The following is a 72,089-nucleotide window of genomic DNA, read 5'->3' as shown; positions in this document are numbered from 1 at the left end:
CCCCACACGGTGGTTCGACTTCTAAGGGGATAAACATCACGTGCTCTCTCACAAGTCTTTTTCTCATCCCCCACTTGTGATCTAAACAACAAAAAACATGTTTATCTCTCCTTCAGACCTGAGTTTGATTCCTAGAACCACGTAAAAGTGGAAGGAGAGACTGACTTCACGGGTGTGCTCTGACCTCCAGACTATCACCATCAGTGTGTAGCACTAGTGCCCCCCACTCCCGTATCACACTTGAAGGGGAGTAGGGGACAGGAACAATAACTTTACTATGTAGAAAAAAAGTCCTCAAAAGAGTTAAAAGCTGGCCCAAGGAGATCAGTGGATAAGGCGCTCGCTGTGCAAGCATGAGGGCCTGAGTTCAGATCCTCAGAACCTGCGTACCAGATGTGGCCGTGCATATCTGTAATCTCAGTGCTCCTGCTGTGAGGTGGGAGGGAGGAACAGGAGACTCCACGGAAGACTGCAGGTGAGCCAGCCTGGAGCATGCTGAAGCCAGACCTTTTAGAGACCCTGACTCGTGTAAGGTGAGGGCCAACACCTGAGGCTGGTTCTCTGCTCATTGTGGTATTTGTAACATATGCTCCACCCATGAGAGAGGGAGAGGGAGGGCCAGAGTGAGAGAGGGAGAAAGGGAGGGAAGTAGAGAGAGAAGGGGGCAGAGAGGGAGAGAGAGAGAATCCTGCGGCTTCATGGGTGGAGTTGAGAGGTGAGGAACCCAGCTTCTGACTCATTGCCTCATCGACTGGCCTTGCACTATTTTTTGGGCAGACCTGTCCCACAAGAGCACGCTATACTATTCTACTCTATACTATTTTTTTTTTTTAAGATTTATTTATTTGTGTATATACAGTGTTCTGCCTGCAGGTACACCTGCAGACCAGAAGAGGGCATCAGATCATGTTATCGATGGCTGTGAGCCACCATGTGGCTGCTGTGAATTGAACTCAGGACCTCTGGAAATGCAGACAGTGCCCTTAACCTCTAAGCCATCTCTCCAGCACTATTTTATGCAGCACTTTCCCTCACTGACTGCTCAGCCTCTCTCTGATTTACTCCTCTGTCATCTATGATGGCACCATCCCTGGGTTTTCCTCTGCAGGCCTCTGGCCGCCTGCCTGCACGGGAACTGGAGGGTCTGGGAGCTTGGCTTTGGGCACCCATCCATTGGGAGTTGGGGCCAGTTCTTTCCTATTGGAGCTGGCATGATGAAATTTCCCACCTGGATGGAATGTCCTTCAAAGCTGGTCCCCAGGGATGGTTGTGGCAGGGATGTAGAGGCTGGGAAGCAGCCTGAGAAAGTGATGCCAGTGGGCAAGCAGTGCAGCGCCCCTCTGGTCAGGAGCTCTCCATGGTGTGCTGGCACACAGCACAAGCCAGAGGGGTAACCAAAGTTGTATGGGGGTGGCTGTCAGCTCTGAGCAGGAAGTGGCTTGTTTTGGCTGGGGCACAGAGGACAACCTGGTACTGTGCCCTGACGTGACTGGATGGATAACAGGACAAGGCAAAGGAGTGGAGGGAGCGGGGGTAAGGGGGCATAAGTAGGTGGGAAGACACTTACCAAGATGATCCACCCTAACAGGTGCACAAAGCTGGTGAGGTAGGACTGAGGAAAAAAAAAAAAAAAGCTCCCAGTGGAGAGAGTCACAAACCCAGGCAGGAGGGTGAGCAGCTGGCCTGTCCAGTAGGCCACAGAGAGTTACTTGAGGAGGTTTATCAGGGAGGAAGGAGAGATTTCCCCTTTTCAGCTCTTTCCAGCACTTTGGGCTTTATCGAACAAGCTACAGGGGGTCATAACAAGGTCCTGTGCAGAAGAAGGACAGTGGTTGCTACTCAGTTAGCCCAAGGTCAAGTTGGGATGCAGGAGACTATCTCAAAACCTATGTCTGAGTTTGGGTTTTATTGCTGTGAAGTGACACTATGACATAGGCAACGTTTTTAGTGATTTATTTTTATTTTATGTGTGTTGGTGTTTTGTCTGCATGTGTGTTTATGTGAGGGTGTCAGATCCCCTGGAACTGGAGTCACAGACAGTTGTGGGCTGCCATATGGGTGCTGAGAGTTGAACCTGGGTCCTCTGGAAGGGTAGCCAGTGCTCTTAACTACTGAGCCATTTCTCCAGCCCCTGCCAAGGCAACTGTTATATAGAAAACACTTAATTGGGGCTGGCTAGCAGTTTCAGAGGTTTAGTCATTATCATCATGGCGGGAAGCATGGCAGCGTGCAGGCAGACATGGTGCTGGAGGAGACAAGAGTTCCACATCTTGATCCGAAGGCAGCAGAGGGAGACTGGATGTGTGTGTTTCACACTAGGAATAGCTTGAACATTTAAAAACTCAAAGCCCACCCCCTCAGTGCCACACCTAGTCCAACAAGGCCACACACACCTCCTAAGAGTGCCACTCCCTATGGGCCAAGCATTCACACACATGAAGATACGGGGCCCATATCTATTCAAACCACCACAACATACAAACAAACAACCCCCAATAATACAGGGACCAATGAGATGGCTCAGTGGTAAGGGCACTTGCCGCTGATCCTGCTGACTTGATTGCTGTTCCAGGACCCACACAGTGGAAGGAGAGAACAAACTCTCATAAGTTGCCCTCTGACCTCTATATGCACATCATGGCATGCATGTGCTGTCCCTAAAAAATGTTAAAAAAGAACAAAGTCAAAACAGAACAACAGAACCACGCAAAAACACAGAACAAAGCAAAAGGGCAACAACAACAAAAAACCTTTAAGACTTTTTTATTTCTTGTATTAAAATTTTAATTTCTTGAATTATATTTTTAATTTCTTGGGAGTGTGTGTGTGTTCGGTGTGTGTATGTGTTTGTGAGTATGTGGAGTTTTGGTATGTGCATGTTAGCATGTGTGTGTGTGTTTATGGATGTGTATATGTGTGTATGTGCATGTATGTGAGTATGTGTGCATGTATGTGTTTGTGCATGCTGTGAGTGTGTGTCTATGTCTGTATGTAGGTATGTATGTGTGTGTATGTGTATATGTGCATGCTTGTGAGTGTGTGTGTGTTTATGGATGTGTGAATGTGTGTCTGTACATGCATGGGATTGTGTGTGTATCTATGTGTATGTGTATATGTGCATGCTTGTGAGTGTGTGTGTGTGTGTTTATGGATGTGTGTATATGCACACATGTGTGGATGTGTTTGCATTCTCAGCTGCCTGTCAGGTTTTGGAAGACAGTCCTCTGACCTTTCATGGCTTCTCTGGTGCAGACGGAGGCATGGGCTGGGACACAAGAACAGAGGGAACCAATTATAGTTTTCTCTCCCTGCTCCTTCAAGGAAACTCACTTTTAATTTCCTCTGTGATTAGCCTGCTTATTACCAAACATAGGCTGATCGCCGCATCCCTTTGATTTCTCCTCTTAGTCAATCTCCCCCAATGTCCTTTCCACCTTCCACGTCCCTTTTCATTTTTCCTCTTTTATATTTAGCGTGGACTGCTGGGGAAAAAAAAAAAAAAAAAACCCAAACCCAGAAGCCTGCAGACACACTAATCTCACCACGTGTTCTGGGTCAGTTTTGGGTACTGTGCCAATATCCTTGTCTCTGGGACAGTGGTGCCCCCTAGAATAGGAGTGAAGTGATAACTACTGAGACCTACTGTGGGCCAGGTCTGTGGCTGAGGACCGAGCTTCTGCAGTGAACAAAAGGGCCCACAGTACCTAATCAGTGGCCTGCACGCGCTCTCTCTCTCTGCATGTATATGTGTGTATGTGGGTCCGAGAGTCTCGACATTGGTTGTATTGCTGAGAAACCATCCCCTTATTTTATGAGACAGACTCTCTCACTGAGACCTGAGCTTTATCGATTAGGCTGGCTGGCTAGAAAGCCCCAAGGATCCACCTGTCTCTGCCTCCTTAGTGCCAGGATTATGCGAACATGTCCCCACACATGCCTGGTTGTTTTAACATAGGTGCTGTGGACCCAAGTCAAGTCCTCATGCTGGAAGGCAAGAGCTTTCCAGACCCTGGGGCCTCTCCGGCCCGGAGACTTCTTCATGGCAACATCCTCAAGCAAGGTCCTGCGCCCTCTCCCCACCTCATCAGCTGTCCAGAGATTTGACTGCTGCTCAGCAGAGTGGAACCTGGGATGTGACGGAAGCATGGCAGCCATTAAGCATGGGTTCAGAGATGGGGGAAGGGTCTAGGGAACAAGGATAAAGGGCTGGAGACTAGGAGGGGAGCATGAGAGTGCAAGGGCCCTGGCAGGGTGCACAGTCCCTGTAGTGAGTAAAAAAAAAAAATTGAGGCAGAAAAGGCCGTTGAGATAATTGAGTTGGTGCCTTTCATCTTCCTCACGCAGACACTGGGCCGAGGGCCAGCTCTGCTAGCGAGGGCGTGAACCCTGCCCTGCCCCAGCACGCAGGGTGTCATTCGCCGAAGTTCCTTCCTGTCTCATCTTTCTTTGTTCGTAGATCTCAATTATGCGTATCATCCCAGCAAAGGAGAGGGCTTCGGGCAGAAAGGTCAGTCATACGACACCTCGGTCCAGTGCGGACTTGATTGCCCTGCCGCTCCACGCAAAAGCTCCCTGAGTCCCTGGGCTCAGCAGGAGTTGGGGTGCATAGCTCTACCTGGGCTCCAGGTGCTGGGACTCTAAGGCAATTATAGTCACATGCTCAGCCCTGGAGGGCAAAGGGGATGGCTGTTGCCGCGGAGACTACAGGTCTCACCTGAGTGCCCTCATAGCTGGTTCAGAGGCAAGACAGTCCCTTGATGAGCTTGCTGCATCACAGTGGGCTATTTTTAGGAGCTGGCTCCTGGGATGCAGACAGGCCTGCTGACTTTCGCATCTGGTGCTTAAGGGCCGCAACAGCTTTCCAGCCTGTCACTTCGCAAGCCCACTGCCCTGGTTCTGCCTGTCATCTTCCTTTTGTTCTGCCTGCTTCGTCATCTGTACTGGCACCATTTCTCTGAAATCACAGTAAGACAAGGTCTCAACAAATACCACCCTGGAAGCAGCTTCACAGAAGTGTATTAGAAGCAGTGCATTGGGTTTGGAGGACTGCTGGCAGACAGTACCATAAGGACCACTACTGCCTGAATCAGACGTTTGGGGTCTGGGAGCTGGAAAGCCGAGGTCAGGGCTTCTGCAGGGCTGTGCTTTCTGCATTCCTTTCTGCATTTGGTGTTCTTGGGCTTGAAGCTTCTACCTCTGCGGTCTCCCAGCTGTTTCTTCTCTGAGATGACTGTCTTAGGAGTCTCAACTCTCTCCTAAGAACATTATGGGGCTGGAGAGATGGCTCAGAAGCTAACATCACTTGCTATTCTTCTAGAGGACCTGCGTTTGGTTTCCAGAACTCACAATGAGTGCCCCCACAAACCCCTGAAACTCAGTGCCTTCTACTGGCCTCCACTAGTACCTGCACTCATATGCACATACACACAGAGATATACTTGAACACACACATAATATAATTAAAAATAAGATTAAATAAGCATAAAAAAGAATGCTAGGCATATTGGACTAAGGATCCACCATATTCTAGTATGACCTCATTTTTGCCCTGACCCCAGGCTGAGCTCTAACTAGTGGCCTTCCTGCTGCAGTTTCCTATGACTGGGATTATAGGTGCTAGCCCTGGGCTTTATAAGAAAGCAGGCTAAGCAAGCCACGAAAAGCAAGTTAGTAAGCAGCATCCCTCTGTGGCTTCGCTTCAGTTCCTGCCTCCAAGTTCTGCCTAGTTTGAGTTTCTGTCCTGACTTCCTTCAGGGATGAACAGTGACACGGAAGTGTAAGCCAAATAAGCCCTTTTCTTCCCATCTGGCTTTTGGTCATGGTGCTTCATCACAGCAATAGTAACCCTGACCGAGAAAGTAAGGGTGCGTGGCACAGCACTTACATGGAGGTCAGAGGACAAGTTGTAGGTGTCAATTATCTCTTTCCACCGTGTGTAGCCCAGTGATGAAACTCAGGCCAGCAGGCTTGGCAGCAAATGCCTCTACCCACTGAGCCATCTCACAGGGCCCAACAAATGCTTCTTCAATCGAATGTCTTTTAGGAAGCAGTTAAGCATGGGCTGGGATTTAAAGATAATGGATTTGGTTCCTTGTGTTCCTAATGTTTACTGAATTATATATATGTTTCTTCATTAAAAAGAATCACTTCAGAAAAAAAAATCACTTCAGGAAACCATATCTCAAAACAAAACAAAACAAAACAAAACAGCAACAACAGAATCACTTCAGATCTTACTGTTTGAAATAACAATGTACATGTGTGGTTCTGTAGGCCAACGGATGAGCTCAGAAGAGATGCAGGGTCTGGTTGGGGTCTTGGTGGTAAGAGAGTTACCTCTGAAGATGCAAGTAGAACCTGGGTGTCATCTTCCATGGCAGGGTTCACATAGCTTTCAAGTTGGCACCTGTTATTGGCCAGAAACCTTGGTTCTCTCCTACCCCAGTATCCCCTAGGCTCTTGAGGTGTGCCCGTGGCATGACAGCCAGCTGCTCCCGGGAGCAACTCACCCAAGAGAGAGTAAATTGTAGGTAGGGATGTCCTTCATGACCTGGCATCAGCACCATTAGTTACTCCATCCTATTGGCCAGAGGCCTGTCACTCAACCTGGTACACAGCTAGGGGGAAAGGAATCAGGTTCCACCTTTAAAAAAATTAAACCTTTTTTATTTTTTACATATACATTTATATTATTACACACATATACAATAAATTACCTATAGCAAGAAGAACCATGACACTTTCAAGAAATTATATAAATGTTACATTCTTAGTGTTTTGTATTTGTATTTGACAGCCTTGACGAAAACATCTTTCCTATGTTGGTCCGTCTAAAATTCTGAATGTAAATCAGTCTCCATCACATCTTATCATTATCAACTTAAAACATCTATCTAGACCTAAAAACATCTTACCGTTTAAACTACTAGGCTTTCATTGTAAAACTAAGCTACTCCATCGGAGACTTGAGAAGGAATAAACTTGATTACCTGAGTGTTAGGCTCTACCTTTTTGAAGGAGTGTTAAAAACACCACAGGGGTGTGAGTGTGTGTCAGGGGCACAGCACTGGCTTGGCATGTAGAAGGCATTAAAAACGCAAAGCAACAAAGGCTAGCATTTTGGGAAGCCCTTTCTGTAGGCATGGTACAGAGTTGCTGTGATTAAAACACCATGACCAAAAGCAACTTGAGGAAGAAAGTTTATTTGGCTTTACAATTTCAAGATGATGGGCAGAGCCAGGGCAGCAAGCAGCAAGCACAGTGGCAGGAACAGGAAGCTGGGTGCTCACATCTTGAGCCACAAGCTGGAAGCAGAGAGGATGCAAACTGGAAGTAGGCAAGACCACACCTCTTAAACCTTCCTAAACAGTGCCATCAACCAGGGACTGAGTATTCAAATGCCCAGGAGCTCTGAGGGGCATTACTCCTTCAGACCTCCATGCACAGTGTATGGTGATCCTTCTACACACACCCCAAGCCACCTGCTTCCAGTGCCTCTCACAGCACCTGTGAGATGGGTGCTGGTCTCCACCCCAGCCCCACCCCCATCCATTCTTCTGGATCTTATGAAGTCCTGACTGGGCACATCAGGTCCCCAAGAATGACCTTGGACATCTAATCTTTCTTCCTCCTTCATGGGACTGTAGCTATGCGCCACCACACCTGTTTCTGTGTCGTGTTGGGGAATCAAACCCCGAACTTCACTCATCTAGGCAAACACCATACTGACTGAGCTGTATCTCTGGCCTCCTTTGTGCTTTTCCTAAGCGCCCCTCACATCTGTTCTGATTTATGGGTCTGGGCAAGGTGTGGATCAATTGACAGGCCTAGTCTCCAGCTTCTTTTGGGAGCAGGCCTCCTTGGAGCTACGGTCTGTGTATGAGCAGACAGAAGGGCTTAGGTCCATTAACTTCTGAGGGGACAGGAAGAGTGACCTTTAATTCCTCTTTAATAACATGTGTCAGTGGGCAATGTTTTCAGGATGTCAGTGTGTCTGCAGCTTGGGGCAGCAGGTTGCTATCATTTTTGAGCAATAAACAAAAGACTGCTTTTAATTACTTCTGTAAAATTGCCTAACCCATGCATGATTAAATATTCATTATGTAGAACAAGGAGTTTTCTTTGTATATAGATCCATATTAAATTTAGCTGGCAACCCGCTGACCGAACAGCACAAATAAATTTCTGGTAACGGGCTGTGGTTTGCCCTGCCGGCTCATCGCTGCTTTCTCAGTCTTTCTCCATCCTTGTTGCTGTTTTGACTTAGCTGCTTCTAGGGCATTTAAAAATGTTTTTGTAAAGTTACTTTTATTTCGTGTGTGTGTGTGTGTGTGTGTGTGTGTGTGTGTGTGTACACAAATAGACCATGGTGTGCATGTGGAGGTCAGAGAACGACTCTGGAGTCAGTTCTCTGCTGCTCATGTGGATCCCAGGGGTAAAGTCAGGCCATCTGTGCCTTTACCCATCCAGCCATCTCCCTGACCTTAGGTCACTTTGAACAACAACAACAACAAAAAGATTTTATTAATTTTTTCACATCTATTTATTGTACACTCCGTGGGTGAAAGCGAGGGTGGGATGCATATGAAGGTCAGAGGATAACTTCTGGGGGTCAGTTCTCTCCTTCTCTTGTGTCGTTTCTGGGATTTGAACTCAGGCGGTCAGCCTTGGTGGCAAGCACCATCTGAGCCATCTTGCCAGCCCATCACTTTAAGTTTTTAATATTCTATCTTGGAAACTGAGATGAAAACACAACTCATGTGATATACAGCTGAGCATCTTAGCATGTGCAACTCAGTGGCTCGCAATGTTCTCACAGTAACGTGCAATCACACTTTCTGTGGAGTTTTACACCCTTCATCCCAATAGAACACTCTCTCCCCACCAACTGGTCACACTCCACATCTTCCTACTGGCCTCTGGCTGTCACTTTGGTGTTTTCTGATTTGGGTTTCCTGAAGACTTCTACCGAAGGAAATACATGCAGCCTCTCGTGCCTGGCTTACCCCACTTAGCATGCTGTTTTTGATGTTCATTTGCATTGTGGCTTGTGGCAATATTGTCTTGTGTCTGGTTGAATGCTACTCAGTTGAATGGATATACCAGCATTTGTGTATCCATTCTTTGACTTATGTACCTTAAGGCTGTTTTTACCTCTGGACTATGACGGAAGGTGTTACAGTGAGCAATCACTTATCAGTATATTTTTATCTTTGGGGGGTAGATACCCTCGGAAAGGTTCATGTGATAGTTCTACTTTTAACTTTCTGATAAACTGTTGTGTTGTAGTCATAATTCCTGTCTACAGAGAAGGAAGTGGTTTGGGGATGGGGTGGGGGTGGGGCTTGGGGGTGGCCCAAGAAGGTTCTCAGCCAGCAAAGGGATGCTTTGGAGGAAAGGAGTCAGGTTTCACTGATCAGCACAGTTCTGCTGGGTCTCACATCTCAGAGCAGAGCAGGGAGGTTGCAAATGTTACCCTGCTGTTTGTTACCTTCTGAGTTCATCTCATGGCTGCTCATTTATGAGTCCTTGCAGAAAATTAACCGTATTAAGTCAATATAGGATGCAAGTTCCTTCTGACCCTTTTCTTTCTCTCTCAGTCTTTCTATTGCCTCTCTTCATCTAGTACCTTGTTATTCTTTGGTGACCACCCAGCCTCTGAGGCAGCTGGACCAGACCCGGAGCACTACTTTGTAGCCTGGCTTGGGAGGAGGCTCTAGACTTGGTCTCCTCTACAAAGTGAGGTGGTTGCGACGTGCCTTGTGGACCACACAGGAGTAATTTTGTAGTAATCACAGTTGTAACAATTGTTGCTTTTTAAAAGGTTCAGGCCGGAGGAGTCCTCGCTGTCAGAAATAATGGGCCCCGGGATGCTGCAGAGCAGGGATTGGATGTCACCCTGCTGCTGTGAACGTCACTGCAGTCCAGACCTTAGTGACGCTTTGTCTACTTGGCCTTTTGCCTAAAAGGCCTTTGAGATCCTGTACATCCTTGCTTTACAGGGGGAGGAAAGCTAAGGTCCAGGGAGGGAGTTATCCAGAGCTGGCAAACACCAGTGGGGTCTTGTTTTTTCAACTCTTTGGCTATTTAATGATGGCTAGAGGCCTGCAGGGGGCAGCACAAGGCCAGTGCTTCACCAGTGACGCACTGCCTCAGAGCTTTGTAGGCTTTGCATGAAAACCAGAGCCTTCCCAGGCCTAGAGATTGGTGATTTCTAGAAGATGCTTCCAGAAGCTGAGATGCTCTGTGGGATGGTGATGCTGCGAAAATGGGAGACCTTGGCCTTCAAGGTCTCCTGGCCTTTGTAGACCAGACAGCCTCTTTCCTGAGCTCCTAAGACTACTTCTAAAATCACCCTCTTCAAAGCCAAGAGTTACCTAAATGAAGATAGAATTCTTTTTTTTTTTTTTTTTAAGATTCATTTATTCATTTTGTATACAGTGCTCTGCCTGCAGGACAGAAGAGGGCACCAGATCTCATTACAGACGGTTGTGAGCCACCATGTGGTTGCTGGGAATTGAACTCAGGACCTCTGGAAGAACAGTTAGTCCTCTTAACCTCTAAGCCATCTCTCCAGCCCCAAAGATGGAATTCTTCTGTCCAATTTAAGTAACACAGGAGGCAAGCTACAGAGAGGCATGCATGTCCCCAGCTTACAGAAGGTGACTAGTGAGGTCAAGTGACACTGTCGTTCTGCAGAAAAGATGTGATGTATTAGGCGAGGCTTCTGAAGATGCCTGGCTATGTGGACAGGGAGGTGGCTCCGATGGTAGAGTGCGTGCCTAGCGTGCGTGAAGTCCTGGGTTCAGTTCTCAGCATTGCAGGAACAGGGGTGTGGTAATGCACTCTTTTGGAATCCCACCACCTGCAAGGCAGGAGCTGGAGGACTGGAAGGTTGACCTCGTTTGCTACCTGGTGAGTCGGAAGCTACCCTGGGATACATGAGACCCTGCCTCAAAATAAGTAAGTGAACAAATAAGTGAACGAATAAGATGCCTGGCTAGGTTAAGCGAAGGAGAGGACCCTGGTTGCCATAGCACCCCATAGTTGAGAATTGATTAACCTGATGGCAAGAGGCAGAGAGCCTGATGCAGCTCAGGGACTTCAGCTGCAGTTGGTGACTTTTCCTCTCGAGGTTTCTCCCTGAAGGAGCTTAATCAAGCCTTAGTGGCCAGACCTTGGTGTCCCTATCAGGTTCCGAGAGGAGGGACTGGGGATGGGGTGGCATAAGGATGGGCCTCCTGGATCCCTCGGCAATGCGGGGACTCAGGCACAGATGCGAGGGATCCTTCAGGGTCCTGTCTTGAAGCTCAGGGGCAGGCACCATGACTGGTTGCGTTGGTCTCCAGACCCCACAGCCTTTCCTGTACAGGAAGTGCTCTCTGGTAACTGCAGGCTCCCCCTCAGCTCAGGGGCCAGCCAGCGGAGTGAAGGGACTATTTGTATTTTAATAAGAAATGCAAGATACCAAAGGCCTCTAGGTCCTCAAAGAATGATTATCACCCCTCCTCCAAATGGCAGAAAGCCAGGTGCTATAGGTGATGGTGGGGACTGGGTGCCCCTGCCGGTCCCTTGGAACGCCACATCACTCTACCTGCTTCTGGCTTCTGAAGTTCACCTGTTTGGATCTCGCAGTCCCCTAGCGCCTTTCTGGGTCCCTCTCTGAGGACTCTGTAATATGTTGTCTAGACACTGCCGCCGCCGTTTCCCCTCCATTAATCCATTTTAATTGGAAAGTTATCGTAATACAAACTCTCTTTGGTATTATTTGCGGCTCTGTGTTATTAGAACTTCCCCAACTCGCTTTCCCACCAAATTAAACTTGCTATGGAAGCGGAGAGGATCAGCTGCTCACATTAAATCAAGCACAGGCCGTTAAGTAGGGCTGGGGACGGCTCCCTCAGCTGGGTGGGGCAGGCACTGTTGCCCAGGGCATCAACAGTAGTGCTCTATCTCTATGCTGGGGATTGGACCTCTGGGCTCTGTTCTTTTGACTCGGCTCAGTTGGTAGAGTGATTGCTAAGCACGCACAAAGCCCTAGATTCACTCCCCAGCACCACAGAACACAAGCCAAGCATGGCGGCATAGGCATGTAATTCCAGCACCAGGAAGCGGAGGCAGGAGGCTCGGGAGTTCTCGCTCATCTGCACCTATAGAGAAGAGACAAAACAAAACCAGGGCTGGTTCTGTGTCCTGCCCCAAGCCCTAGCCACACATGCCTGAGTCCGAATCTGGAGGTCGGCTGGCAGATGTTCCCCTGACAACTAGTCACCAGCTCCAGCTGTCACCCTTTCTTTCTACGCTAGCAGAAGTGGAGGACATGGCACCCTGCAGGAAACTGCCACAGAGGCTGGGGTTCTCCAGGGGGCACCCTGCCACAGACATCTGGGGAGAAATCTGTGGGATTGAGTCACTCACTTGGGGCATCGTTGGGCAAGGGGACTACATTTTCCCATCAGCTTTCTGGTTGTCTCCACCCATTGGCACCCTTAAGAGCTACCTGCAGACCCTGTTTGTCCCCTAGGATGGTGACAACACACAGGCCAGCCTGGATAGCCTGCTTTGTACTGCTAAAAGTGATGAAGCCATGGCTCTACTAGGTCAGCCTGCGGGAAGGATGGAAGTTGAGTTTGGATTCTCCCACTCCCGTGTTATCTGTGCAGACAGGTGCTGCCCTTCTAGAAGGGGTGATGATGAACGTAGCAGTGGTGAGGAGATGGATTGAGGAAAACTCAGATTGAGGAGATGCTAGCATTGGGAAGGTGTTAAGGATTTAGTTGGTGATGCCGCTGTGATAAAACACTGGGCAAAAACACTGGGAAGCATAGGACTTATTTCAGCGTACAGCTGTAGTCCATCATGAAGGGAAGCCAAGGCAGGAACCTGGAGGCAGGAACTGAGGCAGAGATCGTGGAGGAGTGCTGCTTACTGGCTTACTCTCCATATCTTGCTCAGCCTGCTTTCTTATCCACCCCAGGACCACTGCCCGGGGTGGCACCACCCACATTGGGCTGGGCCCTCCCATATCAAGCATCAATCAAGAAAATGCCCTACAGATTCGCCTTTGGGCCAATCTGATTGAGGCCATTCACCAGCTGAGTCTCGCTTCCCAGGTATTTCCAGGCTGTGTCAAGTGGACAAAAAACTGCCTGTAACAGTAGACATGGGCTCATGTCCATTCTATGGCTCCTGTTGGGTCTCTGTCACCTCCATTTCAAACCATTTTATGTATTTATTTCAGAGCATGTATGCTTGAGGCTATTAGAGCCCAGGAGTTGGAGCTACATGTAGGTTCTAAACCACCTCATGTGGGAACTGAACTCTGTGCAGGAGCTGCCTGAAGTCTCAGCTGCTCTCTGGCCAGCCTCCAGGTGGGGAGGAGATGGTGGAGGAGGATTTATGTTCCACTCTCTGCTTGTCAGAGCACTGACTTATGCTCTTACTGCACGCTCCATTAGCATTCAGCTCACAGCTCTAACTGCTAGGCACTGTTGCGAGCCCCAGTTTATGGATCAGGAATTCGAGGCACCCAGCACCCTCAGTCCCTAATGTGCTGTCCTGTGGATGTCCCCAGGGCACTGCTGTCTCAGTCTTTCATTTTTGCAGAGAAAAACAGCCCCAAGAGAGAAGGGCCCTTCGGAGGCACACAGTGGTCTTGCTACGTTAGGGCCAGGCCCGGGGCTCCGCCTGCTCTCAGGCCATGCTGCTCTGCCAGCAGCAGTGCTTCTGGGCTGCGATGGCCACAGGGCTCATTACAGATGCTACAAATTGAAAGAAATAGCTGCTCAGTTACAAATTAATAACAGATTTGTTTGTCATTAAGGCAGCACTATTTAATAAAATTAGTTCAGTGGAGCATAATTACTTTCATATAAAATTCCCCCTTAAAAATTACTTTGATAAATCCAAGCCTATTAGGCGGGTGTAGAGGCTCTGGAGTGTGGGGTGGCTCTGAGCTTTGGTTGGGTCCCTGCTGGGACACCGCTAGGTCAGGACTCCAGCTCCTGAAGCATTTGATTTACCGACGTGACCACTGGAAGGCCCCATGGGTAGCAGGGAGCCCAGTTTCTACAGACTCAGAATCAGTTCACCCTGCGGAGGCTGGCTCGGCCTGGCATGCGCACACTTGCATAACAGGGTTCCCAGTTCATCCCTTTGCTTAGAGACATGTGTGTGTGCGCGTGCACGTGTGCACGCATGCACATGCTTGTGTGTGTAGGTGTATGTGCCCATGCATGTTGGATGCAGAAGTTGACACTTATGCCTTTTGTTGACAGTTCTTCACCTTACTTTTTGAGAGAGTCTGTCATTGAGCCAGGATCTCATCAGTTCAATGAGGCTGCTGGCTGACGAACTCCAGGGGTCTTCCTGTCTCTGCCTCGCCAGTACTGGGATCACAGGCAAGCACCACTATGACTGACACTTTTTTTTTTTTCCGAGACAGGCTTTCTCTGTGTAGCCTTGGCTGTCCTGGACTCACTTTGTAGACCAGGCTGGCCTTGAACTCACAGCAGTCCACCTACCTCTGCCTCTCAAGTGCTGGGACTAAAAGTGTGCACCACCACGCCCCTGCCATGACTAACTTTTTATGTCGTTGGTTTCTGGGGATCTGAGCTCAGGCCTTCATGTTCTTGCGGCAGGCACTTTGATGACTGAGCCACCGTCCCAGGCCTGGCTTCTCTGAGACAGAGTCTTGCTAGGTGGCCCAGCTGGCTTTGACAGCATGATCTTCCTGCTTCAGCCTCCTGAATGCAGGAATTACAAGCACGTCCCGTCACTCCCAGCCCTGTAGGACAAATCTTCATCTCAATCAAAGTCCTGCATCCCTAGCCTGTGGCAACTTAGTGAAAACAGTTATCAAATGGGAGGGGTGGTCAAGAGACTGGGGTGTTCGGCAGATGGTAGGTGCTAGGTAGCCTCAGACCAGCCACTTTATGTTTCTGCTTTCCAGTGGTTTCCTCACACAGTGGGAAACATTTCCTTTCAGATGGGAGCAAAGCTTCTAGGCCATTGTAGGCCACTGCAAGTGCCGTGGACAACCTGGTTCTGCAGTGTCTGACTCTGCCTCAGTCTTGGCTGTGCTGCTGGGACCCAGCCCTGGCTGAAATTTCCTTGCTCCTCTCTGCTCAGGGACTTGCTTTTAGGATCCATCTGCTTTCCCTCTCCTGAATCAGCCTTCCATGATGGTTCTGCGTCTTTATAAGGGAGGGCCTCAGGACTGTATCCCCAACTGTGGTGGGTGGAGTCATACCTTATGTGGCTAACTTATAAGCCTTTCTTCTGTGTTTATTTACTTATTATTTTTTTAAATTTTGTAATTATGTTTATGTACAGAAAAGTTAACAGTGTACATTTAACCCAGTTGAGTGGTGAGGTCTTTAGCCTTTTCAAGCTTGGTGATGCGTGCCACAGATTTAGGTGCCAGGATGTTGCCTCCCCAATGGTGGTGCATCTCACCATATCTGTCATTGAAATTGGTCCTAAGAGCTTCCACCAGCTTAGCCAGAGCACCCTTGTCTTCTGAGTTAACCTGGGTGAAGGCAGCAGGGGTGCAAATGTTCCTGTGGACCAGCTGCCCCAGCCTGGCCTTTCCCTTCCTTGATGATGCAGTAGGGGTCCCCCATCTTTCCACACAGGGCAGGTAGGAAGACCACCAGGTCAATGGGGGTCTACGTCATGGGCAATCACCACCAGCTAAGGCTTCTTGTTCTCCACCAAGGTGGTGACTGTACTGACCCCTGCTCTATGGACAGGTAGTCTCTTAGTTGGGAAGTCTCTTTGTCCAGCAGCTTTCTTCTCAGCATGCGCCATTAGCCTTAGCTGCTGTTTCTTCTGCTTTGTCTCTGGCCTGCACTGTGGGCAAGCTTAAGCAACTGGGTAGCTGTTTGCTGGGCCAGGGCCTGGGTGAGCTGGTTAATGGCAGGAGGGACTTTGAGCCACTTACAGAGGATGGCCCTTTGCCACTACAGCCTGATGTAGCCTAATGATGCAGGGCCATTTAATGAAGCGAGTGAGATCTCTTTTGGGCTGGATATCCTGCCTGATGTCGAAGTTCTTGGGCCTCTTCTCTAACAAAGGACTGACCATCTTTTTGCCTTCCTGTTTCTTCATGATGGTGGAGGCCAGGGCTACCTTCCTCCCCTTGGCCTTCTCTCCCGTGGGCATCTTGCTGGGCTAGAGGAGAGACTGTTTTTATTTTTAAAAAATTCGTGTGTGTGTATGTGTGTGTGTGTGTGTGTTTTCAAGGAGGTCAGAGGACCCCTTCTGGGAGTTGGCAGTCACTTATACCAGTCATCTCGCTAGTCTATTTTTCTGTTTTTATACTGGCTCTGGCTTTGAGATATTGCTTCTTTCCACAACTCTTCTGTGCAAAACCTTCCTAGAAATGAAAGCTGTGTTCGTGGACTGGAACCTCAGAGATCAGCAAGCTCAGGCTCCTCATTTGCAGATAGGAACATGGAGACAGGAAACTGCTGAGTTGGCCACCTCAGGGCTGGCTCTCCCTCTCTTCACCTCCAGGCTGGAGACTGCCCTGCCCCCAACTCCCAGCCTATGCTTGCCCAGGTTTCTGCCTTGCTGATCTTCTGGCCTCCCAAGCCTGTCTGTCATTTCCTGAACAGCATTCTGTGTTACTAGGTTCCTGAATTTTGGCTCTGAGGACGTGGTTAAGGGGAGTTGTTGAAGTAGAAATGTGCAGGTTGGACACATAAATCTTTCCCACACAACTAGCAGGCACATGATCCCCAAATGGCCCTACAGGAAGCCAGTGGAAGCAAAGTCTGCTGAGTTGGGTATAGTGCCGCAGGACTGCAGAGGCATCACTCAGAAACCACGTCATCATGGGTACTGCACAGTGTACAGCCTGCACAGTGTACAGCCTGCACGGTGGACAGCCTGCACGGTGGACAGCCTGCACGGTGGACAGCCTGCACGGTGTATAGCCTGCACGGTGGACAGCCTGCACGGTGTATAGCCTGCACGGTGGACAGCCTGCACGGTGTACAGCCTGCACGGTGGACAGCCTGAATGGTGTACAGCCTGCACGGTGGACAGCCTGCACGGTATACAGCCTGAATGGTGTACAGCCTGCACGGTGGACAGCCTGCAGGGTGTATAGCCTGTGCAGTATATAGCCTGCACAGTGTATAGCCTGCACATCTGTGCATTGTGTCCTGTATGGGGTGTGGGAGTAAGCAGAAGTATAAGTAAAGGACCCAGCTTAAACTGCAGGAAGTTGTCTGAGCCACAGAAGGAGGCAGGGTAGTCATTCAGGCTTGTCACAAAGAACACTTAGGACCTGCAGGTAGTTCTTTGGACCTTTCCCCCCATTTTTAAAGTTATGAAAGCAACCTGGCTTTCACCAGGCTGTGTGAGAAGAAAACACAGAGACAGGCATCCACAGCACAAGTGCCTCTGAAAGCTAGCAGTAACTGCAGCACTCAAGCAGACATCAAAGCTTGGGGTGAGGGTGGGTGTTGGGATAAGGGGCCTGGGGCTAGCACTCCTTGATCCACTTCAACATGAAGCCTTTGGCTGGCAAGAAAAGCCCTTAGCCTGCTAGGAACAAATCCCCTTTCTAGATGTCATGCCAGTGACTGCTAAGGAGCCAGAGTTCCAAGTTCTGTGGTGGGCATGTGGCTCTTCCCATGCTGCAGAGGAGGGAAAATAGTCATTTTGGCCCTCAGTTTCTTCCCATCTTCTCATTCCCAGACTACCAGGGTGGCCCTCCTGGAGGCCTCCTGGTCACCCAGACAGAGGGCCCAGGAAGGGGGCTGGCACAGCAGTGCCCCTGCCCCCTTCAGGTCCTCTGGTTCCTTCTAAGGCCCCTTCTGAAGAGGACCTCAGAGCTCTAATGAGTCGAGGGCCTTTAGAGCAGCCCAGGCAAACCAATTAGGTTTGCTTAAAAATATTGTATTCATTAGCATGAAAATAAAGCTGAACTTTTTAGAGATAATTGCATCTTTTAAAATGCGGTAGTCTTTGTCTGGGCTTGTCTCATAAATATGCATGCTGCATAATTCTTTTGGAACCGTGGTCGCAATCATGAGTGACACACAAATGCACCCAGGGTGTTAATATTCTGACAAGAGCGGAGCCTCTTGGGCAGGCAGCGCCACTGGTAGGGCCTCCGGAGGCGTCCCTGTAGTCCCCAGCTGCAGCCTGCGCCATTCGCGGGAACAGAGCCCAGTCCAGGGTCCCCATACCAGGCATCAGCTCTGCTTCTCAATGGCTCTCTTTTGTGCTACTGCTTCCATGGAAAATTTTAGGGCCCTTCTCAAAAGGCAGGCAAGAGGGGAGTCGGATCGAGCTTAATTTACAGCCCAAGAAAGTGGAGCCCAGGGATGCAAGCAGCGGAGGTTGCCAGGGTCACCCAGCAGGAATCGGACCCTGTGTGCCTAGGACCCCCATTTTCGTATAATGGGGAAGGGGTACTTCCCAAGTTGGTTAGCCTGGGGGCCCTGGGGGAGGGGCCCGCATGACTTGCCACATTCACTCCAGTGCTCCCCAGTGGCCCTCGAAACTGGTCCAAATCCCTACGTCAGCTCCTTACTCTTAGAAACACCTCAGCTGCCATGGGTTTCCCGTTCCGCTGGGCATTTGCTTCTTTTGTGGGCTGGAGAGGCCTGTGCACACTGCACAGCATGGGCCGGGAGGTCAGAGGGCAACCCGCAGGACCGGGTTCCCTCCTCCCATCAAGTAGGTTCTCATGTTGAACTTGGGTGGTTGGGCCCAGATGCAAGTACCTGTGCCCAGTGGGCTTCTCGGTCCCATGTCTCTGCTTCCTCCAGGCTCAACACTGCCCTGCGATCAATACCTGCCTCTCAGCCCAGCTTCCAGGCAAACCATGAGGGCAGGGAAGTTTCTCCAAGCCTTTACTACAAGGCCCCATCCTCCCTGGCAGTATGCCCAGAGAGGGGCTGGTCCTGTGAGGTCAGAAGGAAGTCTGGTGTTCTTCCTTTGGGACACACTGCCCACTGGAGCGGATGAGCTGGTTACAGAGATGCAACACAAGGAAGAGATTTGTGTGGGGTCAAGGAACCACCTCCCAGCTTCTGTCTGTGGGAGGGGACAGCTTTTGTCAGGGAGACCTGGAGGTGGGGCCACAGTGTAGCCTATCCTGCCCTAGATGACCCCTCAGGGCATCTGGCTTTTGCTTGCAGCACATAGACTCTTCACTTGTTTGTTCACAGCTACTTTCCCCTGCTAATAGAAGATGTGTGGCTGCCTGCCCCACGTCTCTCATAGGCAGATGCACATCTGGCCTCTTTGGCCCAATCCGTCTATCCAGCTGATGGGTCTTCTTCCAGGATTAGCAATTTTAATGAATTGATGATGATTATGAACATACATTGATATTGAGCAGAGTGGGTTTTAAAGCTTTTTGTTCTAGTTGCTTCTTCCTCCTCCTCCTCTTCTTCTCCTCCTCCTTCTCCATCTTCGTTACTGTGATAAAACCCGGACTCAAACAAAACCAACTCGGGAAGGAAAGGGTTTCTTTGGTTTAAAGGTCACAGTCCATTATTGAAGGAAGCCAAAGCAGGAATTCAAGGCAGGATCCTGGAGGCAGGAACTGAAGCAGAGGGCATGGAGGGTGCTGTTCACTGGCTTGCTCATCATGACTTGCTCAGCCTGCTTCTTTATAGAGCCCAGGACCAGCCCAGGGGTGGCACCACCCATAGTAGGCTGGGCCAGCCCATATCAACCATCAATCAAGAAAATGCCTCACAGATTTTTCTAAGGGCAATCTGATGGAGGCCATTCACCAACTGAGGTTCTTTCTTCCTGGGGACTCTAGTTTGTGCCAAGTTGACAAAAACCTAACCAGCGCACTTTCTCGTTTCTCCCAGGGATTCACGTTTCAAAGTTAGACAGTCCACAATTAGAAAATTTTAAAGTTTCATAAGAAGATCCCACAAGAATCTGGATTGTTTTTGTCTTAGGTTCTTTTCCATTTCTGTAACAAAACACCATGACCGAGGCAACTTATAGAAGAAAGCATTTACTTGGGGGTTTCTGGTTCCAGCAGGTTAGAGGCCGTGAGCATCATGGTGGGAGGCATGGCAGCAGGCAGGCAGGCATGGTGCTGAAGCAGTAGCTGAGCTCTTACATTTAATACACAAGGAGGAGGCAGGGGGAGGGAGGGAGACACAGAGGGACAGACATAGCATAAGCTAACTGAGAAATCAATGAGGTTTGACCCCTCAAAGCTCACCCACGGTGACATATCCCCTCCGACAAGGCTATATACACTTCCTATCCCTTCCCAAATAGTTCCATCAAATGTGGACCAAAGCATCCAAATACATGAGCGTGTGGGGGTGTTCTCATCCAAACCCCCACAGAATTACACAAACCAAACATAACTGTAGGAGTTTCTGTCTTTACATAGCAAATCTCCTCCTTACTTCCCATATGCAATTATCGTTCAGTGCTCTCCCTCTTGTCCTGAGAGAGGGTTTCTTGTAGCCCAGAATAGCTTCAAACTTACAATGTAGACAAGGGTGACCCTGAACTTCTGATCCTCTTATCCCTACCTCCTGAGTGATGGGATTACAGGCAGGGGCCCCCATGCCCGACTTCTATGATGCTGCAGATGGAACCCAGGCCCTTGTGCATGCTAGGCAAGAACTCTATCAACATGAGCTGAGCCACATTCTTTAGTCCTGTACTCTACCCTTGACATGCCTTTGAAGAGAGTATGTCCTGAACTCCTCCTACAAGCACACGAGTAGTTGTCTAGCCTTACGGATAGCACTGTGCAATGCACTACACACTACTCAGACATTTCAGTCAGACAAGGGCTAGACAGGAGCATCAGGATGGTCCTCAGGGAGGGGCAGCAGGTGGGCGGAGTGCAAAGATAGCAGGTGCTGAAGATGCTTCTTAGTGTCAAGAGGAGGCGCCAGGTTGCAGGTAGAGAGTTGGGTCTGCTGCAAGTGCATGGCCTAGGGCAGTGTGATGGGAGAAGTGGGCAGGAGAGGATGCTGGGAGCTAGAGTGCTCTGCATGGGATGCCACCACTGCTTAGCTTTTCACTGCAGGTGATTGAACTCAGAACCTCAAACATGCTTGGCCAGCACTCTGTTGCTGAGCCTCACCTCTACTCCTGTGTGGCTGTCTGGAGTCTGGCTACTATTCCCAGAAGGACTGCTAAAGGGTCCCAGTAGAGGCTGTTCACATGGCCATGGTGTCACCTACATTTAGGGCACGGTCTGTCAAGCTAAGCAGGAAAGAGACAGACCTTACAATTATTTTGTGTAAACACTTAAGAAGTTTAGACAGCAAGCCAGTCCCAAAGTGATCAGATTTAACGGTGAAGGAAAAAGGGACAGGGGCTGGGGAGGGGACTTAGTCCAAGAAAGTGTCTGCCATGAAGGTGAGGACTTCAGGTCGGGTCTGTGGCACCCTTGGAAAGGCTGGATGAAGGAGTGTGTGCTCCTAGGGAGATCCCTAGGGCTTACTGGCCACACAGCCCAGACGTCCAGCTATCTCCAAGTTAGTGTGAGACCTTGCCTCAAAAAAATCAGGCATCCAGTGATAAAGACACCCAACACTGAACTTTGCCTTTCACATGCATGTGTGCATATGTGTACACACCCGAAAATGGACATAGAACATGCAAGAGAAAAAAAAATACAGAGTAGAAATAATTGACCTAGCATGTGCTGGGGCTCTTAAAAATACTTAAGTCATTCTATGGTTAGATGTTTTGTAGTTCATAAGCCTTATGGGGCATGTGTGGTTCCAACTCACAGGTGAGAGGACACTATTCAGGGCTTAGGTGACATGCCCCACCCCTACCCAGGCCTTTTAGCTGCAAGAGCTGGGACTGCACAGTAACCCTTGGTTTCCAAGTCTGAGCATCCTTCTACCCCTCTGCAGCTGCACATCTTTATAAAAAACGAGCTCGATCCCAGCCTGGGAGGAGAGGGAAGGCTTGTTCTTGGCCAAGTTTCATTTAATTTTCCATCAGTAGGTGTCAACTGTGAAGTAGTCAGAAATGCTAAAATAACAGCTTAAAAACATAGGCACCGAAATGGAAATGTAATTTTAGCGCGCCTCGCCAGCCCCTCCTGAAGATAAGTGCAGCTTGCGGGGTATCTGTTACAGACATGTAACACTTAAGGACGGAGCTCACAGGAGTAGCTGGCGATGTGCAATTTAGCAACTTGGGCTGTGAAAGAACGGAGTAGGGAGGGAAAGAGCATCATGGGCAGAACACAGAAAACAAAAGGAGATGGTGGGGGAGAGAAGCCATGAGCATCCCTGCTTCTACTTGGAGCTTCCACTAATAGCTTGGAAAATGGCTTCTTAGATAAAAGAAGCTGGCCCGTGAGCGACATTATCTCAGAGATGCCTGCTTGATGGGAAGAGAGGAGGGTTAGCCAGTCACACACAGAGCATCTGCTTTGAAACCTTAGCAAGGCCCAGAGTGGAGCTGGTCCTGTGAGTCTGGAGAGAGGGAAGTCTCTGCTGTCCCTCGATTGGGACCCAGTGGATTAGCCGGTTGCAGAAATGCAATATAAGAAACAGGGCTGTGTGGGGTCAAGGCACTTCCTCGGCTGTTGTGGGATGCTGAGGGGAGAGACTCAGAGATGAGACATGGGGGCCACAGCTGAGGGGTGAAGACATGGGCTCTGGGCCTGTGTGGATTGTGTACTGTGTGATTCATTTCATCTTTCTTGGTCTCAAAGTCCATACACAGCAATTAGTGAAAATTTATTTATTTACCTGTGTGCATAATTTTGTGTGTACAGGTACACTGTGTGTGTGTGTATACCTATATTTGTACACATGAGGAGATCAGAGGACAAGCTTAGCTGCCCTTTGCAACAAGGCTACTCTTTAAAAGAATAAATGTATCTATATGTGTATTTTATGGTGACTGTGTGGATGTCAGAGGACAACCTACAGGAATTGATTCTCTTCTTCCATGTGGGTATTGGGGATCAAACTCAGGTCATCAGGCTTGGTTACAAGCGCCTTTACCTGCGGGATCATCTTGCTGGCCCCACAGGCTTTCTCACTGGGACCTGGAACACTCTGATTTGGCTGGACTGAGCTGACAGGCAAGCCTCAGAGATCCTCTGCCTCCCCTATGCTGGAATTACAATCCAGCATACCGGATTAAACAACAACAACAACGGCTTCAATTCAGGCCCTTGAGAGTGCTTGCAAGGCAAGCACTTTACTAATGAAAAAAAAATTTTTTTATATGTATGGATGTTTTGTCTACATGGATGTCAAATGCATGGTGCCTATGAAGGCCAGAGGAGGGCATCAGAAGCCCTAGGACTGGAGTTGACATGCGTATCCTGGGAACTGAGCCTGGATCCTACAGAGGAGCAGTGGGTGCTCTTAAGCACTGAGCCATCCTCCAGTCCTACTGAAGTTTTAATGGGAGGTTTCTGAGGTCCCCGCAAGCTCTGATACCTATGTATTCTATGAATTAGAGTTGCTATTAGAATTCAGCTCTAGCTAGTTACTGGTTTGGGGAGGCAAAAGAGGCTTGGGTGTGGCTGGGCACAGAGGTTTGTACAGAGTTCTTCAGGGAACTTTCTCTTCTTCATCCACGGCTGGCTCTGCTCTCCTCCTCCTGTGCTGGGCTGTCTTTTGTGACAAGTCCAACAGACTGGCCTCTAGGGGCTCAGCCACACCAAACCACAAAGAACGAGACTCTTCCGAAAAGCGAAGCTTCAGGCAACAGCCGAAGAGGATCAACGCAGGCAGTGCTGCGGCTGATCATGGGGCCTTGAACGGATTTCAGATCAGATGGAGCAAGGAAAGGAGGGGTGGCATGTTCCACGGAGGGGCGTCAAAGTGGTGCCACTTGCCTGGCTAGAACATCTGGGAGACCCAGGGTAAAAGTGCAAATGGAGGCCACCGTACAGATGTCTAAACACACAAAAGCCAGACCCAATAGCAGTCTGACCTGAGAAACAAGTTTATCTGCTCATCTGGACACAGAACTAAGTAATCCAGAGGGCAGCCCTCAGCCAAGGGTTTTCACAGTGCTCAGTGTTGTGTGTTAGGATGCCACGGACCTGTGGCCACTGCTACCCTTCCTACCCCAGCTTGGCTCCTCTCCCTGTGTAAACACTTCATTGAATATGTCCCGGTTCCAAACACAGACCCATGTGTGCAGCTGGCCTAGGTGTGCATATGACCTGGTTGTCTTTGATAGCCCTAGCTTGGGGGTGGGGTGGGGGGAGGCTGACCAAGTCCCAGCTAAGCTTCCAGGTGTCTGGGTTCTGGAAGGTTCTGGAGGGAGTTTGGAAGAGGGCGGCTCTGGTGGGCACACTCCTTTGACCATGTGTATGAGCTGCATGCTACAAGAAGAGGGAGAGAAAGCATAGTTGGTCAAGAGATTTGGGTTCACAAGCACATGTATACTTGCGTGTGTGTGTGTGTGTGTGTGTGTGTGTGTGTGTGTGTGTTTAGAGCCAAGGTGCAGGGCAGGGCTACTGGCTTAGCTCTGGGCTGGACATGGGTGGAGGCATGAGGAGTTGGGGCCATGAGGTAAGGAAAGGTGAATTTGGAAGGAGACTGGGTGATTCAACTGAGAAAATATGCTTGGGCCCCAATGAAGACAGCTCTCAGGGATTGTCCCAATAGGTAAAGGAGAGCCTTAGGTGGCCTGGCTGGGCCCTGGCAGGACTCCACAGGTCCAGGGTGCTCTTTGCTCTTGCCCTCCAGCGCTTAGCAGATGTCTATCACTCTGCACTCATTGGATTTTAGTTTTGATGTGAGAACAGGTCTTTCGGCAACTGAGAACCATCCTTGGCTCAGTCTTGTCCTTTCTGGTCCTCCTGGACTTTCTGCATCCAACAGAACATTACGTGGTCTTGTTGTGGTTGGCTTGGCAGTGGGTCCTCAAGGCAAGTCTGTTCCCCCATCATGGGGACTTCTATATGTTGGTAGGAAGACAGGATAGATACATGTACCTTAGATGAGGAAGCTGGCATTTAGGAAGAAGGGCCCTTTACTGTATCCTCAGTAAACAGTATCATTACTGCCCTTGAGACTATATGTAGAACCAAGTCACATCTTCTGTAATCTTGTTTCCAGGCTGGGCCAACAGCCACTCTTACACTTAGCCCTCAGCTGGCCATCCCAGGCATCCTCTAGTGGCCCCTTCCCTCAGGCTATGGTTGACTGAGCAGCCTGCTAAACACTAGAGCATGACATCTATGATAGTGGCCCTTCTCACTCAGTGTTTGGAGATGAAGAGGCCTCTGAAAAGGAGTTGAAGGCTTGGTTCCCAGCAGGCAGCCTTATTGAGGAGTGAACAGAGGTAGTGGAGAACCGGCAAGATGGCTCCACAGGCAAAGGTGCTTCCTGCCAAGCCCGATGACCTGAGTCCCATCCCTGGTAGAAGAAAGGAACAGACTTCTGCAAATTGTCATCTTGTCGTCACATGTGTGCCATAGAGTGAACACACACACACACACACACACACAAATGAAAAAGATATATAATGTAAGAAGTGACTTGGGACTGAGATGGCTCATGATGTGTCTGTCGCCTCCTCCTAGGTTAGAAAGAACGGAAGCAGTCGATCTTGGACTGATACCTCCGAACCCGTGAGCCCAAACAAATCTTTCCTGTGTCTGGTTATTTCTCTCGGGTATTTTTTCAGAGTGAGGAGAAGCCAATCAACTCAGAGTAAAGCCAGTGCTTGCCAAAATGGACAAGGCTCCGAAACCCCAGAGATCTCGTGACAGTGCATATCTGATTCAGGATGCCTAACAAGGGCCCTGGGAGTCTCCACTTCAGTGAGCTTCTGGGTCATGAATCTGTAAGTGGAGGGTCCCATGGGGAGGTGAGGTGGCTGGCAGGGTGCCACCTCGATGCTCTGAGTCCATTTACCCACACCTCTTTAGAGTGACTGCTGTCCTGGTTTGTTGAGCACTGTCTTTGTTTTCAAACTGGAAGTCCCACCTCCCAGAAATTCCCTCAGCTTGGATAAGCTGGAGCCATTGGCTAACAGAACTGTCCCCTTCCCTCTGCTGTACCTCCGCTCCTTCCCCAGGCCTTTCTTCCTTGTAGCTGCCTCCTTACCTACCCTGGCTTCCAATTATCTTCTTCCTCATTTTCTCCATAGCACTCATCAACTCACTAGTGCATTATTTACCCCGCTCCCTGTGTGTGTGTGTGTGTGTGTGTGTGTGTGTGCATGTGTGACAGGCTCTTTGTATGAATTCAAGATATTCTTGCCTCCACCTTGGGAGAACTAGAATTCCAGATGTGTGCCAACATGCCTACCTCCTCGACATTGTTAGAGTTCATTTTTATTTATTTTTATTTGTTTGTTTATTTATTTATTTTTGTGTGTGGAGGGGGCAAGAACACAACACAGTTCCTATGAGGAGGTTAGAGGACAATTTTGGGGAGTTGGTTCTCTCCCTCCATTATGTGGGTACTATCCTTGGCAGCAATCGCTTTTATCCCCTGAGACATATCATAGGCCCCTCCTTTGCACCGTATCAGCCTCCCCAAGAACTCAAGTCTGAGCTGGTGTGTCAGAGATCATGTGGGGGTACTGCAGGGCTTCTGATAAACTGGAACTTTCCTCTCCTAAAGCATCTCGGGGACCCTGGGGGTACTCTGAGTGGTTGCCACGGCACCAGGCATCTAGCACAATCTTGATTGCCCAACTAGTGCTTCTTAGCGCTCTGTGTGCACCTGAGGAAACGAGCTGCAAACTTGGATTCCAGAAATCTGGTGTGGGCCCGAGAGTCGGTGTTGCTGAAAGCTCCCGGAGGAAATTCTGGGCTTAAGGGCAGAATGAGGGCTTCTTTGTAGAGAGAGAGGAGCAGGTGGGAGCATCCCAGGCTCTGAGAAGGGTGTTCCTCTCTGGAGTGATTGTGTGGACCACCAGCTGGCCCATCAGACTGACTGACTCCAAGACGACAGTGGCCCAGACCACACTTACCCTGCTCTGTGGCTTTTAGAAAGAACTCCCCGCTCCCACTTTGCTACACTGTCTCTACAGCTGGCTCCAGCAAGCAAAAGATTTCTCTCCAGAGCCGGGCTCTGTTTGTCTTTGCACCTGCTCTAGCAGCTGTTGCCCACGCTCCCGTTAATGGCACAAACGAAGTCTCTAATGGTGGGGCGTAAGCCCTGGTTGGCAGCGGGGCTGGGGATGTGGGATATGCAGACAGATGGGAACTCTGCCAACTGCTGGGATCCAGGCTGCACTGCCAGCCAGACGGCTAGCCAGACAGTGGGTCAGCTGGCCGGATAACCAACTCGGAAGCATTCACCCTCCCAGGCGTATTTGGGACACTCAAAAGATGTGTGGATAGGCTCTCAGGCTTTCTGGAACACCCGTCTTGGCTGAGACAGGAAGACCTGGACATAGAGGAGACTTCAAGAATGAGACAAGAGTGGGGAAGGTGGTAGGCAAAGTGCTTATGGCGCAGCGTGAGGATCTGAGCTCAGATCTTCAGTATCCACATGGGAGCCAGGTGTGCTGGCACCTGTGTGTAATCTCAGTGCTGCGGTGAGGCATGGAAACAGGTAGGCAGCCACTATAGCCCAAATGGTGAGCTCTGGGTTCAATGAGAGACTCTATCTCATAAAATAAGGTGGAGAACAACAGAGGAAGACACAGATGTTGACCTCCAGCCTCCACATGTGCTCTTACACTCACACACACACACACACACACACACACACACACACACACACACCAGAATGACTGGACCAGGTCCCATGCTGGTGTGTGCGTGCAGGATCACCTAGGAGTCCTCCAGGACTTCCAGTGGACTGGACTATTTCTTCTTCTCCCAAAGATTCTGATTGGCTTAAATAGTGTCTTAAATTTGAGACAGTTGCTCAGATGCCAAATGTTGTACTTATTCATGAAAGAGTTGTGAAAAAGATGAGCATAGTGGCACACACCTTTGACCCCAGCACTTGGGAGGCAGAGGCAGGCAGGTCTTTGTGGGCTTGAGATGGCCCTGGTCAACACAGTGAGTTCCAGGACAGCCAGAGCTATACAGTAAAAAAATTGTTTCATGAAGCTTTCCAATGTATGAAAACAAAACAAAATTATGTGTGGCCTGGACTGCAGGACCTGCCTTTGGCAAGAACTCTTGAGGACTGTCAGAGTTCACATTTACTGAGGCTCCTGAAGTTTAGAATTTCCAGTTTTTAAAGACAACCAATATGGGGCTAGAGAGATGGCTCAGAGGTTAAGAGCACCACCTGCTCTTCCAGAGGTCCTGAGTTCAATTCCCGGCAACCGCATGGTGGCTCACAACCATCTATAATGTGACCTGATGGTCTCTTCTGGCATATAGGCCCACATGCAGGCAGAGCACTGTATAATAAATAAATAAATAAATAAATAAACCCCACCTCCCACCCCAAACTTACCATTGCTGTGCTCATATCAGCAGTCAGCAGATGCCCTGAGGCCATTCTTTGGGTTAGGGATGACATTTGACTGTGCCCTATGACTTGGTGGTGATTGTCACCCATGGAGCCACCGTGTTTCACATCCCCTTCATGTTCATCAGGCCCTGATTTCTCTTGGCAGGAGCGCCCCAGTCTGCTCTACTCTTTTTTTTTTTTTTTTTTTTTGGTTTTTGGAGACAGGGTTTCTCTGTGTAACAGCTCTAGCTGTCCTGGAACTCTCTCTGTAGGCCAGGCTGGCCTCAAACTTACAGAGAGCCTCCTGCCTCTGCCTCCTGAGTGCTGAGATTAAAGGCATGCACCACTGCTCGGCATATTTATTTATTTATTTATTTATTTATTTATTTATTTATTTATTATATATACAGTGCTCTGCCGGCTTGTACACCTGCAGGCCAGACGAGGGCACCAGATCACATTATAGATGGTTGTGAGCCATCATGTGGTTGCTGGGAATTGAACTCAGGACCTCCGGAAGAACAATCAGTGCCCTCTTAACCTCTGAGCCATCTCTCTAGGCCCTGCCCTACTCTTAGGTTTTGTGACTCCACCCACTATCCAGAGCAGCGATGTGGGATTCAGACCTTGCCAAACAGAGATTTCCCTGGGCCAAGATGGTTGGTTCTGGGATGGTCACATGACCCAAGGAGACCTAGTCACGTTTTGGAACAAGATCTCTTTCTCCATGAAGGATGGGAAGTTGAGGAGGTACGGAACTGACAGAATGAATAGATCTTACAGAAGACCAAAGCTGTCTGCCTGTTAGCTGCTCAATTCATGACTCTGCATGCCTCAGTCCTCATCTGGCCTGGGCTAGAGGATCCCTGGGGAGCCACTGGTTTTCTGTCCACACTGGAAGACCCAATAAGCCTGGGTTCCGATATCAGCAATGGGTGCATGCTAGGAGGACAAGGCAGACACACTCATCAACAGGAAGCAAGGCAGCAAGGCAGGCGAAAGAGCATCCATGCTCTCCCTCCGACTTCTATATATCCCAGCACCGCCCCACTCTTCTCCCTTCAGTCAATCCTTCCCGGAAATGCTGTCACAGACCCACCTAGAGACCTGACCCTGATCCTGCCAAGCTGGCCATCACAGAGGGCGTAACCCCAGAAGTGACCACTAGAGGACACCGTGTAAGAGAGGTTGGGTGGGAACCAAAATGGACAGGAGCTGAGCCTGGAGTTAGAAAACTAGCTTGTTCGGGCATCTGATTTTTTTTTTTTTTTTAAAATTTTAGTGACTTTGAGCTGTTTGTGTGCTGTTATGTGCTACTTGAAGAGTCATAGTGGACAAAAGAGCAAGTGTCCTTCATATTCGTGCTTGGCAGACAAGAGGGCTTGATCTGTGAGGGAGGTGGTAGCCACCGAGGGCCGCACAAATCTAGGGCAGAGAGAGCAGCAGAGAGCTGCCATTGGTTGGCTGAGTGTTTGTGGGTTTTCCTGGGGAGACAGTCTAGTGCAGAACAGCAGATCTGGAAAGGAAGGTGATGGTCTCAGTCTGAACCACACAGGAGTGAGTCTGGAGAGAGAGGGAGGAGAGGGAGGGAGGGAAAGAGGGAAAGAGGGAGGGAGGGAGGGAGGGATAGAAGAGCAAGCTGAAGATGAGTGTGGATATGAGCACCAACCACCAGCAGCTACAAATCAGTCACCCTGAAGGAAGCTTTCCTCAAAAGCCATAGTGCAGTAGGTGGTGTCACTCACGTGACCCAGGTGGAAAAGGGGGCCGCTTCCTGTCACTCCAGGAGTAGAGGGTTGAGTTAATTTCCTGCACAAGACACTATGGTTTCTTTGAGGCCCTGTGTTTTGTTATTCATTTATTGCAATTAATCCCCTTCAGGGCCCCAGCAGCCGTTCTGATAGGCTTTCTTATTAAACTGCTCCGCACACACTCTTACAGTACGGTTTCGTGTTTTATGCTCTTGCGTCTTCAACGGGTATCAATCAGAGTTTGTGTGCTTCCTCCCACTGTGGATTTAAAATCTCACATGTACATGCCTAACATATGTACTACAGAACAGGCATCCTCTATGTCCCCTTCTGTGCTCAGAGCTTTCCTGCCCTGCAGGCTGACTTCTGCCACATCCAACAACCTCGCACAGGTCAGCTGGAGAGCCTGGTGAGCATTACTATGGCTACAGCTCGTGGTCATCTCCAAGGCGGTCCAGGGGTCTCCCATTCAGAAGGGGCCTGGCCTATGAGGGCAGCGTAACACACCGGAGAGGACAGATGTTTTCTCCAAGGTTGTCTGGCAGCTTACGGGGACCCACAGAATTGGAGCTGATGGCCATGATTTACTGTCTGAAGCCATAAATTCTGAGTGACTTTCTTAAGTGGACATGGCTGACTGCACAGCCCACAGAGACGTTGCCAGGTGATGGAGTGTTCCTGGGTCATTTGTGATTTTGTGCAGTTTGGAGAATTCATCTGTGTTTGTATATGTGCAGACACCACACATACATATGCATGCAGGTCCATTACACAACCTCAGCAGACATTCCCTGGTGCTTCTCATTTAAAAAAAAAATGTATTTATTTCTGTTTGATATGTACGACTGCTTTTGTCGCATATATATGTGTGTGGCCCTGGTACCTGTGAAGGACAGAAGGGCTGCTGATCTTCTGAAACTGGAGTTCCAGGTGGTTGTGACTTGCTAATGTGGATGCTGGGAACCAGACCCCAGTCCTCTGTGTGAGCAGCAAGTGCAGTTAACTCTGCACTTTTAGCCTCTATCTTTATCCTTCGGCTTACACTTTGTTTTCTGAGTCAGAGCCTCTCACTGGTGGATGAGCTTTGAGGATCAGCCTTGCAAGAACAACCGGAGCCCCGACAATGATGATGGGCAGCAGCACCCCTTGACCATGCATAAGTCTTGCCTCATTTAAATCTTAGCCTCATGACAGCACTTTAAGATGGACCCAGTGGGAGGGAGGTTCCTGGACCACTTTGTTCCTTTTCCCAGTGTAACAACACTAAGTCAGCCTTTTTTCCCTCTTGTTTCTCACTAGTACTTGACCTATTGAGGAGAAGTGGCCCTAGCCCAGCCTCTTACAGCTGCAGGGGTTGAGCTGTGACAGTGACAATGCCAATAACATGCCTGCCCTGAGCAGGACGAATAGTCTTGGAAGAACCTTGATCCCTGCCAGCTTCCGTCTCTCCCCACCTGCTCATCATCCTGCAAGGTGCATAGAACCCCCCCGGAAGAGTAGAGCCTGGGAAAGGATTATGTGACCCAGAGCTAGCATGTCACAGGCAAGAGATCCTGTGGCTGAGTGAGTGAGTGAGTACTTGAATGGACTCTCCCACCAAGTCAGAAGGAGGTGACAACACAGGACACCGACACTCTGTCCCAAATCCCCAACAAGGGTTGGCCAAGGGCCTTTTTGGCTAGCACAAACCTGGGAGTTATCACAGCTCAAGCCAAATTCTCAGACTTAGAACAAAAATGCATATCCCCCTCTCCTCTCTGCCTCCCCTCCCCAAAAGAGCGAGTCTGTGAGGACAGATGGCCCTGTGTCAGCGTCCCCGTGTGATATTGATGTGAACAGCGAGGGAAAGCGAGCGTCTCGTGGCTGTAAAAATAGTCGTGCATGAAGTCAGCCTCCCCCTCCGGCCAGGCGCTATTCTAAACCCAGTGCTCATGGCTTTGGTATCCAAACCACCCGGCAAGGCAGAGCACTGGGCTGTAGCTTGACATTTAAAGAGTTTGAAAGAAGTAGAAGAAAGCACAGAGATTTCTTTTTTTAAGTTAGGCTGGTTATTTCTGAATGGGACATGCCAGCGCAGCACGAGAGCAAATTCACGCCATCTCTGAAGCACGGCGTCTGAGCCATGGTGTGTGTGTGTGTGTGTGTGTGTGTGTGTGTGTGTGTGTGTGTGTGTGTGTGTGTGGCTGTTCTGTCCAGTGCCCTTCTCGACACAGGGACTCCCTTCATAAAGCCTCTGATAGCTGGAGTCTTCTTGGGTGCCTCTAGGGATGGGGAGCTCTCTACCTCCAGCGGTGGGAATCTCACGCTTGGGCACTGCGGGATGGCTCAGATAAGGACTGCTAAATGCTATCTGGAGAAATGCTGAGCTAGTAAGCTGTCTCTCTGGAACAATCTTTCACAGATTGTGGGGTGTAGGGTCATTTATGTTCTTGAACTTTATAGCCATTGGCTTTTCTCTTTTTCTTTCTTCCTTTTCTTTTTTTTTTTTTTAAACCAGGCTCCTGCTATGAACTCAGCCCTGCATGAGGAAAGTTGTGGAAGCGAAAAGAGAAGACGGTTTCAAAAGCCAGCTAACACGCAATCTGGGCAGATAATGAACATGTGTGGAATAATGAGATGGCGCGTGGAGACAGGCAGGATATTATCAACTCTGACACTGTGTGAGGCAGCCTGTTTCCTCCTCAGTCAAAATCAGCCGCTTTTTTTTTTTTTAAATCATCCTCATGTGGGTTCAGGACACCTACATTTTAGAACTCTCTCTAGCTTCCGGACTCAGAGAGTGACCCTGGCTTTTTTGTCTTGCATCTTGTGAAGGGGCTGCTTGCAAGCATCTCACCCTGCCCCTCTGTGTCACATTCTGTGCAGCTTGGGATGCAGAGCATTAACCTGGAGCTCATCACATAGGCTGATTGGCCAATGAGCATCAAGAGTCTTCCTCAGGACTTTATGCTTTTGTGCAATCAATTTATCAGTTGAACTGTTTCCCTTTTATTCACATGTTCTCTCTGTTCTGGGAAGGGCTTCCCCTATCACCTGGACTTTCCTAATCTGCAGCCCACAATGCCTTCCCTTTTACCTAGGCTTCAGCCTCGTGCTCTGCTTCCTGGCTTCCCCACTGCTCCGAGCGTCATTGCTTCTCCATGGTCTGGGTCAGCTTGCCTTCCCTGTGGTCCTGTAAGTAACTGTGAACTTCCTATATTTCCTGCAATTATGTACTGACTGCCCTAGGGACCCTGTCTTGGCTCTGAAGCCTTCCAGCCCCATGTGACAGAAAAAAAATAATGGGTTCAGGTTCAAATCCTGACTCTGACATCTATTAGCTGTGTTCTCAGGCAAACCACTGACTCACATTGGCCTTTACTTTCTACACCTGCCCTGTGGTTTCCTTGGCTACTGGTAGAGGCAACGAATGTAGTTAGACTTTGCCAAGTACAAAATGCCTTCCGGGCACTCGTTATTACGGTTGTGTCTTCTTTTAAAAGAGGAGGAAGTGGGGCTTAGACTCAGTTTGGTGCCTTTGCAGTCTTCAGCCCAGGCAGTTGTTAGGTTTACCTGTGGCTTGTCTAGCCCTGTGCAATGCATCGAGGGGTTAAAAGGGAAGGCCTGGTTTGCAGCCAAGCAAGCTCCCACACAGACCTGAGCCTGTGGGATCAGGTATCATTAAATGTGGGGCCCTCTGAGCCTGCCTGAAAGCAGGAGAGAGGTTCTGAGCTTGGGATAGGGAGAGTGGGGGTGGGGGGGGGGGGATGGGAGAAGCCTGGAGCCAGAGCTTGTGGGATGGGGTATGTTCTGGGGAGGTGGAGAGGATACGGTCTAGCAGGGAGCTTCCTCCACACACTGCTGAGTCCAACCTCCTGCCGTGGAATGAGATGGCATCCCTTGAGCAGGTGATGAACTGAGGACCCGTGCTCCCTACCACAACTCAGGGCTCCGAGCTGAAGGCTGATTGATGATCATAGCCATTGTTCTTTTGTAGAAGAGAAAATGGTAGCTTGCGGAGTCTTAGGCACTTACCCAAGGTACCTCAGCCCCCAAGAGGCAGAGAGATTTTTCTCAGCAAGCCAGTGAAGATCTTACGAGGTCTTCTTCAGCCAGCGGGTGGCTGTGCTCACCCGGGAGTACAAGGGATGCGAGCAAGGCAGGGAACTTGATCTGTGGGCATCAACTCCGATTGGACCAGTGACTTGGCATGAGGCCTGGAATGCAAGGCGGGGCTTGAATAGATCCAGCTCTGTGTGAATTAGGGTGAGAGAGTCAGGGTGGATGATGCAGGAGGGTCAGAATCCAAATAGGTACCTCAGGGGAGGGGCAAAGCTGGGGTCAGCTTGTACAAGTTGAAGCTGGGAGACCCCAGAGACCAGGAAACAGCAGAAGGAGCTCTCCAGCCTTTGCGGGAAGGAGGTGAGGTCAGAGACAGTGTGGGAGGCCATGAAGGGAAGTGCTGTCTTCTGGTCAAACCCCATGAGGATCCTGATTGTGAATGGATGTCCCCTAACCCCTACCTTCCAGGGTGTTCTTCCTGCCCAAGAGTCCCAGAGTCAGACCCTCTGCGTTCTATGGTGGGAGGAAGGGTGAAGACTCAGAACAGGCTGGGTGCAATAGTAGGGGGGGGGGCACTGTAGGTCATGATGTTTAATCAACTTTATCAACTTGAGGGGGGATTTAGAATCACCATGGAAACACACGTCTGGGGTGTATCTATGAGGGTATTTCCAGAACAGTTTACCTGAGGAGGGAGGACCAACCCTGAATGTGGGTGGTACCACCCCATGGGCTGGGGTCCAAGACTGAATAAAAAAGAGAAACTGAGGGCTGCCGATGTGGCTCAGTAGTTAAGGGTGCTGGGTGCTCTTCCCAAGGATCGGGGTTTCATTCTTAGCACTCACCTGGCTTTACAACTGCCTGCAACTCCTGTTCTTAAGGATCCAATGCCCTCTTCTGGCCTCTGTGGGCACCAGGCATACACGTGGCTCACAGATATACATGCAAGCAAAACACCCACACACAGAAATTAAAGTAGAAATAATAATAATAATAACTGTTTTCCCAGAAAGCTAGTTTTGTTTCTAAGGCCTTGCCATAAACTTTTAGTGGGCATGGATAGTCCCCCTGCCAAACTCACACCAGGTTGTGTGTCCACCAGCAGACAGTTTGGTCATCAGCAGACCACGCCCAAGAGGTACACTGGGGTGGCTCTGCCTTGCTTCTGGTGTGGTAGCCTCTTGTTTCAGTTTATCTACAGTGATTTATTTTTGCCCTCCATGTCCCAGATCTTGATCCTGGGGGCCAGTGACAGCGCAGAGCCCGTAGTGGTTGGGGCTGACACACAAGGCATTGATGAGCTCCTGCCATCTAGAGAACGCATCATGCAGTTGCCTTCGTTGAGATCCCACACCGTAGCCTGGCCATCCTTGCCTCTAGAAGCACAGAGGGATCCGTCCGGAGAGACCATCACTGTGTTGAGATAACCATGTGGCCAATGGTCCTCAGCTTGCAGTTAGCCACATTCCGTACCTTGACCAGCTTGTCCCATGCACAAGAGGGGAGGACAGGGTTGCCAATATTTGGGGAGAAAGGGACTCCAGACATTTATTCTGAATCCCAGTCATGACTGTAGCTGATGTGTCACTATAGGGATGAGGATGACACTCAAGGATCCAAGCACTGTGGTGACTGCCACTGAGACCCTATGGAGAAAAAGTATATAAATATATAAACACACACACACACACACACACACACACACACACACACACACACACACATGTTTTCTCTGTGAAGCCTTGGCTGTCCTGGACTCACTTGTAGACCAGGCTGTCCTCGAACTCACAAAGATCCACCTGCCTCTGCCTCCCAAGTGCTGGGATTAAAGGTGTGCACCACCACACCCAGCTATATGATAATATCTTAAAATGACAAAGTGAGCTGAGAACCAGCATTCATCTGTCACTATTTCCTTACTGTGGACACAGCGTGAGCAACTGCTGTAACTTCCTGCATGGTGGATTATGTTCCCTTGAACTATAAGATGAAACAGACTCTTCCTCCTGGAGGCTGTGTCTTTTCATGTAATTTTATCTCAGCAGTGAGAAAAGAAGGTCCTCCCTGGAACAGGCCAGGCTGCCCCAGAAGACTAAGCTAGCTCCCTCAGGCTCCCCAAGCTCCAAGCATCTTCCACGCCAAGCATTCATTAAACACACCTTTTTCAGCTTTCTGAGGAAAAAGAGAGTGGCTAGGGTGTGAGCTTTAGGCCAGGCTCATGCTGACCTCTAGCTTGGCTACTTGTTTTCAAGATGGCTTAGTGTGATGGTTTGCAGGAGATGCCCACCCAGTAAGCCTTGGACTTTCTAATATTTGGTGACCAGTTGGTGGCTGTTTTAGGACACTTAGGAGGTATGGCTTTGCTGGAAGAAGTGTGCCAGTAGGGGGTGGGCTTTGAGATTTCAAGTATGATGTACTTCTTGCTTGCAGATGGAGATGTGGGCTGTAAGCTGCTATGACTACCTGCCACCTCTGCTCTGCCGTCATCCACTGTTTATCCCTCTTGAACCGTAAGCCCCAAATCAAGTCTTCTATGAATTGCCTTGGTCGTGTGCTTTATTGTAGAAACAGAAAGGCAATCAACACACCTGGTGGAAGCATTTCTTATCTGCAGCCATGGTGGTTCCGTAGTTAAGGAGTGTGGACAATGAGGGTGACATAGGCCTGACACAGAAGGAGCCGAGAGTCCCAGGAGCCTCTTCCAATGGGCGTGCTACCAACTGAGCCAGCAGCAAGACAACTTCTGTTCCTTCCTATTGTCACTTCAGGTGTGGGCTCCAAAGGGTCTTTATGAGGAGGTCAGATGAATGCCAGTCCTTGGGCTTTTAAGCCTTCCATGATGAGGAGCCAGGCCAGGAGCAGCCAGCACCAGGAGCCCCAAACTCTGCCTCTATGCCATTCCTGCTTCCTCTGGTGTCCGATAGCTCTATGTCTGCCTCACTCCCATAACTCAGCACCTCGTGAAAGGAAGCTTTGAAGGCCTGAGGGGATAGTTCAGTGGATAAGTGTTTGTCTCACAAGTGAGAGGTCCCAGATCTCAGGTAAAAACCTGGCATGGCAACATGTGTGTCTAATCTCGCGTGGGGCTTGGGAGGGAGATACCAGTGCCTTCTGGAACTTTGCTGGACATTTGCTGGCTACCCCACTTGAAAGTCACTGTTGTGGACAAAAGACGCCTGAGGAAAAGCATCTGAGGGCTGTCCTCTGACAAACACACGTGACCATGCCCACTCACCTGTCCACGACCCCATGTCCTCTTTATAGATGGCCTCCCTGGGTGTTGGGCCTGTCAACTCAAAAGCTCTCTCTGGTGGCAGGCAGTGAAGGAAATCTTCAGTCCCCACCCTACCTTCTCCTCGTCTTCCCTGGCCATCTTGCTTGTCTTCAGTTGGCTTCTCAGGTCAACCTTATTTGACAGGATTCTGACTTCAGATCTGGTTCTGCAGGTGAGATTGCAGCACCCCTCAATTCACCAGGACCTGGGAGTGATACGAGGACACCAGGCCTTGGATCCCTTAGCCTCCGAAGAAGAGGAGTTGGTAAGAAAAGCCACCGTAAGACTGTAACAAGCCAACCAGGAAGCCGCGCTGGCATGCACTCACACCCCTCCTCCAGGGAGAACTTGCTCCACTGGGCAGCAGCACAGACTTGTTTCTCCTGATCCAGTCCTAGACTAGCACTTCCCAGAATGCACTAGTCCAGCCTCCCCTCGTCTATAGTAATTCTATTTGTCTGCCTCCTTAGATCAGGGTCCAGACAACTGCAGGCCAAGTAGTTTGTGTCAGTAATTTTTTATATGCAGTGTGCATGTGTGTATGTGGGGGTACACATGCTGCAGTGTACACATGGAGGTCAGAAGACTTGTAGGAGTCAGTTCTCCATTTTCACCATGAGTCCTACAGCTCAAATTCAGGCTGTCAGGGTTGGCAGGAGGTACCTTTACCCACTGAGCCATCTCACTGTTGTTGTTTTGTTTTGTTTTTAAATTACAGGGTCCTATGTATCCCAGGCTGGCCTTGATCTCCCTATATAGCTGAAGTTAACCTTGAACTCCTGATCATCCTGCCTCTACCTCTTGAGACATGAGATTACAAGTGTGTCACCATGCCTGGATTATGGCATGCTGGGGACCGAACCTAGGCCTGCACCCTAGGCAAGGACTTGACCCTCTGAGCTGCAGCCTCAGCCCTGGCACTGAGGTTTCATCAAGGCATGGCTGCACTGGGGGCTTGTACATCATCTGAAGATGTTTTGTCCATAGGTGTTCAGAGCTGGGTTATTGCATCAAAGATGCTAAGTTGGAAGTAGTGACTTGTTCTTTTGAAGCAAAAGTTTCCTGGTCCCTGGTTAATAAATGCACAGGTCGAGGGGCAGGGACTGGCCTTGTATTCGCACCTCAGTCTCTGGACACAGCCCTTTGCAGAGGAGAAGATGGACTTCCATAGATGCTCAATTATGGGGGAAGTGTCCAAGCTGGAGAGAATCAGTGAAGAGCATCCAGAGGAGACAGTTAAATTACTCAAGAGCAAAAGCAGGTTTCAAGGACTTTAAAAGCCTTCATTTACATACATGGACTTGATAAGCTAATTACACAACAATCTTGTCCTAACCAGGAAAGCTGCCCCCTAAGGCCTTGTTAGATAACACCTTGTTAACCTGGCTGTCTTGACAATAATCAAAGTTCAATTTCCTGTAATCCGCACTTGACTCTCTCACCTCTCCCATCTCTCTTTAGTCTGAATTAGACTTTAAACAGATAGTCCTGTTGAATGGGAAGGAAGGGCTGAGCGAGTGGGCATCCCGACACAGTGAAGGTGCCCTTCCTTCCTCATACAGCAGGTGCTGGCTGAGGGCAGCCCCTGTTCATCTGGCAAGCACTGCGGCCTCATTACCCAAGAGCCACAGTTCTCTAGGGCCTGGGAAAAGAATTGTGGCTCAGAAGAAGTTTAGAACACATTGCTTTCAAAATGAATATTCCTTGCAACTCACCATAACCGATATGAAAAAATGTTTAGTTAAAAGTCTACTGTAGGCAGGGGCTGGGCATGGTGGCGCACACCTTTAATCCCAGGCAGGTGGATTGCTGTGAGTTCGAGGCCAGCCTGATTTACAAATTGAATCTAGGATAGCAAAGGCTACACAGAGAAATCCTGTCTCAAAAAACCAAAACTAAAACCCTCCCAAAAAAGTCTACTAGGCAAATGGCATTATGCTGATTGCAACCCACCTCCTAGGTTATTCATAAATTATATTAAATGAGGGATATGGTCGCATTTAAGGGTGTTTGCCATGGCTTAGGGGCAAGTCCACTGGAAGAGCAGGAAGACTTATTAAGCACTGAGCTGTCTCTCTAGTCCCTGAAACCCAGGTTATCGACCTGTTGACAGATGGATGGTGCAGAAGGTGACATTTTTGGGGGAGGGGGGGTTCAGTCATAAAGATTATCTGGACTCAGGGATTTTCTTTAAGAACCAAGACACAGCTGTATTTTATTTTTTCAGATTTTACAAACACATGACATTTTTATTTACTTATTTTGTGTCTGTGCCTATGTGTCAGAGGACACTTAAGTGAGTTGGTTCTCTTCTCCCACCATGTGGTTGTACTAGGGATGGGACCCAGGTTGGCAGGCTTGGTCGCAGGCACCTGTGTCTGCTAAGCAATCTTGCTGGTTCACACAAACCCATGAGCTGTGAACGCTCTGTCAGGGGCCTTCTAGAGGTTTGTAATGACAAATGTGGAGGAGGAACTCTGAAATCCATTTTTTCATATTGTTACTTTTTTCTTTTTAAAAACATTTATTTATTCATATATTTTGTGTTTATAAGTGCTGTGTCTTTGTGCTTATCAGATCCCATTACAGATGGTTCTGGGCCACAGTGTGGTTGCTGGGAATTGAACTTAGGACCATTGGAAGAGCAGCCAGTGCTCTTAGCCACTGAGCCATCTCTCTAACCTGAGATCCAGGTTTTTTAAAAAATTATTTTAATTTATGTATCCGTGTGTGTATTCCATACATGTGCTGGTGCCCTTGGAGGCCAGAAGGGGGCGCTGGATCCCCCGGAGTTGATGTTAAAGGTTGCTGGGTGTGGCTTGATGTGGGTGCTGGAACTCAAAGAGCGTCCTCTGGAATAGCAGGAAGTCCCCTCTCAGCCACTGAGCCATCTTCCCATCCCTGAAGTCCAGTTACCAGCCTGATGACAAATCCTCCCGGACATCATCAACCATAGCAGAATGAGCTCAGAAAGTGCCACTGGGCAGTCCCGGGCCACAAACTTTGTAGTTCAGGAGATAGCTTTCAAAATGCTGTTTGCTATGGACACACACTTTGGTTTGCATGTGTCCCCTAAGTCTGTGTGTGAGAAACTATCCCTAATTTATATATTAATGGTAAGGGGAGGTGAGGCATTTGGGAGGTAACTGAGTTAGATCAGCTCATGATGCTGGGACCTCTGTGATGACATTAGTCCCCATTTGACTGAGCTACCTCCCCAGCCCTCGGAAGAACTTCTAGTGTAACACACAAGCCAAATTCCACATTACAGACTCAGTTTAGCTTAGAATTGTAAAATGGTGGCCATTTTAACTCTCAAAACTAGCACCCTTGCTTGGCCTTACTACACAATGCAGCAAGAAGGTCCTTGGGCAGCTGCTAAGCAGCTGCATGATGACATCATGCCCCTGGACATCCCAGTCCCAGAACCATGAGCCAAATACACTATCACTTACAAATCACTCTGTCTCGGGCATGTTGTTATAGCAACAGACATTGGACTGTAAGACATTTTCTTGGTAAACAGCTTTGAACAACTGAGAAACAGGCAGGGTCAGGCTGACTTAGCTCCTCCTGGGCCCAGACCCTCATATCCTCTCTCATTTTACAGTGGAGGAAACCAATAAGAACTTGGGCTGTCTCTGTCAGGAAAGATGAGGACTCTCCCGTTACTTCAGCGTCTGGTTGCAGAGGCCTCTGGTGAAAAGGGCGTTTCCTGTCAGACTGTGGTTAGGGAAGAGAGGGGCTGCCTTAGGCTTCTACTTACTCACAAAGTCTTGTGTGTGTGTGTGTGTGTGTGTGTGTGTGTGTGTGTGTGTGTGTGTGTGTGTAGGTGCATGTGTGTCAGAAACTGGAAGTCGACCTCAGGGGTCATTCTTTAGGAATTGTCTACCTCCTTGCCTCAAAACAGGGTTTTTTCATTTCACCTGGAGCTCCAGGATTTGGCTTTTCTCTCCAGTGAGCCCCAGGATACATCCGTCTCCCCACTGCTGGGATTGCACAAATGTATCGCCACCCCTGGCTTTTTTATGTGGGTGCTGGGGATTTGAACTCAGGTCCTCATGCTTGCACAGCAAGCGCTTTACTGACTGAGCCATTATCTCCCCAGGCCCTCATAGAGACTTCTAATGCAATGAAACTCTTTCTCACAAACAAACAAGCCAATTTCCACAACTCAGAATTCAGTTTAGTTCAGCATTATAAAATGAATGGCCATTTTAATCCAAATGAGGGCCAAGGGGACGTGGTGTATGAATTCCTATCTCTGCTTCTAACAGCGGCATCGCATTTTGTCTTTAACAGTTTGGCACAAGACTGGTGATGCCATTTACAGATCCCTTGGCAAAATGAAAATGTTGGGACTTCTGTTCAAAAGTTAGTCTGAGTTCCAAGAGAAGAATAGGAGAACATTAGGCCCAGCAGGATCCCTGAACCAGCAGGACACACACACACACACACACACACACACACACACACACACACACACATACGCGAAGCTAGTACAGGCTGTGGCTTACTTTGTTTGCTTGATTTCAAGGCCACTTCATATATATATATCTATCTATATATATATGTAGATATATATATATATATAAACTTCAACAAATGATTTATTTATTTTTATGTGTATCTGTGCTTTGCCCACATGCATTTGTGTGCACTATGCTCATGCCTGCTGTCCTCAGAGCCATAAGAGGGTGTCAGATTACCTGGAACTGGAGCTAAGGATGGTTGTGGGTGCTGGGAATGAAATCTGCGTCTTTGGACTAGCAGCCAGTACTCTAAGCCATTGAGCCATCTCTCCAGCCCCATAAACACACACACACACACACACACACACACACACACACACACACACACACACTTTTGAGATAGGCTCTCACTACATAGCCCTAGCTGGCCTGAAACTGTCTATGCAATCAAGGTTAGTCTCGAACTTCCAGAGATCCACTTGCCTCCACCTCCTGAATGCTGACACTAAAGGTGTGGGCTACCATGTCTGCCTGGTTTTGAAGATATTAAGGTGAAAATGAAGTTTAATGGCTGAAGAATGCCTGTGATTTTCATTATGGGCCAGACCTGGGCTATTGCAGAAAATCATCTTTTTTTTTTTAACAAAAAGAAAATTTTGTTCCTTTTCCTGTGTGACTGTGTATCTGTGTATTTGCATGTGAAGCATGCATGAACACATGTATGCTTGTGTGTGTGGAAGGCCAACATTAATGTCAGGAACCATCCTCCACTGTTTTTCCACCTCATTCAGTGAGGCAGGGTTCTCAGATGAACCCAGAGCCTAGCGTCACTAGCCACTAGCGGTCGGCCTCTCTAGCCAGCTTACTCCGCAGATCTCCTGCCTCTGCCTTCTGAAGTTGACCTCTGAAGTCACAGGCTTCCAAGTCTGTCCAGCTCTGCTGGACTGTGGGAATCCAAACACTTGCATGACAAGCACTTAGCCGCTGAGCCACCTCCCCAGCCCCAGGATTGTACCATGCAGAGTGACTCACTAATTGAGCATTCCCGGGGCGGGCGCCACTCAGCCTTTCCAGTGACTCAACAGCCGTTATAGTTCTTGTTAGCTGACGCATCCCAAGAGAAACACCGCTCTAACCTGGGTGTTTTAAACCAGTGCTGGCTACTACACATTCAAGCAGAAGAGCTTTCCTGCCTTGTAACAGCTAGCCCCTCCTATCAGGGCATGCAGTGATCGGCTTTCCAGTCAGCAACCTTGAGGGTGACATGGGCTGAGAAGGTGGAGACTGGGGTTGGGGTGGGTGGGGGATGGGGTAGGGTGGTGGTGGTGGGAACCGCTTTTGCTGCGTTTTTAGAAGCAGGAGTACAGCACACGCTGGGGCACAGTGGGGCAGTGGAATCAGGTCTGGTCTAGTCATTGCCTGTGACTTGGGCTGCTGAAGTGGGCATGCGTGGGTGAGGCACAGCCTTTGGGGGGCATTTCTGGAATGCGCTGCTCCACGGGGCAGGGGAGGTGAGGAGATTCTCTATTCCTATCTTAGCCTACTGTGAGGCCAAATGTAAGCTCCTCAGACTTCCAGCAGCCAGGTCCCCTTCCTCCTATAAACCAGAAGCCCCTCAGGTTTGCCTAAAAGGGGCCTTTGTGTAACAAAGGGGAGACTGAGCAAGGAGGGTCCCATGGTCCTGGCAGACCCCGCTTTCATTTGATTCTGCAGTGGGCTCTTCCTTGGCCTTGAACATAGCAGTGATTTTATTTTAGTTTTAAGGACTGGAAAGGTGGCTCTTGGGTTAAGCGTTGCTGTTCTTGCCGAGGACTCCGGTTTGGTTCCTGAACTTGCACAGCAGTTCACAAGCACCTGCCACTCCAGCACCAGAGGACATTATCTGTCTTGTTGGAGAGAGTGCCACACGGGCAGTTAAGCCGCTAGCCTTTTCCCACTGCACTCAGTAGGTGTAGATAATACATTTCTTACATTTCTTCCCGTGGGCTCGGACTGCTCTGCCACTTTGCTGACCTTTATGTGTCCTCACACAGCCCAGATTCCACCCTTTTAGGTGTGTGTGGACAGAACAGTGTCTGTCTCAGCTCTTGGGAATGAGGGTACGACCGATCTTCCTCGAGTGGGAGGAGGTGCATTGAAATGCCCTTCCCAGTTCCTGCCTGGGTGAGAGGCCACAGAGGATACGGCTCCCAGGTGCCTGCCTACTTTTTATTTCTAATCACTGTAGATCTTAAAGTCGTCTGGAGATATGGCTCAGTGGTTGAATGCACTTGTTACTCTTCCAGAGGACCCAAGCTCGGTTGCCAGCACCCGCACTGAGTGGCTCACGACTGCCTGTAATTCCAGCTTTAGAGGCTCTGACACCATACTCGTGTACAATGCATACACACAAACACACACACACACACACACACACACACACACACACACACTCAAATACACTTTTTTAAAATTTAAAAAGAAAATTCTTAAATAATAAGGCTTTGATGAGAAGAAATGGTTGAATCACCATTGCCTCCACTCTGCATGTGTGTTCATGTGCACATGTGCCTCTGTGTGTGTGTTCTTGTGCACATGTGCTTCTGTGTGTGTGCATGTAAAGGCTAGAGGACATCTCAGGTATTGTTCCTTGGGTAATCTGTCCATTTCTTTGAGACAAGGTTCTCCCATTTTCCTGGAGCTTGTTGGACAAGCTGGTCTGGTCTAGTGAGCCCCAAGATCATACCTGTGTCTGCTTCCCCAAGGCTGGGATCACAAGTGTGTACCACCATTCTTCGCTTTTTACCTTGCTTCTGGAGATTGAAACTCAGGTCCTTTGGCTTGCAAAGCAAGCATGTAACCAACTGAGCCAATTCCCTATCTCTTGCATACACACACACACACACACACACACACACACACACACACACACACGCCATGCACACACACACATATATATATTTAGCCCAGTTCCCACTTCTCTCAGACAACCTGCTTTGGTCTTGCTTTAGGAGCCCCAGCCCCATCACTTCTGTGTTGGCACAAATCACTTGTGTAACTGGTGTCCTCTTCTGTAATCTTGGGACAGACTCTTCCTAGCTCTGAGCTCCTGATGTTCCAGTCTGTATATAGGTCCAAACACCAGCCCCTCTCTAATTGGGGAAGTGGCCCAAGAACCAGGAGAGCCATAGTTCAGGAGAAGGCAGTGTCAGGGTGGTCAGTCATAGAGGAAGCGTTTAGGATGTCTGGAATAGTGTTTGCTGGCTAGGTCCAGTGCTTTTGCCTGGGTCGGGGTGTGTGTGGCCTGAGCTCCAGTGTCCCCTGTAGGGAAATGCTCTATTTTCCAACAGAGGCTGAGGCTCAGAGAGGTCAGGCTCAGTTAGCCAGAGCCCAGTGCTCTCAAAGCCTATTCAGCCAAGGGGTCAGAGGAAACCACTTTGTGGGGCTGAGGGGATGGCTCTGGGTAATGTGCATGCTGAGCAGGCATGAAGACAAGAGTTCAGACATCCAGAAATCATGGGAAAAGACAGGCATGGCAGTGCACACCTGTAATCAAGCCCTGGGAGGCGGAGACAGGAGGAGATCTGTGGATAGCTGCTTTAGCCAATCGGTGAGCTCCAGGTTCAGTGAGAGACTCTGCTCCAAAAAACAAGGAGCAGAAAGATCGAAGAAGATGCCCAGATGTCAACATCTGGCCTCCATGTGTGTGCAGGTACATGTGCACACACACACGCAGAGAGAGTGGGAAGATGGGGGTGGGTAAAGGGGAAGAGAGAGAGAGGGGGGGTGGGGCAGGGGGTGGGGGTGGGGAGAGGGAGAGGAAGAGGAAGCCAGCATGTTAGAGAGAGAGAGAGAGAGAGTTCTTTCCCCTTTTCCTGAAGCCTGGGAATTCAGAAACTGCCACCTAAACATTTCCCACTGGAGTCTGTTGCCTCCAGGAAAAACCCCACAATGGGCTTCTGAGGAAAGAAGTCAGTCCCAAGCCCCCATCTCTCAGGAAAGTTGTTATTAAATTCTATGCTGGGCCCTGACCTGGATTTAAAGATTTGCAAGAAGACAAATGCCAAACAGATGCCCATTAGGGTCCTGACAGCCGAAGCTTAAAGATAACATTTACATTCTGCCCGGGTCTGTATCTCTCTGTTCCCCGCTCAGCCCCTCTCCTGCCTCCAGTGGGATCAATACCTCAGCTGAGGTTACATGGAGGTGGTCACATTCTTTTAAGCTGTTTGCTCAGCGCTCGGTTTGCTGTGCTAACATACTGGCTACTTCTTCCAACAGGCCTGTTTGCCCAGCATTAGGGCTGTTTGCCGAAACACCTAGTCCAATCCGAGGGGGCTCAGCTTTCTAAACAGTTGGTCCCCGAATCTGTCAATCAATAACACCAATTGGGTTCCTGACATGGACAGTGAGTGTGGCCAAGTCTAATATTTGCCCAAACACTGCCCGTCCCTGTTTTCCCAGCACCTGACAGTCCCCAGCTTGACAAGAAGGACGTTCGCCAAGCACACAGGCTGCTGGGAAGGCACGGTGTTGTCAAAGAGGGACCGATTCCAGAAGAGAAGGCACACAATAAATATGACGGGTCTCTTTATGAGAGGTAATTTACTGAAACTCACAGCCACTTACCTGCTCATCTGGCCTGGTGTCATTAAAAATGGCAGACACAGGCTCTGGCATTTGTTGGGCTGGCAAAGTAGCCAGGGTTGGGCCTCATAAAGCTTGAGGTTGGATCTGGGCATTGGTTAGGAGTCATCGGTGATCAAGGGATGGTAAGAGTCTACTAGGACCAAGGACCAAAAGAGCAAGATGTTATTCCTGAAAAGGGGACAGTGGAGGTTGGTGAGATGGTTCAGTGGTTAAAGACACTTGCTGCTATGCCTGATAATCTGAGTTTGATCCCTGGGACCAACATAAAGGAAGAAGAGAAGCGACATCCCCTAGTTATCCTCTGATCGCCCATGTGAGTGCACACACCCACAGGCGCGCGTGCGCACGCGCGCACACACACACACACACACACACACACACACACACACACACACACACACACCACATTAAATAAACACAATAAAAAATTTAAGAGTGATGGTTTAATGGGACCAGCTTTTCCTTGGTCCTTGGGGATGAGGAAAATCTTTTGGAACCTGATAGAGGCGTTGGCTGGGCAGCATTGTGAATGCACTAAAAGTTGCTAAATTATTCACCACAGAGGCTCATTTTGTGTTCTGTGCATCTGAGAGGCTCTCATGCCTAACTCAGGCTTTGGCTCAGAGCACATGCTTAATAAATGTTTATTGAAAGAACGACCTAACATTTACACAGCCCACAAAGCCCTTTGTTATACATTGGCTCATTTTATCCTTAAAGAACCCTCTGCAGTGGGTAGAGGTGAGTGTTAGAATTCTCTTGTTGTGAAGCAAAGCTAAGGCTTAGAGATCTGGGTACACTGCATAGTCTCCCACAGTGAGGAGAGGCGGTGCTGGGATTGGAACTACAAAAACATGTGGTCCCATCTGTGCGCGTAGAACACTGCTCTTTGCAGAATGGGATGAATTAAAGTCTTAGAACTATTTCTGCCCCTTCTTTCAGGACACTTGTTTAATTTTAAGCCTTTTAATCGGCATGTATTGATTATAGAACACCGTGGTTCCATGATGGGATTTTTATACATGTAGGTAATTTATTTTGATGCTGTTCATCCCATTTCCTTCTTGGACTCCTTCAGCCTCCACTGACACACTTATTCACTACTAGCCCCCATCTACTTCCATGTGTGAGTATGCACGTGGATGCTAGTGCGTGCAAGTGAGAGTGTGCGTGTGGATATGCATGCGTGCATATATGTATACATATATGCATGTGTACATGTACATGTATTCCAATGAGCTTTATTAGGCCGCTCTAAGAGCATGGATGAGAGGTTTTTTTTTCCAGGAATGAGGGCAACTTACCTTGGCTACACCACTGAAAAAAATGCCTCTCCTTTTTCCAACTAACTTCTCAGGGAGTGATGTGGGGGGATGGAGTTCATGAACCCTTCCCCCATCTATGATAGAATGTCAACAGGCCCAACCTTATACATATTTTGTGTAGGTGACCATAGCTGAGTTGAGTTCAAGAATGTAACAGCCATACAATACTCAGAAGACAGCATTCTGCAACACCCCAGGCCTTTCTCTGGCTCTTCCACTCTTCTCCATCTTCTGTGATGTTCCCTGAGCCTTGTGGGGGGTGATAGAGAGGCCTTTTAAGGGTATTTATTGCTAAAAATAACTAAAAGTGGTTGTCGCCGGGTGTGGTGGCACACGCCTTTAATCTCAGCACTTGGGAGGCAGAGGCAGTGAGTTTGAAGCCAGCCTGGTCTATCTACAAAGTGAGTCCAGGACAACCAACCCTGTCTTGAAAAACAAAACAAAACAAAAAACAAAAATGAAAACAAACAACAACAAAGGAAAAAAAAAAAAAAGAAAAAGAAAACCAAAACAAAAACAAAAAGTGGTTGTCAAGGCAGGCCTTTGGTGTCCCCGAGTCCCTAGCACATAGCTAGCTAGGTCTTTACTTACTGAGCTAAAGGCACACAGACCTCTCTGTTGGGGGACCCATGCATCTTGGAGCACCAGGGAAACCTGAAAGCTGGTCACACAGGGTCTTTAAAGAGGAGCTGGTGCTGCAATCAAGACTTTTTAGGAGACAAGGGGCCCTCTCCATGCCTAGGTACCACAAGAGGGAGCGCGCGCACACACACACACACACACACACACACACACACACACACGTATATATACGTATATGGCCTCACACACATATGCGTATATACATATGTACATACTTATATATAGATGTGAACACACACACACACACACACACACACTCAGCCAGGTCTGGTGATACAGGACTGTAATCTTATCTACCAAGAAGGATGAAGTAAGACTTAAAATTCAACACCTGCCTAGGCTACAGAGAGACTTCAAGGCCAGTCTCAAATAAAAAAAAAAGGAAAAATAAACAAAAGGATTGAGAATGCAACCTGTAGTAGGGAATTTAAGTAGTACATTTGAAGGCCCAGGTTCAATCCCAGCACACACACACACACACACACACACACACACACACACACACACACACACGTAGTTTCAAAATAAAGACTCATAGCAGGGACTATCAAGCAATGCCAGTCACCAGGAAGTCATTTTGGGTGACCACTGGAGTTCACTTTTGTTTAAAACTTGATTGGCTGGGTATGGTGGCACACACCTTTAGTCTCGACACTCAAGAAGCAAAGACATATGGACCTCTATGAGTTCAAGTCCAGCTGGGGTTATATAGTGAGACTCTGTCTCAAAAAAACCAAACTAACCAACCAACCAAAAAAAAGCTTAAACTAAATTTGCACAGACTGTTACTTCATATGTGTATAATTATAATTAAGTTTTGCTTAAAATATTTGACCTGGTGTCAATAATGCTTTTTTAAATAGAGATTTAAGCTATAGTTATTTTTATTTTATGTGTATGGCTGTTTTGCCTGCTTGTACGTTCGTGCATCACAAGGGTGCCTGGTGCCTCAGAGGCTAGAAGAAGGTATCGGATGCCTGGAGTTGAAGTTACAGATGGTTGTGAGCCACCATGTGGATGCTGGAGACCAAACCCAGCTCCACTACAAGAGCAGCCAGTGCTCTTAACCACTGAGGCATTTTTTTTTTAAGGCCCCAAATGGGACTTTTTGTCTTAAAATCAAAGAACAAACCCACATGATGGAAAAAATCAATAAATTGCACCTTTTGCTGGCATATTGGGTTTATGAAAATCCTCTTACTGGTCCTTGGATAAGTACTAATGTAAGTGATTATTCTAGTAGTCTGTGACCCAAGGCTCCAAGTCCAACCGATACATATACAGAGAGGCCAATGTGGACACAGTTGCACTGTCCTGTCCTTGGAGCAATTCAGTGTCTTATTGCCCTACAAAACTAGCCATATAGTCATAATGAATCTCCATTTCTAAAGAAATTTGAACTAGGGGACTTGTGCCAGTCCCAAAAAGTGTGAGTTCAGTGGAGTGCAACAACAAAGGAAAAAAGAGGGAGAAGAACAAAAAAGTCAATCACACAGAGGTGGGTTCAAAAGTACATCACAGTCGTGTTTCAGAATATACATAATACATGCATACAACACACACACACACACACACACACACACACACACACACACACACACACGTGTGCATGCACGGATGCTTGCATGCACCAGCAGTTACTGATAAAAGAGGCCATGCATTTTAAGAGATTGGGAATGAATACAAAGAAGGGTTTGGAGGGAGGAAAGGGAGAAATAAGGTAATTATACTATAATCTCAAGACTAAAAGGAAAAATATATCTTTAGGTGTGGTGGTGCACACTTTTTATCCTAGGCCTCAGGAAGCAGAGGCAGGCAGCTCACTATGAGTTCAAGGCCAGTGAATTCCAGGTCAGGGATAGCAAGACTACCTCTCTCTCTATATCTATCTGTCTGTCTGTCTGTCTGTCTGTCTGTCTGTCTTAGTTAAGGTTTCATTGTTGTAAAGAGATCATGCCCATGGCAACTTTTATAAAGGAAAACATTTGCCTGGGGCTGGCTTGCAGTTCAGAGGGTCAGTCCCTTCTCATCATGGCGGGAAGCATGGTGGCATGCAGGCCGACATGGTGCTGGAGAGGGGAGTGAGAGTTCAACATCTGGATCTGCAGGCAGTGGGGAAGAGACAGCAGGCCGCTAGGCCTGGCTTGAGCTTCTGAAACTTCAAAGCCAACCCCCGGCGACACACTTCCTCTAACAAGGTCACACCTACTCCAACAAGGCCACATTCCAATAATACAATTCCCTGAATCTATGGGTGCCATTTTCATTCAGATCAGCACACTATCTGCACACACACACACACACACACACACACACACACACACACACACACACACACACCTAAAATCACAAGTCACTGATGGACGTTCAGAGATCTATGCCACAGGGCATACATATTCAAAGTACCCGAACAATCATTATTCATTTATTTCATGATTTTTATAGGAAACCATTTTGCCGGAGGGGAGGGAGTTGGGCTAAAGCAAGCACCATGGGGCTGGTAGATGGGTCTTGGGCAGGGTTGTACGGTCACCATGGCATCCTCAGCTCCTGAGGAGGGGGTGTCTACGTAGGTGCTTACTGCAAGCAGCAGAAACCTGTTTAGGCTGGTGTGATGATTAATAGTCTCAGGTTGACAGTATCCGGAATTACCACTGGGCTTGTCTGGCATTTATAGATATATATATATAGGGTTAATGAAGGTGGGAGACTTGCCTTTACTGTGAGCGGGGCCAGCCCATGAAGTCCTGGGCTACATTCAAAAGGACAAAAGCAACCCGAGCACCAGCCTTCATCTCTTTCTGCTTTGCCTGTAGATACAATGGAGCCAGCAGCCTCCAGCTCTTGCCACCACGACTCCCCTCTCCGCCACCCCCCATGATGGACTCTCAAACTGTGAGCAAAACAAACCTCCATTCCTTGTATTGCTCCGTCAGCGATGGAGAAAGCAACTTATACAGAGCTCCAAGTGAACTCACTCAACAGCTGAAGGGCCGGGTCCTCCGTCCTGCCTCACCCTTTCTGGAGCAGGACGTAGAGGCTTCCTGGGGAGACTTGACAATGTCACCAGTCCTTAGGGCTGTTCCTTTAAGCACAGCTCTTCTGCTCCACTTAGGTGACTATTTACAGTGAGGTCATCTAGCCAAGGTAAGTGGTCGCCATGGATCTTCCAAGGCCCTGTGGGAGATTAGTATTTACGGAATCTGTGCTGTGTGTTCTGTGCTTTGTTGGAACCAGGGATCGTGGGCTTCAACACAGGCCAACTGACCAGACTCTGAGTGGGCTGTGTTGGGAAAGAGCATCTCTTAGAGTCTGACACGCCATGCTTGCTCCAGCTTCATGAACTCGAGCAAGTCCCCTGCCTTTTGGGACTCAGCTCCCTTCCTTTGAGAACCTGGAACTGGGGTGCTACAGTAGGGTCCCCCCCAAGCTGGATGTCCCGACGATGCACAGGAGATGATACAGCCCAGCTCTGGCCAGTGCTAACTGCTCAGTAAGAGACGGCTGATGCCAAGGGCTGCAGCGATAGCCCAGGAGGGAAAGTGTTTGTCAGGCAAGCATGAGGACCTGAGTTCGGATCCGCAGACCATCTAAAAGTCTGGGTGTACACACCTGTAATTCCAGCACTTGGGAAACAGAGACAGGAGGCTATCTGGGGCTTGCTGGGCTACCTGTGTTCAGTGAGCGATCTTGTCTCAGAAATGTGCTAGAAGAGGACACCTGACATTGACCTTTGGCCTCTCCATGTACTGGCACACCCACACCCACAAACAGGTATACCCGAACAACACACCATTGAGACCATGAGGGAAAAAGAAAGACAGAGAGAGCAAGTCACATCCTAGCCTCTCTCAGGCAGCCTCCTTCGTCAAGGGGGCTCTCTCCCATCTTAATCCAGAATTTACCACAAACCTTGCCTCAGGGATGGCCTTTTCACAGGGCTGGGCTTCTTCTAGGCTCATGATTCTCTGATGAGCAAACTACCCTAAACTGGAATGCCCAGAGGAAGAGACGGACTCTGTCTGCCCTCCTACCCTCATGAAGACTTCCTCAAATATAAGTGGTCTCTGACGAGAGGGAGTCTGGCAGGTCTTGTAAAAAAGCAAATTGCTGTTTTCATTGCTAATGACCACAGGAAGTAATTTCTAGACTCCTGTCTTGAAATCCTAGTCTATCTGTAGACTTGAACTTTCTTTCCATCATTCACCCAAGGTCTGGGCCAGCACCCAGAAGGACCAGGTCTTGCTTTCTTGGCTCTTGTTTAACAAGGCACCTGCCCTCCTTCAGGGCTGCTGGCTAGGCCAGAGATTTCAGGCACTTTAGATATATCATCTCTTACAATCCCACAGAAACCTCGTGAGGGAGGTCACGGTCTCTCCACTCTACTGTACCTCAGAGAAGGTAAGCGGCTAGTCCAAGATCACACAGCTTGCAAAAGCCCTAGCTGGGATTTGAGCTCGGCACTGGCTACATTCAGAACCTCAGCTGTGGTTTCTTCATTCTCTGAGGGAAACAGGCACTGTTCTAGGAGCTACAGGCCAAGGTGACCACACTGCGACACACAGGCACCTAAGAGCAAGAAAAAACAAACAAACAAAACCAAACAAACGTGAAGCGTAGACCTAAATCAGCAAGGCACCTTATTGGCACTCTGACGATGTCAAGAGTCTGATCCAGCTGCTGCTGAAGAGGCCTGGAGTGTTCTCCACGTGAGAAGGGGTGGTTGACTGAATAAGATGGATTACAGAGGGGGCTGGAGAGATGGCTCCACAGTTAAGAACACTGTTGATTTGCAGATGAGCAGGTTCAGTTCCTCCTCACTCAGAGGAGGTGGCTTACAACTGCCTGCAATGTCAGATCCGGAGCTGATGTCCTCTTCTGGCCACTTCAGATTCCTGCAGGCAAGTGATGTGCACGTGTGTGCTTGTGCACACACACACAGACACAGACACACAGACACAGACACACACACACAGACACACACACACACAGACACAGACACACACACACAGACACATACACACATACACACACACACAGATATACACACACACACAGACACAGAGACACACACACACACAGACACATACACACATACACACACACACACACACAGACATACACACAGACACACAGAGACAGACACACAGACACACAGACACAGACACACAGACACACACACACATACCATAAATAAACCTTTAAAGAATTGCATTTACAATGTTTATAGGAGAAGCCCTTAATCCACAGAGGAAAACACAGTTTGAATGCATTTTCAAGCTGAGACAACCTTTTCCACACTAATAATTGATAGACTACTCTCAAATTGTTCTTATTTGTTCATTAACGTAAGTCCCCTGAGGGCTCACTAGGCAACACTTTATTAGCCCGGATGAAGTAATATATTTTAAAGTAATAAAATGACATTATTTTAAAATTATTTTTTAATGTGGACTTTCCAGCCACTGACTGCCCCCTCTCATAGGTCTGAATTAGTGAGTTTTAATTGTGTGTAAAAAAGCAATAAAATCATCATTACAAAAATGATGGGGTGCTTCACTCACAGCAGGCACCATGCAGCTCCTTCCACTCTGCCTCGCTGAGCCCACACAGTGGGCACTGCACACCCTGGCTGCAGGGCCAGTGGGCTTGGCTGGGGGGTCCTCATCCAGGGCCCATGCTTGTGAGTGTTGTAGTGAGGGTAAAGGTTGGGTTTAGCATCTCTGAGATCACAGTCTGCCGTACCCATTGGATCGAGCCAGACACGAACAGAAGGCGGCAATGAGTGTGAATTTTTTTCTTTCATGTATAAGTATATGTAATATACATGTCAGGCATGTATACATGTGTTTCCAATGTGTGTAGGTACATGTGTATGTGTGGTACATGTACATACACATGTGTGTGGCTGGTGGGCCTGTCCATTGAACCCAGAGCTCTCTGACTGGGCTTTTTGTTGTTGTTGTTGCTATCTGGCTTGCTGTGTCCCCCCCCCCCCCCTTCCCGCCTTACAAGTGCTGGAATTGCAGGGTGGGGCTGCCATGTCTGCCCGGCTTTCACATGAGCAAGTGAGATGATTTATCCAGTGAGCCACATCCCTAGTCCTGATGGTTCATACTGATTGTCACCTTGCAGGATCTACAGTCACCTAGGAGACAAGGTTCTGGGCAAAGCCTGGGATCATCTAGACAAGGTCCTTTATGGGGCAAAGACTGCCCTTAAGTAGGGCTGCACCACTTCAGGGACTGGAGGCCGAGACTAAAGAAACACAGGAGATGAGCTGAACAGCAGCATCGCAGGACCTCTGTTCCCTGACTACTGTGGGCACAGTGTGACCGTGCATGCCTTCCCTGACGCAGTGGGCTGGACCCAGAACAAAACCTTTCTCCCTTAAGTTGCTCTTGTCAGGTATGCACACATAGCAGCAAGATAAGTAATCAACACAGCTGCTAAGGCTGACTCTTTGGGCCCCGTAGACCGGGGTTGACAAAGACAGCCGACTACGAAAGAATAGAGACACGCGTGAGACAAACGCAGCTTTCCGTGGTCTAGTGCGGAGTCGACACCTTGGGCCAAGTGGTTGCAGGTGTGTGCTTGGTGGTCACACAAGGCCCGTGAGAAGGAGTGTGGTGGCCAGTTTCATGTGTTGACTTGCACACGCTACAAGGACCGGTGGCTTTAGTCAGACACCAGCCCAGATATTGCAGTCGGAGTAGTTCATGACCAAGACTGACATTTAAATCAATCAAGCCCATTGCTTATTTCTTTGTAGGAGGGTCTCACTCCAACGGCTGAAGGCCTTAAGAGTGAGTCTGAGGTTTCTTAAAGAAGAGAGAATCCTCTGGTCCCCAGCATAGACATCTAGTGTGTTTCTAGGCTGGCACGGTGAAGTTGACCTAGAGACTGTGATCTACAGCAGGGGCACCTTACCCTTTGCCTTCTCTGGGACATAATGGCTGATGAAGAGTTGTCTCGAGCTACACTTAAGTACAGGGACATCCTACCCATGGCCCAGGCCTTGCTAGACCGTGGCTGTGCTTATTTTACACAGCAGCAGGCACAATGACATCATTTACAAAGTTCGTGCTTGAGAATCATGCACCCAAGTTACAAAAATTGCAACAGAGCCCACTTCATACTATTTTAAGTAAGTTTAAAGTTTCATCCTGGCCCGCATGAGCTGTTAGGCTGGTTGGACACACGTGTCTACATTGTCTTCCCAAAACCTTTAGGCAGTGGCCTGCTCTGCCGACACCGTGTGGAGCCAGTTCACGACCGTCTCCCCTTTTCCATTTTGGCCCCCTTCTTTCTCTGCATATGTAAATCTGTGCACATGCTTACACACTTGCACATAGGCACAAACACACACATGCACACGCACGCACACACACACACACACACACACACACACACACACACACACACACACCCATGCATGTGCCTTTCATTTCTAACTGTTTTACTTTGTCTGGGTTCTGTGACTCTTGGGGACCCTGAGTAGGGCTGGCCTAGGGAGGCTATTTTTCTTGTGAGTAGTTCTGACTTTGAGCTATAAGTTGGGGATGCTGGAAGCAGCTTCTGCAGGGAGACCCATGACGCAGAGGAGTCTGCCTAACCAGCAGCTCTTTTCTGAGACAGGGGTCTCACTAGGCAGTCCAGATTGGCTGGAACTTTAAATCCTCCTGCCTCAGCCTCCTGAACGTGGGATCACAGATGTGTGCTACCATGCTGGCTCGCTAGCAGGCTTTTGTTGCTGTAAGCCATTCCTCTAGGTTGTCTATCAACAAGACATACTCTACTGTATTTTGATCTACCTGAGGCAGAGGAATCATGCTTTTTTTTTTTTTTTTTTTTTTTCTCTTGGAAAATGAATGGAGGGGCTGATGTAAACTGGGGTAACCCAATGGAGGAATAGGTGAGATGCCCCAATTCTCCTCCCAGCCTGGGTGCCATCCTCACACTATGGCCCTGGAATGCCAAACAGTAGAGGGCACCATAAGCCTGTTTCTGTCATGACAGCTTGTTTTGGTGGCATCAGGCATGTGTGTGGGCGAAGGTGGTACTGCTGCTGTAGGAGGTGGCACTCAGTCATAAACAGGGAAAGCTCAGGCCTGCTGTTGTGTTGTCACCATAGTTTAGGACAAGTGGCTGTATGAGTCTGATTTACCACCAGAGAACACCTGGGACCAGGATCTGGAGGCGTGGGTCACCATGGCTTCTCAAGAGCGGGTCTTACTTAAATAGATGAGAAGTCACTTTCTCTCTCGGACAACTGTATTTCACAGCCATACATCAAGCCTGGGAGGGCAAGCTAGGAGCCTTAATAAAGCGGGGCATAGTGTACCACAAGCCAGGGTGCCTGGCACAGTGATGAGGCTGTCTTCCAAGGCTTCTTCTCTCCAGGACCTTGAGTTCTATCATCTCATTTCTGCCCACTTACTGCCTTGCTTCCACCTCTGCACAATGTCCTGGTTTGGGGAGGAAGGAAAGGAAGGATATTGGAGAGGACGGCAAGAGGCAGTAACAGTTTTTATGGACAGATGCTGCTGAGGGTGGGGTGATGCAGGGGTGGGGCGATGGTGTGGGATTGAGAGCTTTATCTGTGCTCTGTGCTATGTGTGATCTGCTGAGCTTTGCCCTCCCCCCCGCAAGGGCTTCAATATCTCTCTGCAAAAAGGGGCTCAAGGTCAGATGAGTTTGGACTCCTTTATGGTTCTTACACCTCTAAGTCCTTGTGTTGAGGGTCAGGAGCAGGGAAAAGGGTAAGCCAGGGGGCTCGGAGAGTTGTTGGCCAGCTGTGCTGTTGTGCCAGGAGTCGTTCCAGGCCCTGCACCTGCTTAGTTTTCTTTTAGCGTTGGCATGTGCTTCTCCACATCACGCAGGACCAAGGTCAGGTGAAATCTGTCACCTCTAGCCCTACTTGGCTTTCTAGTAAGAGAGGTTGTCAATGGCACCATGTTTCCCCCACTCCCCCTTTCTGCCCTCTGTCCGTCACCCACCGTCATTCACCTCCTGGCTGTGGCCCGCCTCACAGGAGCAGGAGGTCTCTCTTCCACAATGTCAGGCATGATCTGTGGGCAGTCACCTGGGGGATGGATGGGGATGGGCTGTGCAGTGGGTTGGGGGGTGCTTCTGTATGGAGTAACCTTGTCACCCTTCCTCCAGGGTGGCCAACTCCTGAGGCTCCAACCTCTTTGTAAGGCCACTCCTGGGTGAAATGGCTGGAGAGGTCTCCTCAGTCCTTCAGTCTGTCTTCCTTGGCTCATGGCCCCTGATGCTTGGGGGTTGTAGTAGGGAGGGAGACCACTTCTCTGATGTCTCCAGTATTTCACCCTTGCGGTCTAGAGTTCTGCAGCGGACACAGAGCTAACCCCTCACTGAATGACTCTCAGATGCCTGCAACGTCTTTAGGGCTCCTGAGACAGGGTGCTGGTGTTTTCTTCCTATTGCCTCATTGGAACCATCCTTCAGTTCTCGTGGAGTGTCTTGTTACACCATCAGGCCCACCCTGCGTCTGGTTATTTATATAGGCTCAGCGGGACGCAAGGCCACCAAGGACGAGGCATATGGAGATGAACTGAATGTGGTCCCTGCGGGGCTGGGAATTGGTGGGCATGAAACCGGGAAGTAAGTGGCTTGCCCTAGCTCTGCTGGAGCCTCCGGAAAGAGCCTGGCCCTGCCTGGGAGTGAGGCAGGGGTTGAGGCTGGGAGGTTGGAATCTGGCCTTTTTGAGTTAAAGCTGAGATCCTCAGAGAAGAGGACCTTCTGAGGCGGGTCAGGTCACAAGGGGGGCACATAAGTGGGCAGGTATGGGGACAGTGGCCTATCTGTGGCTGCACGTGCTTGGCATGGCTGGAGTGAAGGCACCAGAATGGAGATGAGGCTGGAGACTGGATGGGCTTTGGGTGGAGGGAGTAAAGCAAGCCTGGGGGAGGTGTGGGGACAGAGAGGAGCTGCTGCATTGGTCCAGGGAAAGAGGGGGATGTCAGGAAGATGGGGAGTCATGGAGATGTCCCAGGAGGGTGAACGTGAGATGGTGACAGGGAGGAGGGAGGCCATGAGGAGGACTTCCTGTCCCTACCTCTTATAGCTGGTTGCTTGAAGCTGCTTGAAGCCGCTCGTCATAACAGGAGAGAGTAGGGATAGGCAAGGACTCGGTGCTCAGCAAAGATTTATCTAGTGACCAGCTGCGGGGTCTGTAGTGAGAAGTTTTCCTTGTGGAGGACCAAACAATGTCCTCTGCGTCCTTTTAAAGTCCCAGTGATAAACCAAAGTTTGAGTCTATTGAAGTTTGCAGGGAGCCAGTGAGTTTACTGGGCTCGCTTACAGAGCATGGGTGGGGTTGACTGACAGGATCGTGGGTGGCCCCAAAGCAGCTACGCTGAAGTCTTCACCCAGCATGGATGATGGCATTCCCCAAAGCCGCATATGTGGAATACCTCTTCCTTAATCTTAAGCTCCAACTTAACTCCAGACCCCAAGGGTGAGTGCAAACGGGGCAGAACCACATACAACTGGTGGGAAGAGTTGGGGCACACTCAGGAAAGGGTCCCATGACCCCCCTAATTCACTCCTACGAAGGACTGTCTAGACTGAACAAAGCCAGCCATGATACTCTTTAGCAAGCAGGACCAGCTGATCTCCCGAGGTTGGTGGCTGTTTGACTCAGAGGATAGTGCTTTTCAATGGGGCTGAAGGAGTCAATGAAAAAAAAATCACGTTTATTTATTGTGGATGTGCACGTGCACATGCACACATGTGTGAGCCACAGGGCCCATGCAGAGGTCAGAGGACAGCTTTTGAGAGTCAGTTCTTCCATCATGAGGATTCTGGGGATTGCTGTCAGGTTTTTCAGGCTTGGTGGCAGGCCCCTTTGCTCACCGAGCCATCTCTCTGACCTGAAACTTGATTTTAAGGGTGATTTGTGCCTCACCTCTACCATCTCTCTCCACGCAACAAGTGAGTAAAAATGAGAGAAGCAATGGATGGGAGTTTCCAGTTCTTCTTGTGAATCTGGAAATTATGACCCAACCTGGGAAAGGTGTGAGAGCCATTTGGAGCGGCATGGATTCTCATTGGATGGTGGGGGCTCCTTCCCCCACCTCTACCCGAGAGGTTTTCCAAACTCCCAGCCTCACTAGTAAGCCTCTAGGCTAGAGTAGGCACCTAGGGAGCACTCTATGTTGCTATGCTATGGAAGCAAATGCCCCTGCTTTCAGGGCTGGGCAGCTTTGCACTCCAGGCGAAGGCAGTAACCACTGGGCGGGAGGGTGGAAATAGAACGGACTATCCTAATCATCTCTCTATCTGCAAAGCAAGGTTTCCAATTTAATAATCACAGAACTGTCACAAGGATCCTGCGGGATGATAGATCCAAAGGCAGTGTGACGACAAGGAAGCAGGAAGTGTTGTGTGGATGGGATTTTCCTTGTCCATTCATTCCCTCCTGTGTTCCTTTGACAGCGAGTGGCAAAGCATCTCCCCAGGTCCCGTGGTCATGTCTTGCGGAGTATAGAGCAATAATAGAAAGGCTTTAGAACAAGAACCTGCCTTTAACTTGTTCCTGCCTCACCACAGGGGAAGAGAAAGATAGACTCAGGTGGGTTGGCAGGCAGTGCTGTGTTGGGAGGATACCACCTGAACTGAGGTTTGACTCAGGGATGCCTGGGATTTCCCCTTCTGTTTTGGGGCGAGGAGTGCAGAGGCAGTGAGTGTCCTCTGTTACCTGGCAGCAAGGGTACATTGGTTGTTGACTTAAGCAAACGTCAGAGTCCTCAGAAGTGCAGAAGCGGACATAGAGCAACTGCGGCAACCTGTCTTTGACAGAATAGCTCAGAGGTCCCTGTTTATGGATATAAAGGACCTGAGTTTATCTCAGTGCATGAACTTACTTTCAATGAGACTCAGCTTTCCCGTTTGTGACGTGAGGCTCACTGCTTGCTGGCATTCTTGGAGAAGACAAAGTGGGAGCTGTGGGTGGGCATTTCCCCCCCTTGCCCCCCGCTGTCTCAACAGCCTCATGCTGGGTCTCACATGGTTGATGAGGTCTAGCAGGTGTGTCAGCTGCCTTAGCCCTTCCCAATCCTCTCCGACAGAGTACTAGGCTAGCCCCTAAGGCTTCCAGCCTCTCCAAACATGGCCACCAGACAGAATCAGGAAGGGTGTCTGTGCTAGGCTTTGCTTTTGAAGTAGTCAGAAGGCAGCACCAGTGGACATGGAGAGAGGGAGGAGCCTAGGAGTCAGCTTCACCCCCACTTCCTGCTGGCGTCTCTGAGCTTTTTATTCCTTCCCAAGAAAGCCCTGGGGCTTTAGTGTAGTTCCCTCAATAACTGTCTCCTCACTCATTCTGATGGCTGGGGTGGGCTCCTCTGGCCCTGAGCCTGGTTGGGGAATGGACACTAGCCTTGCCCTATGTATCACAGGAAAACTAGCCCTCCGGCCCTTTGCACTGGGGGCTTCATCACCCATCAAGGAACATGAACACACAGGCAATGACATACCAACCAGCAAGGAAGGGAAGGGTTAAGCCTTAGGCTCTCTGCTGCCTTAGGCTCTAACACTTAGATACCCTCCTGGACCCTGCTTCAGCCATGCTGTTTTTCTTTTTTTAAATCTGTTCTTGTCTCAGCCTCTGTAGCTTCAGGGGAATTCTGGGTAGGTTGGTTACTTTCCTAGTTACCTGTAACATGATACCTGACAGAAACACCTTCAGGGAAGAATTTATTTTGGCTAATGTTTCCAGGAGCGAGTCCCAGCGGCTCCACATATCTCAGTGGTCAGAAAGCAGAGAGGTCAGGAAAGAACCAGAGTGGATAGCACCATCTTCAAGGCTTCTCTCCAGAACACTACTTCTTCTAGCTAGGCCCTGCCTCCTAAAGCTGCCACACCTCCTCCACTCAGTGCCACCAATGGGGGACCAAGTATTTAGACATATGCACCTGTGGGGGACAGTTCACATTAAAACTATGATGAGCTAAAAAGCATCTCCTGATCCTGGGCCCTTTGACCCCTCATGATCATCTGCTTTTCTACCTTTCTGCTTGACTGTGGGCTCTCTGAAGGGAGGGAGGACGACATGTCCATGCTGCCTGTGTCCTCAAGGCTATCATAGGCCTGGTTCATAGGAAGGGCACAGAGAGTCTTAGCTGCGGCTAGAGGAGCAATCTTCTGGGTGACTGGCTCTCAGTATCTCCCACATTGTGTCTGTGGTGTCCATTGGTTACCTCATATGGCTAACATCGTTCATTTAAGACTTCGTGATCTTCCTCTTAAAACACCTTGGGATATATTTACACACTGTGTCCCCTAGTCTTCCCCTTTCAGATTTAAATGAGGATGGTTAGCGAATGAAAATGGACAGATTTCTTTATCCTGTCACATCTCATGGAGGGAGTACCCAGCGGATTCTGGGTCTCAGACTTGCAAAACATTGAAGTAAGAGGAAGCCTGGCAAATGTGTCCAGTCTGATAGACTGTAGGGTACACAGCTGTCCCAGTGGTGGCCCTGTTGAGTGGTTTCAACAGCTTTGGGCACTAAGAGAATCTGAAGGAGCAAGGTGGGCACTGTTCAAGTGCAGGGTCCCACACAGATGCACCCCATCTACCAACAGGCATTTCTACTGAAGTTCAGATTTGTGAGGCAAAGGCTGTAGACCAGTGGTTCTCAGCATGTGGGTCTCAACTTCTGTGGGGTAAAATGACCCTTTCACAGGGGTCACCTAAGACTATTAGAATATACAGATGTTTACATTGCAACCCATAATAGGAACAAAATTATAGTTATGAAGTAGCAATGAAAATAATTTTCCGGTTGGGATGGGGTCACCACAACATGAGGAACTGTATTAAAGGGCCGCAGTATTAGGAGGGTTGAGAACTGCTGGTCCAGGTGCTATACAGTCACTGGTTTTACAAATTGAACTTGGCAAATTTAACAGCTCAGGAATGATTTCAGGGTCCATCTCTTGCTGCCATTTGTAAATTGGCTGGTGTTAAACAATTCTTGAAGCTTAAGGTTCTGGTGTGTGTGTGTGTTGGATTGAGAACCCTTACCCAATCCCTACATTGCTGGGCATATCACTTCAGCATAGCCAGACAGGCCTAACTTTTGATATCACAACTAGATGTCATCTACAAAGCTCATGATCAGGAAACTCACAATTATGTTACAAAAATGGAATAAATAAAAACAAGCAACTAAACCAAACAAAACCCATCCTAATTTTCTAGTAATCTTATGACTTTAATGCCAGGTTGCATTTGTAGCTTTTGTTGGCTGACCTGTGGTTGTCGAGTGCCCAAGTTTCACCTCAGAAGTGACTAACAAAAAGCCAGCTCCTGGGGCTGGTGCGTGCGTGCGTGTGTGTGTGTGTGTGTGTGTGTGTGTGTGTGTGTGTGTGTGTGTGTGTGTGTGTGTGTGTGTGTGTGTGTGTGTGTGTGATGTGAGTGAGGAGAACAGCTAACCTGAAAATAGAAATTTGGAGTTGCTTAAAGTGATTAGCTGTGTTTGGTTGGATTGGATGGCAAACCTCGTCTGCTCTATTAGCACACTGAGGGATCCACAAAACTCTTGAGACCAATTCTATGGAACTACTTACATGATGCAAAACCCCCCAAAACAACTAAAATATCCTTTAATAAGATTATGTATACCATAGGCACCATAATGATGCTGTATATATTAAAATAATTACTAATGATAATGTGTGCTAATGTATTGTGTTTTGTGGTGGTTGTTGGAAAAACCATAATTTAATAAGTAAAAAAATACAGAGTGTGGAGTTGTTTTAGTGCAAATTCATTTATGTAAGTTTTTTTAAAAAGCTTCTGCACACAACGGGGCTATAGCTCAGTTGGTACAGTGCTTGCCCAGTGGAGCAAAGCCTTGGGTTCCGTAGTCAACACTTCATAAGCTGTGTGTGGTGGCACATGTCTGTCAACGCAGAAGTCAGTGAGTGGAGGAGGAAGACCACAGGTTTTAAGGTCATCCTTGGCTGTTATGAGTTTAAGGCCACTCTAGGCTATAGGAGACCCTGTCTGAAACGACAACAACAAAAGGCTTTTGCATGTATGTCTCCCACAGAGGTAGGGTGCCTAGGAATCTGTTAGTGGGGCTCACTCACAATCTGCACCCCTGGGCCTCAGGCTCCTCACCCACACAGTGAGTCCCATAACCTGTGTCCTTCACATAGTGATGCCCCTTTGGGACCTCCTAAGGGCAGGGCACTGGCTAGGCCAGAGAGCCCACAAAAAAGTGAATTATGAACTCTACTTGTCAGGTAAGAGGAACGTGGTCTATCACGTCTGAGCTCCAGCTTTCTGCAAGTTTGCAGCAGTGGAGACCTCAGCACAGGCCCCGACTCCATCTCCTGAAGTTAGACCCTAGGACTCCGATAGCTGACTAGGCATGGGCGGGAGCCTTGCAGGGGCCAAGGGGGTCTCTAGACTTCTCAGGCTTCCGGGCTCCTGCTGTCTAAGTCCAGATGTCTTTCCAGGGAGGTAGCAGGAGAGGCCCGCTTCCCTGGAGGGCCCCTCTCTTCCGGCCTCTGCACACTCTATTGACTGTTGAATTGCCTTCCGGGAGTGAGGCCTAGACACCCCAAATCAATTTGCTAAAAGCCAATTTCCCAAATGATCAATTCGTTGAATGACTAATTTGCCATGGGTTGAGGGTTCTTTTTTTTTTTTTTTTTTTAAACGCTGCAGCTTCCCAGCGACCACACACAGATGCTCTGGCAGGGGGATTCTGCATAAGTGTCGTTCCACATTCCTTATTTCAGATTGTACAAGCAAGTGTGCCCCAGTCCAGGATGCCTGGCTCTGCCTCTGCTCAGGCTGTGAGGAGAGGTTGCCTTCAAATTCACTTTCTGTTGTCTATGTTTTCTTACACATTTGGCCCCATGTTGGTCTTTAGCTATCAGTAGTGATTGTAGATTTTTGATGGGGTGAAGGCACATTCCTAACTAGTGTCAGGGCTCAAGACTGTGCATAGGATCCATAGGAGGAATGAGAAATGATACATCCTCAGTAGCTGGGTTTGTAATCTAGGCCATATACATGTATGTATATATCCATATGTGTATATACACATATAATTGTTTGAGATAAGGTATGTATATGTGTACATTTTTATGTATGCATATATGATGTGTGTGTGTGTGTGTGTGTGTGTGTGTGTGTGTGTGTGTGTTGGTCCAAATGAAAATGACCACCATAAGCTCATATGTTTGAATGCTTGGTCCACAGTGGGTGGAACTGTTTGGGAAGGATTAGGAGGCGTGGCCTTATTGGAGAAGATGTGTCACTGGGGTTGGGCTTTGAGGTTCAAAAATTTGTGCCATTCCCAGTTATCTCTCTCTCTCTTTGTTTCCTGCTTGTGGATCAGATGTAGCTCTCAGTTAGTGTTTCAGTGTCATGCCTGCCTGTTGCTATGCTCCCTGCCATGATGATCATGGGCGTTAGCCTTTTGGAACCATGAACCTCTAAATTAAATGCTTTCTTTTATATGTTGCCTCAGTTATAGTATTTTGTCATATAAATATAAAAGTAACTAAGATTGGATATACATATCTCATATACATGTATATATGTATGTGCATGCATATTTTTTTTGAGATAAGGTCTAATGTAGCTCAGGCTAGCCTCAAGCTTGATATGTAGCTAACATGGCCCTGAACCATGTCTGGCTGTTTTAGTGTGGTGTTGTGGGGAAAGGTTCTGTGCCAGGGCTTTGTGCGTGCTAGGCAATCACTCTACCAAGTGAGCTACATCTTTCAGCCTTCGTGGTCATGTTCTTATTTATTATCACTTAAACTTAACTTGTGATGGAAACTGAGATACCAAACACTTTTAACTGAGAAATCTGTGTTAACTAGCAGTCTGTTACTGCAATACAGTCAACTTGCTAGGTAAAAAGTTTATTTGGCTCATGATCTTATAGGTTTCTTTCTATAATTGGTAGGTCAGGTTGCATTGAGCCTGTGTTGAAATAGGATGTCATGTGGTCAGCAGGTGTCAGAGCTTTCTGTTCACCTCACACCATTCAGGAAGCAATGAGGAAGAGAGAGGAGGAGACCAGCATCCCACAAATATCTTGGAAGCTGCTTACTCAGTGACTAATTTCCATCCGCTTAGACCCACCATTCAAAGACTCTGCCACCTCCCAGTAGAGTGATAGGCTGGGGACCTTTGGGGACATTCATACAGAGCAGAGTAAGAGTAAACCTTTTATTCAATTACCTACTAAGTGTCAGACTCTGAGGTTAGTCAGAGCCACCTGTAATGACTCAAAGCCATCAGCTTAAATCTTGCACAGTGCAAGAAGATCAATTATTGTAGCCACTGATTTTCCTGTGTCTGCTGTTTATTGCTCTCTCTAAACCTTCATCTCTCGCAGGCGGCTCAGGAAAAGCAGACATGTCCCACGTGGCTCTGGGATGACGTATTTTTTTGCCATCAGCTTCTCCTTCTTAGTTACTCTCAAATCTAGTTGTAGCTGTCTACCCTACGTCTCTTTTGAAGGCTACCTCACCATCTTCCTTGTCTTTTTACGTAGCCACAGTAGAGTCTTGAACAGAAAACTGTGCAGATGAATTTTGAGCAAGTTAAGTGTGTGTGTGTGTGTGTGTGTGTGTGTGTGTGTGTGTGTGTACAAATATGTATGGATACACATGAAAAAGCTAGCCAGGTGTCTTCCTTTATTGCTCCCCACCTTATTTTTTCTTTAAGATTTATTTATTATTTATACAGTATTCTGTCCACACATGTGCCTGCCCACCACAAGAAGGCACCAGAGCTCATTACAAGTGGTTGTGAGCCACCATGTGGTTGCTGGGAATTGAACTCAGGACCTTCAGAAGAGCAAATGGTGCTCTTAACCTCTAAGCCATCTCTCCTGGCCCCCTCTGAACCTTATTTTTTGAGGCAGGGTCTCTCATGGACTCTGGAGCTCACTGTTGAGCTAGACTGGCTGGCCGGCAAGCCCCAAGGTTCCCCTTGACTCTGCTTCCACAGTGTTGATGACGGGCAAGCACTTCTGCACTGCTTATTTGTTTGCCTAAGGGGGGTCCTGAGGGTTTAACTCAGGTCCTCACACTTGTATGGTGTATACTTTGCTCACTGAGCCATCTTCCCAAGTTAGCTCATTTTGCTCAGCCTCAGTATCTTCCTCTGCAGAGCATGGCTGAAGAGACATACCCAGTATGCCTTCGATGGGTGTGAAAGGAGACTCTGAGAGGGAGAATGTCACAGTTCCTCACAGAATGGTAGAAACGAAGGGTAAATCTGACTTGAATCTGCTCTATGGGCTTGTAAGAGCTCATCTCAGTGTGCATCTTCACTCACAAGAGAGACAGCCTCGGACAAGTTCTAGAACAGAGACCTCCTTTGCGGAGACTCTCCTCGGGTTCTCTACCTGACGGATCTTCCTGGCCGGAAGCCCTGCTTCCCCTGCAACCTCACCCCAGGCTCCTCTAACCTGTAGGACTCTAAGCTCCAATCACACTATTTCCAGACTTCTGGAATGTTCCACATTACGTCCCATCTTGGGACAGGCTGTTCCTACTTTTGTTATCTCCCTGCTACAGGCCATTTCTAGGTCTCCAGAAAAAAAAAAAAAATTGTTTTCCTGTAAGCTTACATGTCTTTTCCACAGGCAAACAACCTCCCCCCTCACCCCCTGCCCGGCCCTGAGTCTGTAGAGATAATTCTATTTTTAAACTTATGTGTTTATTTGTTTATTTTGCTCACGCGTGCGTAGGCATGCTCGTGCCACAGTGTTCATGTGGAGGTCAGTGTGTGGGGCCAGTTCTCTCTTTCCATTGTCCTGGGGGCGGAGCTCAGGTTCTCTGGGGTGAGGCGTCTTTACATGCTGAGCCATATGGGCAGCACCCCCCCCCCCCAAATCAATTGCAACAATAATGAACTTGTGCTTGGTCAAGTCTTCCCTTTTCTTGTTGTGCGGCCAATTCTCATGCAGAGGCTCTGTCTGTCCTGTTTGCCATGGCATGCCAGCATTCAGCATCGTGCCCATCAGTCAGCGGGGCCTCAGTAGCCACCTGCGAGTGAGTAATGAGTGGCTGATAGAGGCCGAGGGTCCACTTTGGCTCAACAGTTGTTTCTCTCCTTGGCTCATTGATTCATCTCTCAATTCAGGCCTCTGCCTCTGCTCTAGGGGCTCTACTCAGTCAATCTGTAGAAGCCTGTGCGGTTTGCAGAGAGCAGCCTGAGTAACAGAACGGAAGGTCTGTAAATTCTTGGAGCAGGGAGACAGCTCTGTGGTGAAGTACTTGTTGGGGGAGGGGGCAGCGCATACTAACGGCAGAGGAAGACCAGCCTGTTCAGCCAGCAGTCCTTCGTGGACCTTTGCTATCCCTCTGCTCTCAAGGTTGTGGGTGGCTTAGGACCCGGCACATCAACCCCAGCTAACTCCTGTCAAGAAAGGGTGACAACTGCCAGGGTGCCTCAGGGTTGGACTTGGGCCCCACCTGCCTGGCTAGGCAATGGGGTGAGGGCATACTGGGCTGGCATAGACTGCAGCCCTGTGGTTTCAGCGTCTCACGTCTCACGGGACCCTGTCCTCTTCAGCCCTTGCCTGCCTGGCCTACGCTTCCTGAGGGGGCACCTCGGCACACCAGCTTTGCATTGCAGGCATGTGGAAGCAGTTTTGGTTCCTTTCTTTAAGGCTTTTTCTGTCATAGAGCACAGAGCATAGACTGGACATTTACCTCTCCCCCGGAAGTGTTTTACACGGCCGGAGAACACGGGTGATAATGACAAGTTGGTTCAATGCGGCCTTTGCAAGACAGGGGGCTGAGGCCAGAGGTAATTATCAATGCCCTGACTTCAGTTTGGGACGTTGAACATCAGTGTCACAAGCCATGTCTGTTTATCCGTGTGAGAGTCTGTGACAAACAGCTGACAGCTGGGCCCCAGGGGACTAGGAATCAGGACAGAAGCCTGAGGCGGGAAAGCTTGAGCAGGCTGGGAGCTATTTCTCTCCTACTACACTGGCCTCTGATGAGCTATCTGTGCCTCAGGGTTTCCTGGGGTATTGCAGCCTGTTCTTGGATACTACTGGCTGGGAGAGCTGTAAGGGCCCTACCACAAGACAAGGGTGGGGATGCCTGTGGGTAGGGTATTTGTGTGGTCCTCAAATTTATAGGCCACAGTCCTCAGCCCCGCTGTGACTGAATTTGAAGATGGAGATGCTAAAGAAATAATTAAAATTAAGTGAAATCATCAGGATGGGGCTGGTCTGATGGATTAGGCTCCTTATAAGAGAGACACAAGAGATTGATCAGTCAACCAATTTCTGCTCCCTTTCGATCAACCAATCTATTTCTGTTCCCTCTCTCTTTCGCTCTCTCCCTCCCTCCCTCCCTCTCTCTCTCTGAGTTCTTTGTTTTTGTGTGTATGCAGGTGTGATTGTGTGTGTGTGTGTGTGTGTGTGTGTATGTGTATGTGCATGCACGCACGCACAGAGGCCAGTCTCTAGTGTAAGTCCCTCAGATGCCATCTATCTTGTATTTTTGAGACAAAGTCTCTCAGTGGCCTGGAATTCACCAATGCAGTAGGCTGGCTGGCCAGTGAACCCTAGGGATCTACCTTTCTCTCTCTCTGCCTCCCCAGGGCTGAGATTATAAATGCGTGCCAAGAAATGTGTGTGTGTGTGTGTGTGTGTGTGTGTGTGTGTGTGCATGCCCATGCATACATGTGCATATGTGTATGCACACGTGTCTATGTGCTTGTGTATGTGCATGCATGTGTATGCATCATACATGAAGTGTGTGTGTATGTGTATGTGTGTACATGTTATTCTGGGGATTTAGCTCAGAATCTTGCCTTGACACCACCTCATGTCTCAGCCCTCTCCATATGCTCTTGCACAGAGGGACTTGAAGATATAGAAGGAAGGCCACCCTCTACCAACCATCAACAGAATGTGCTGTAATTTTGATCTTGGATTTCCAGCCTCCAAGACTGTGAAGAGACCAACTTCTTTTGCTTAAAGCACCCAGCCTATAGTATTTTGCCATAGTTGCTTGCACCAACTAAAGCAGAAAGCCTAGCTTATAAAGTCACTCTGTAATTGTAAGGGTGTGTGCTAGCACATGCCAACTTGACACAAATTAGAGTCATTTGGGTAGTGGGAAGCTCAGTTGAGAAAATGCCACCATCAGATTGGCCTGTGGGCAAGCCACTGGGGCATTTTCTTGATTGATGATTGATGTGGGAGGACCCAGCTCACTGTGGACAATGCCACCCCTTGAAGGTGGTCCTGGGGGCTATAAGAAAGCAGGCTCAGCAGGTCAGGAGATATAAGCCAACTAACAGATGCCTTCATGGCCTCTGCTTTAGTTCCTGTATCTGGGTTCCTGCTGTGCCTTCCCTTAGTGATGGAGTGTGACCTGAGCACTGTAAGATTAATGAACGCTTTTCTCCCTGGCTTGCTTTGGGTCCTGGTGTTTTATCACAGGAGTAGAAACCCTAACTAAGACAGGGTGCCTGTCTTGGCAGTTGGCTTGGAGCAGGAGGCTCTTCACAAGGCAAAACTGGAAGGGAAGGCTGCAGAGGTCTTTCAGGGCCACTTCATCTGATGGCTTGTTCTGAGCTCTCCCTGAGGGCTACCGCCTCCCTAAGGCAGTCTGGCTGCCGGTGAGTCCGTCTTATTCCAGCCCTATATGGCTGACACCATTTCTAAATTCTTGATTAAAAGCCCATAGGGAAGAAACAGACAGAGAAGAAACACTCTGTGAGATAGAAAGCCTTGCATTTCCTCTCACACTTTATGGAGAGCTACTTACCCACCCCAGCATTTTGAGACCTTGTGTCCTCTGCGTCCCAGAAATCCTCCTTTGCCAGTCTAACCAGTGGCCCTTGACAGGAGAGCACCATCTTGCCTTGACATTGCTGAGACAGCCACTTTATCCCAGGTTATTCTACCAGTCTCCTTGCCTAGTGCATCTCAGTGAGTACCCTATGTTCCTGAGCAGGCATGACCTCTGACCCAGCTCAGACCCTTCCATTGAATGGACCTGGCTCCCTTTTCCTCCCTGATGAGGCATGTTGGGCCATCCTGTCCCCTCCTATTCAATAACCCTTTTTTTCTCTCCTCTGATTTTCTTGCATAGAGGCAAGTGAGACTATTAGTGGGTAGGCAGTAGGGATGGGATGGTGGGAGAGGTGATGAGCTGGGACAGGCAGGGTGTCCTTCCTGGAGAAGGAGGCATTCCCAGGCTGGGCTGTAAGGAAGGTGCAGGCCTTTGGGGTAAAGACTGAGAGGACAGGATAAGTTGTGGAGTTGAGGATGGGTATGTGAACTTGGATGAAGCCTTGTACAGGCTGTGGGATGGGATGGGCGTATGCCCATGAAACTGGTCCAGAGGCCAAAGCCCAGCCCCCCCCCCCCAGCTCCAAGAATCCAGTGGTCTCTCAGGCTGTGGTTGTCTCGGCTAAATAAAGCAGTCACTGTGATTTTGAAACCACGGCGGGCTTGTTCCTCTGTGATGGCAACTAATTATGGACTGTAATTGTCTAAACACAGGGAAGTGTTTTGACCTGAATAGTAATAATGAGACCTGCCTTCTGTGCTGCCAGCCGCCAGCCATGGACACGTCCCCACACGCCCTGTCCTGTTCTACAGGCCTGGCATGGACAGAGGTGAAGGCGAGGGCAGTGTTCATTCCAGACAGACTGGCCTTGTCTGCATGGTGAGAGGCCGAACATCACCTCTGAGGCAGAGTTCCCATCAACTCAGGGCAGTCGTGGGAAACACATCCACACATGGTGGACATAGGATGCGGGACAGCTACTCTCCTTGGAGCTCAGCTATGAGGATTTCATTTTTTGAATTTTAATTTTAATTACTTAATTAATTGTATGAATGTTCTGTCTGCATGTACACCTGCATGCCAGAAGAAGGCATCAGATCCCATTCTAGATGATTGTGAGCCACCATGTGGTTGCTGGGAATTGAACTCAGGATCTCTGGAAGAGAAGCCAGTGCTCTTAACCTCTGAGCCATCTCTCCAGCCCCTGGGGACTTCATTTTACAGGTAGAGAGATGGAATCCCACAGAGTCACATGTGGATACAACTTCAGAGCCACTGGTACCCACTCATCTCTGCGCACACGGCGTGTCACCTTACTGCTGTATTTGTGACACTGGAACGACAAGCCACTCACTGACATAGCAACACTGAGGCATAGGGATAAGTCAGTAACTGTGAGCTGAGCAATCTCTGAACCCCAGCCTGTGCCTTAGCAACACCATTCTTCCCTCCTCCACCGCCACCCAGCCCCATGTGGCTCTATGGAAATCCTTCAGAGCTGCTTCCCACTGTCACCTCTGCCCCTGTAGGGAGAGCTGTTGGCCTAGAAGTGGAATGAACCAGGGTCACTAGGAGGCCAGGACTGGTGCCTGCTGGCTGCATCACACCCTGCAGATGTGACCTCTGACCCCTCCAGCAGGCTCACTTTCTGGGCCTGACCCCTTCTTACCTTACAGTTCTTGAATGGTGTGTGTTTCCTGCCTGTCTTGTCCACCAGCCATCAGAGAATGGGGCTATGAAAAAGCT

At 48.9% G+C, this 72,089-nt stretch overlaps 1 pseudogene; it reads right to left on the bottom strand.

Moving 5' to 3' along the window:
* Positions 1-26,656: 26,656 nt before the first annotated feature.
* Positions 26,657-37,422, bottom strand: LOC127197916 (receptor of activated protein C kinase 1-like; annotated as a pseudogene).
* Between the last annotated feature and the right edge of the window lie 34,667 nt (positions 37,423-72,089).

The sequence above is a fragment of the Acomys russatus genome, chromosome 14, assembly GCF_903995435.1.
Source record: "Acomys russatus chromosome 14, mAcoRus1.1, whole genome shotgun sequence".
Lineage (NCBI taxonomy): Eukaryota > Metazoa > Chordata > Mammalia > Rodentia > Muridae > Acomys > Acomys russatus.
The sequence above is the reverse complement of the archived record's forward strand: the minus strand, read 5'-3'. Positions and strand labels throughout refer to the sequence as shown.